Source organism: Podarcis muralis, chromosome 8 (assembly GCF_964188315.1).
Source record: "Podarcis muralis chromosome 8, rPodMur119.hap1.1, whole genome shotgun sequence".
NCBI classification, from domain to species: Eukaryota; Metazoa; Chordata; class Lepidosauria; order Squamata; family Lacertidae; genus Podarcis; species Podarcis muralis.
Window position 1 is genome coordinate 36,230,766 of NC_135662.1, and position 60,948 is coordinate 36,291,713.

The 60,948-nt window shown below is 45.5% G+C and overlaps 1 long non-coding RNA gene across 1 annotated transcript; it reads left to right on the forward strand.

The window, feature by feature from the left end:
* Positions 1–23,605: 23,605 nt before the first annotated feature.
* Positions 23,606–41,469, forward strand: LOC114600059 (uncharacterized). Its single transcript, XR_003707450.2, has 3 exons — positions 23,606–23,915; positions 39,607–39,708; positions 40,790–41,469. It is a non-coding gene; the product is annotated as an uncharacterized LOC114600059 (long non-coding RNA).
* The last annotated feature ends 19,479 nt before the right edge of the window (positions 41,470–60,948 follow it).

Consider the following 60,948-nt stretch of genomic DNA (forward strand, 5'->3'; position numbering starts at 1 on the left):
TGGTCTGACCAAGGCAGAATAGAGCACTTCTATTACTTCCCTTGATCTGGACACTATACTTCTGTTGACGCATCCGAGAATCTATTTATGTATTTATCACCAGTGACAATCACTGATTTTTGTTGTGAGCTTAATTATCTACTGCTTTCTGTCTGTTGCAAACAGTTCTAGCAGCATCAAAAAGCCATCCAACCAAACTTCCTCACAAATGAAATACCAGGCTTCAAACAGGGCAGGCCTGTCCCTTCATTAGCCCTACCCATTTTATGGTCGTCTCACATACAGTATTATAGAAATTGGGAGTGGAGGGGGAGAGAGAAGCTGCCAGGAAAGGGTTTGTTTTATTAATTAGTCTCCAGTTAGCAGCCCAGGGAAGGTATCTCTTTCAGTCACTCTATGCCACATTGAGACGGCAAAGAAATAATCAGAAACACTTCCCCTCGGCACAAATCTCTATCGATCTGAATATGGATCTTATTTCAAGACAGCGAACAACCTGCACTGATGCGCTCCAACACAGACATGTTAGCATTTCCAGGTTTCTTTAAAACATGTAGCTATCTACCCTTGTATTTCTTCCTCTCAACTCCCCTGGAGAAAGAGACAAAAACGCTGCTGCCTTCCATAAGGCGGAAATCTCTGCACACATCATCCGCTCCCTGCACTGTCCTTCCTGGGAGCTGGCTCGGTTGTGCAAGGTAGCTCCTAATTACCTCTCTCCTGGATTCTTTTTTCTCCCCCTCAGAGGACAGCCTTTCCAAGAAAAAGCACACCTGGTGCTGTGAGATAGGGAGCCTCACCATGGATACCAGGTTCCCATTCCCAGTCTGGCTGGTGCTCCTGGGACCCTAATAACTATCTCTAGAATGCTGCAAAACTCCAGATGTGCATTAGTTACTGCCATGAGACCCTGTCCTCCTTGCCATTCAGAAGCAGCTCCACATTCATAGGCCTGAGAAAGCAAGCGGAGGGGGAGAGGGAAAGAGTGCTCATAATCTCCCTTTTATTATGCTGCCCCATGCCAGATAAGGACAGCTGTTCACGCACGATGTGTGCAAACCAGAAATGATAAATAGCCTGAAACAAATATATGATACATAAATGGCTTTTTTTTTTTAACCAGGGTGTTCGTTGGCAAAGAAAGCAGACTGTGGCCGATGATTCCTTTCTTGCCTCCCTCCCTCCCTTCCTCCTTCTCCCCTCCACCCCACCCCCCACCCCCGCTTTCCAGCCAACCGTGTGCTTTCAAAAGGCTTGTCCAAAAATAAACAAGAGTTCTTCCAAGGCAAGGCTTGCAAAGGAAACGCTATAGCAAATATCTGCCCAGCAAACCCAAGGGTTAATACGAAGGATGCACAAATACTGGAGATTCTGTAAGTTGTAAGCGCTGATTGGAAGGGAGAGACCACTGTAGGTCAACATGTCCTTTACATTGTGAATAACTTGACAGTGTCTAATAAACCCAGCCACCTATGGCCAAGATAATTGACTTTATATTCCTAGACATCACACGCCATATTTTTTAAAGGGAGAAATGGTAAGCCAGGGCACATGAGATTTCAGAGCCTGGCCTGTGCTGCACAGCATCCCATCCCGCTTGAACCTTATCTGCTGCTCTTTATTTCCTTAAAGAGGGGTAAATTAACCTCCCATCCGAGTGCTCATCATCCTAGGACTCTCAGCAGCCTTCCAGAGGGTAAATGTAAATCCGCTGAGACAAGAGGCTCCCAGGCACACAGGGACACACCCCTCTCCCTGTCATGAAATAAGCCCCGTTGATTTATGAAGGGGCCCATGAGTAGGGATAATTATAAGACTAACAGATCTCAAGTTTATTTCCTGAGTGGTCCAACGGAGGACAGCTCCTCTGCCGTCTCCTAATGAGGGAGCCATACCCTGGAGAGCGCCGTGCTTTGCTCCCTGTCTTGCACTTGCTACATTTCACATGGATGAGGTAATTTGACTGCAGATGAGGTAACCGTGCGACTTGCCCATGAGCTGGAAGAGGTTACCATATGATCATTCATGTAAACATACAGACTGCTCCCCGAGGAGCCTGACTGACAGCTGCGTTCTGATGTTGTGCTGCACTCAGAGAGGCAGGGAGAGGAGGGGAACCGGTGGGAGTAACACGGCAGCCTTGGAGCCTGTCTGCTCTCTTAAAGGAGACAGATCACCGACTGAGTGGTTGTCAAGTCCGGCAGGCACCAGGCTTGCCTGCAGTCTCAAATCCAATAACGGCACACTAGCCAGAGAGGCCTCTGCGCCTGCTGCGTTGGGGACTGCAGCACGTGGTCCCGGCGGTGAGCAATCAGAGATGCTCTGTGGGACAGCATTACGAAGAGCTGGCCTGCCTTGGCTCGGCATGCAAGGTGAATCAGGAAGCACTTCTGTGCAAGCGCAAGTTGATTTTCACCTGCATTTGCTGCCATCGTGTCTAGCGTGGTTTAAAATTATTTCCAAGTGGGGCATTGTCCTCTGTTTCAAAGGGCCAATATGCACTGGAGTTTCTCAGCAAATCAAAGGGACTCTCAATACTTACTAAGTGTGACAATATATTCATCTGTGAAGGGTTCGCTTCTGTCGTTCTTTCTTTTGCCCGCTCCACACAGTGTCTCACTCATCTTCCCCTTTTCACCAATGCCTTTAGTTTCTGCCTGCCTCAAGACTCCTCCATCATTTTCCCATTCAAGACAGTCTCAGAAGCACATTGGAAGTGTCCCCATCTTGTTGCAAGGTGGCCTGGGAAAGGGCAAGTCAAAGGGCATGCGTTACAGAAGGCTAAGTGAGAAAAACAGAGACCTGACAGGCCAGTTACATGTGGCCCTTCTGTCTTAAAGGAGGCAGTTGTGTGACCCCTTTTAAAGGAATCTACATTGAATCTGGCAAATTTGAACAGCTACCCAAATTTGTCATTTTGAGGTAAAGCATTGGTGAGGGAGTAAGCATCTTGACTCTATGTAGATCTGGATGGTGCCAATTATTCAGAGCCATTCCTGTCTGGTTTCTGGCCTGGTCTCAGGACTGAAATTGTATTGGTTACCTTGGTGGATGATTATCTTGGAAGATACTGTATACAAAGTGATCCTGCTGACTTGCCTTGTTGCTTGGTATCATTGACAAACTAGGTTGCCCTGCTGGAGCACTGCTTAAAGGCATGGCTAAAGGTATGGTGGCTTTGGTCCTTTTTGGAAGGCAATTCACAGAAGGTTCACTTGCTGTGATCTTACCTGGAGAACGCTTACCCATGCACTGATTATATCCAGAATTAAACGAGTATCTACTCGGACCCTGAGATCATCTTCTGAGGCCCTTCTTTGTGTGCCTCCTCCTCAAGCGGTTTGGAGGGTGGCAACATGAGAACGGGCCTTCTCTGCAGTGGCTCCCTGTCTGTGGAACACTCTCCCCAGTGAAGTTCACCTGGCACCTTCATGGTGCACCTTTAGACGCCAGGCAAAAAGTTCCATTTTAACCAGGCCTTTGGTTGATTTTATTGACATCCTATGCCCTTTTAAAATGTGGGGTGGGGGTTATTGGGTTGTTGTTTTTATTTTGATTATGTATTTTGTGGTTTTATATTTTGATTTTATTCTGTGAACTGCCCTGAGACCTCCAGGTATAGGGCGGTATAAAAATTCAGTTAGTAACAATACTAATAATAAGTATGTACATATGTATGTATGTGTTTTGCTTGGGCCTGCCTTTAAAGAAAGTTCTGAAACTGGAAATGGTTCAAAATGCAGCTGCCAGATTGCCAGTAGAAACAAGTCAGGAAGCACAGATCACACCTATTTTAGATCAATGATTACCAGTCCTTCATGGGTTCAACTAAAAATAATTGTTTACATATTTAAAGCCCTAAATAGCCTTGCATCTAGAACTTGCATCTACATGAATCTACTTTAGCTCTGTTTAGCTTCTGAGGCCTTGGTTTCTGGCCTGCCAGTAGCAAAGAGGAGATTAGTAGATAACGTATCATGAACAAGGCCTTTTCAGTGGTGGCTCCACAGTTGTGGAAATACCTTCCCAGGGAACTAGCTTTTCCATGCCCCCTCTCTCCCCACTTTATTTTGGAGAAACCATGTACAATGCTCTAAACTTGGACAAAAGTCGAGATACAAAGATAGTAAGAAAATGAAATATATATTCTACCATGCTTAATGTATTAGCATGGTATCCTGTCCGTCTACCATATTTCTTTAAACTTTTAAATTTCTTTTCCTTTCCTTTCTGTCTCTTTAAAGTGTTCCCTCCCCCAATTGTCTTCTGAGAAGCTTATCAGGGATGCCATGAAGGAGTAGACTGATAATGGCTGAGGAATCATATGAAAGGCTGCACACACCACATTACAGTGGTACCTCGGGTTACAGACACTTCAGGTTACAGATTCCGCTAACCCAGAAATAGTACCTCGGGTTAAGAACTTTGCTTCAGGATGAGAACAGAAATCGCACGGTGGCGGCATGGTGGCAGCAGGAGGTCCCATTAGCTAAAGTGGTACCTCAGGTTAAGAACAGTTTCAGGTTAAGAATAGACCTCCAGAATGAATTAAGTTCTTAACCTGAGGTACCACTGTACAGTGGAACCTTGGGTTGCGAACATGATCCGTGCAGGAGGAACATTCGCAACCCGCAGCATTTGGAACTCGCATTGCCGCATCTGCACACACATGGGTTGTGATTTGGTGTTCTGCGCATGTGTGAGCGCTGAAACCTGGAAGTAACCATCCCGAAATCGTGTAACCTGAAGCGTCTGTAACCCGAGGTACCACTGTACTGATCTCCTACTGTACTTCATGGATGTCTTGGCTGGATGCATTTTAGCAAACATTTTGAGTTCACTGCAGGTGATGATGACTCAGTCTCCAGGCTCAATTGGCCTGACCTGCTCCCTGTGAAAATGGAGAGGAAGCCCACTTGAGTGAGCCCTACGATTCCTTGAACTAAGCAAAAATTCCACAGCAGAGGATGAGGAAAGAGTGTCCAGTTGGTAGGAATTCTTTTTCTGGAGATCATTCTAAAGCATCAATGTATATATATTTGTTTCTATGCAAGTTTAGAACTGATGAATCCAACATGGCGGACCATTCCTTAGCAGCCTGTGCCTATTTGCTCTGAAGCAAGTTCCACTAATTTAAATGGTGTTCAGCTCCTTGGATTTCACCCTAAAGAACTTCACTGTTTGAAGCTATCCCTGGCTTGGCTGCTGAACTACACAGAAATAGCAAAAGCAGCTGCTGCCTCACAACGTCCTGCTCACTTGCTATTGAATAGGTGAAATGCTTTTGGTACAACACAAGCAGGTGAAGGCTATTGCACTCACGTTCTCTTCGTGCACTTCTGGTTGGCCATCATGGAAAACAGGATGCTGAACTAGATGGGTATTTTGTCTGATCCAGCAAGGTTCTCCTATTCCACTAAAACTTCTTGAATGTGTCACTGTCCTGCGTTATCTGCTGAAGTGCTTTCCTGTGTATATAAAGCCTTTAGCAAGAAGAGCGAGGAAAACTGGCAGCTAAGGAGTTAATTAGAGTTGGGCACTCATTAAGCTCAGGTGCTCAGGTGTCTTCTCCCTTTGGAGGATAAAATGCCACAAACTCCATTCTGGGCTGTTTTCAGCGGACAGAATTGTCAGAAAACCACCTGTTATTTGCAATGGGTTTTGTTGTTGTTGTTATTGTTGGGGAAATAATTGAAGGCATAATTAATCCATAATGGGGTTAAAAACATATTGTTATGCAGCTACCAAACCCCCTGACAGATGTGGCATTTAAGGCTTGTCATGACTGGCGCTGTTAATTTTACACAACGTACGATCAAAGATCACGTCTGGCTCTGTGCGCCGCTTCCCTTTGGGTTCTGGCTTGCATGCCCATGCCAGACAGTTGTGGTTTGTATCATATGTTAGAAAGAGGTTACGCCACACTCTGTTTGAAATGCTACTTCCACATCACATAGAAATAGCTCGGAAGGCCCATCAGAATGAACACATCTCCCCATCTAAAAAAGCAAAGCAAGCTGTAAGCAGAAGGGGGGAAGGGCACCGTCAGAGGTGAAGATTGGGTGCTATGGGCAGCTTTCCCCACATTTAATAGACCACCAGAGCGGAATCACTTCCACTTGAAACCCCATCAAAGCAGACATGAACAGATCCCCTCACTGCACAACCCTATGTGTGTCAACTCAGAAGTACCGTAAGTCTCACTGAGTTCAATGTAGACACTAGGATTGCTATATTTCAAAAATTCACAAAAATCGACACTTCCGGATTTCCCCAGACATTTAAGCAATTTCTGCCCGGATGCTGCTTCCAATGGTCGAATCCCAGCTACGTCCAGGAAATTCCAGACGTTTGGCAACAACAGTAGACATCCTGTGTACCTTTGACTCAAAAAAAAAAAAAGGCTTGTAAAAGCACCAGCTCCATAGCATTGTGTGCTATGGAATGGAAGCGAGAATAATGGGATGCTTTTGCCTAACTTCTGTGAAGGTGTGTCAAAGCGCCTATTCATCTAGATGCAAAGAAGCACCACCACGCTATAGATGTTTGCCCTAAAAGCATGGGGAGCTAGAATGAGCCATGTGGTGATGTAGCCCCACAGCCCCTTTGAATCTGTGGCACCCCTTCACACAAGTAAAAACTAAATGGCTCTTATCTAAAACAACAACCCAGCTTGCAAGTGTCTGTGCTCAGTGCGGACAGCTTCACACATTTCTTTCACCCTTCCCCCAAACTACAAAGGCGTAAGGGGCAAAAGCAGCTGGAAAATAAAGCAAACGCCAGAACAGGTGTAGCCAACATGGTAGCCTCCAGGCTCCTCCAATCCCTGGTCATTGGACACGCTGACTAGGATTGATGGGAGTTGTACTCCAAGAACATCCGTAGGGCAAGTTACCTCTACATTAGAGCATAGGTTCAGGCTGGTGATCCTTGCCATGACTTCAACCTTGCCATTTAAAAAAAAAAAAATTATTATCACATTGTTTTCAAAAGTTTTTGCAATTGCCAAACACACTACTAGGCACACATGGAGTTACTTGTCTGGTTCACAGAACCAATAGTGACACCAGGGGAAAATATTGGCCAGCAGAGAAGGAGCAAAGTAAATTCCAGCGAGTCAAGCTACATTAGACTCCTGATGGGGAAATAATATTTCTCATTAATGTCCCTATCCTAATCATATCTTCTTTTAAGTAAGTCTTGATGGAGTGTGCTCAGGATTGTAGCCTTCTGTTGATTTTTAGCTTTTAATTTAGTTATAATTTGTATGTGGAAAAAATACATTTCTTTCTAATAACCACAAAGGTTCAGCCATTGAAGGGGCGAACTGCTTGTTGTGGGGGTGCCTGCTCCCCTTTCCAATGCTGTCTAGGCTTAGAATTTAGTTGTTTATGTAAACATCCATGCGCAAGTAAAATGCAACTGAAGCAAGTGAAAAGCAATGACAAGCCTGTAGGTAAGATCCCGAGATTACCTGTCTATCTCACCAGGTCAAAGGCAAGGCATTGATTTGCGGATGACAACCCCAAATTTGGCACATTTAAAAGCTCGTGTAAAAGTGCCCTAAAGGTATGCATATGTGAGCTCATGGAAGATTTCAACAATAAATCAAATGTGAGCATCACATTTGTGAGTATTCCAGTAAAATAAAAAATGGTTTTATATATATATATATATATATGCAGGTTTTGGTGTCCTCGGGTATCTTCCCGTGTAAAAGTTGGGGTGTCTAGGCGACGTTTCGACGAGGTCTCACTCGTCATCTTCAGGCTGGTGCTTTCGGCTTCTTGTTACTGGAACAGAGCAGGATCTCAGTGTTTGAGTTCCTATAAATACTGTTGAGGAGGTGTGGCCTCCAATGTTCTGGGCAGAGAGGAGGTTCCCAGGCTAGTGTGCCTTTTCTTCTTTTGTTCCTTAATTGCTTGAGGGATATCTTGAGTGATTTCTTGAGTGATATCCTGAGTACCACTTAGGTGGGTCATTAGGTGTGGATTAGTTGCTAAAGCCTTTGTGTCTTGACCTCTTGAACTTTGTGAAGAGTTTTTCTGAGAAGATGGGTGTACTACATTTAGTTGTGCTCTGGCTTGGCTTCGTGTATAGGGGCGAGCTGTGGTTTTGTGGCCTGTGCCAGCCAGATCTGTGTAGGGATTGCAGGGGGGTGCAGCATCCGGAGGTGCCACCATGGTTTGGCTACTGGATGGTGTCTGTAATTTATCTGTGGAGAGGGTCTGGGTTTGGGTCTGGTGTGGTTGATTGGTGATGGCGTTCTGTGTGCCTCTGGATCTGGTGTCAGTTTTTGTGGGGAGGGCTAATTTCCAGATGTCTGGCAAGCGGGATGTGTCGTCACGCTTGTTCATGTTGTGAGGGTGTTTCTCTATCTCGATGGCTTCCATGATTATTCTCTTGTGGTGATGTTCCATGTTAGAGAGCAATTTGGAATCTGCAAAATTAATTTCGTGTCCTGTTTCTTTCATGTGTTGGAAGACCCTGTATATATATATATATATTTCATGTGTTGGAAGACCCTGTATATATATATACACACACATGTATATGTATATGTATATGTATATGTATATGTATATGTATATGTATATGTATATGTATATGTATATGTATATGTATATGTATATGTATATCAGCCCCAACATTAAGCCACCCTAAAAGGTTTTCCCCCAACTGGGCTGCAGGTATAGTAATGCTTTATATCTGTAATATTTCAATCATGGTGAATGCTGCCCTTTGTGAGGGGAAGGAAATCAATTAATTTCAAAGGGAAGCTTCTAAGTCAGAAACCATTAGATCTCAGAGAGGTAGCACCAGGTTGCCAAGAACTGGATGCTAGCTGAAAATCCAGCAGGTGCAGCCCGAAGCTAAGATAAAAGTGGTCTCCCATGGCTCCATTTGTGCACAGTGCCTCCCGTGACTGGGTTGCCATATTAGCAATCTGTTTGTAGAAAGAATAAATCCAGGCCTGGATACACAGAGACACATTACCCAAGCAAGTCCTGGCAAGACAGAGGCACTGTGGGGGAGGGGTTCCCATGCCAAAGAAATTGGTCCACTTGCCTGTCCTGGACAGGGTCACACTCCCCTGAAGAAGCAGGTACACTGTTTAGGGCTGTTATTGGATCCAGCTCTGTCACTGGAGGCCCAGGTAGCTTCAGGAGGTAGAAGCACCTTTTACCAGCCGCCTCTGGTGTGACAACTATGGTCGTTACTGGACTGGGAGAGCTTGACTGCCGTCGTTCAAGCACTGGTGACTTCAGGACTGGAGAAGTGCAATGCGCCCTGTGTGGAGCTTCCATTGCACTTGAACTGGAAGATGCAAAATGCCCAATGCAGTTCTTTTTTTCTGGGGGTACTCAAGAGTACGTAATACCAGCACCTTTTTTTTTTTGGCAAATGTTAAAAGTACGGCACTTGTATACCATTAAATTAATCGCGGGTTAAGATGTTGTATTTATGAATACCTGTTGATTGATGAAAGTGGATTCAAAACTTGGAATTTCTGTAACTTCTAAAGCAAGTTGATGGCAATATAGTTGGTGTAAAAAGGTGACATACAGTTTTTAAACTTCCTACAAGTGTATTCATTGGCTTGTTCTGTAAAAGTCTAAATAAAGGTAGCTTTATATACTTTAAAAAAGTTTTTTAAAAAGTACGGCACTTACTGTAACAACTTCATGGTGAGTACCAGCCATGGTACTTCTTTCCTAAAGCAAAACTAAACAAAACAAAACCCATAAAAAGCACTGGAAAGGAGTAAGACCATATCACACTGACAGCAGAATGAAGGCCTAGCCGGACCTTTGGTGTGATCCAGTATAATCCAATATGGCTCCTTTTATGTTGATGTAAAGAAGAACATTCACAAAGAAGCTCATGTAGATTACGTAACCCCTATTTATTTTAGGGGCAGAATAACCAATGGTAAGGGACGCGGGTGGCGCTGTGGGTTAAACCACAGAGCCTAGGATTTGCCGATCAGAAGGTCGGCGGTTCAAATCCCCGTGACGGGGTGAGCTCCCGTTGCTCAGTCCCAGCTCCTGCCAACCTAGCAGTTCGAAAGCACGTAAAAGTGCAAGTAGATAAATAGGTACCGCTCCGGCGGGAAGGTAAACGGCGTTTCCGTGCGCTGCTCTGGTTCGCCAGAAGCGGCTTAGTCCTGCTGGCCACATGACCCGGAAGCTGTACGCCAGCTCCCTGGGCCAATAATGCGAGATGAGCGCCACAACCCCAGAGTCGGCCACGACTGGACCTAATGGTCAGGGGTCCCTTTACCTTTAACCAATGGTACAAAATAAATTGTAAGCAGCAGCAGAATCTAGTTAGAGCAGGGATAAGTAACCACTTTTGGCCAGAGGACTGGATCTGAAAGTAGTCGGTCTCTGTGAGCCACATTGGCAGGTGGATGGGGCTGTCCAGCTGCCAATCATTTGATGTCCTGTGGCATCAGGCACGGGAAAGGCAAAGCCATGGCTATAAAGCAACAGTTGCAGGTGTGCTCTGATTGTTGCTATAGCACTGGTTGAATTGGGTGCCTTTCCCTACTGCGCTGCTTTTGGAAGGAATAAGATGCACTTGGGAATGACAGGGAGCTCCAGAGTGCATCTGGTCCCTGCCGAAAGTGTGACAGGATAAGCACTGAATTCAAGCCGTGCCAATGTCATGTGATGCCAGGTGGACATGGCTTGACCAAAATGGCCTCATGGGTCAAACAGAGAGGCCTGGGAGGCCAAAATAGGAGGCCCACCACTGAGTGAGAGGGAACTTCCAAGACCAAAGTCCCAGCAGTGCCTGAGAACTTCCCCTTCTAAACAGCATATAGCGGTACCTCAGGTTAAGACGCTTCAGGTTACAAACACTTCAGGTTACAGACTCCGCTAACCCAGAAATAGTACCTCGAGTTAAGAACTTTGCTTCAGGATGAGAACAAAAATCGCACGGCGATGGGAGGCCCCATTAGCTAAAGTGGTGCTTCAGGTTAAGAACAGTTCAGGTTAAGAACGGACCTCCAGAACGAAGGAGGCAGGTTTAGTCGTTGTTTGAAGACTATCCCTGCCTCCGGGTCTGGCCTTGACCGGATGGATACTGGAATCAACAGGGGGAACCCACATGACCTGAAAGTGTTGCTGTGCAATGCCAGGTCAATGATGAATAAAACCACTGCCATCCACGACTTGATTGTGGATGGAGGATTTGACCTGGCATGTGTGACAGAGACCTGGTTGGAGGAAGCAGATGGGCCTGTCCTTGCCGCTGCTTGCCCACCAGGTTTCTCTTACGCACAGCAACCCAGGTCATGTGGGCGGGGAGGGGGGGTTGCAGTGATTTTTAGGAAGTCACTAGCTTGCACCGGGCGTCCTACTGGGAAGATCCAGTTCTCTGAGTGCATGTTCTGGAAGTTGGGCAATAGGGGCAGTACAGGATTCCTTTTGGTGTACCGACCTCCCCGCTGCACCAAGGATTCCCTGTCCGAGCTGCTTCAGGTCGTGGCGGATTTTCTCCTGGAGACACCTAGTTTGGTTGTCCTAGGGGATTTTAACATCCATGCCGACACGACCTTACAAGGGGCTGCTCGGGACTTCGTGGAAAGCATGGCCTCCATGGGGCTGTCCCTGAATAAGTTTGGCCCAACTCATAGTCATGGACATGCCTTAGACCTGGTGTTCACCTCTAGTGACGTGGGTGATCTGACACTAAGTAAAAGTGAAACAAAAGAAGTGCCATGGTCAGATCACTTCCTGGTGCAACTGGACTTCTCCGCGACCCTTCCCCTCTGCAGGGAGGTGGGACCAATTCGGATGGTCCGCCCCCGCCACTTAATGGATCCAAATGGTTTCCAGAGAGTGGTAGGGGATGCTTTATCCCATGTTGATGGCCTTTCAGCTGATTCCCTGGTGGCCCGCTGGAATGCGGAGTTAACCAGGGCTATCGACTGTCTGACTCCGAAGCGCCCTCTCCGATTGCATGGAGCCCGGACAGCCCCGTGGTTTTCTTCGGAGCTGAGGGCGATGAAACAATCACTGAGACGGCTAGAGCGTCGGTGGCAGAAAACTCACTCCGAATCTGACCGGACACAGGTTAGAGCTCAACGTCGAGCCTACCAAGTGGCGATAGCGACGGTGAAGAAGACTTTCTTCACCGCCTCTATTGCATCTGCAGAAAATAGTAGCAGGAGACTCTTTCAGGTGGTTCGCAATTTAACGGAACCACCTTTACTATCGGGGCCTTGTAAAGACCCCAAGATCTCCTGCAACGATTTTGCAAAGTTTTTTGCAGATAAAATCACTCATATTCGGAAGGAGCTAGACACCACCGTGGGAGCAGGGCTGGGGCGGGAGAGTGCTGGAGCTCTGTCTGGTCAAGTTGCATGGAATCAATTTCAATCCGTTACCCCCGAGGATGTGGACAGGCTGCTTGGACGCGTGAAACCAACCACCTGTCTCCTTGATCCTTGCCCATCCTAGCTAATAAAAGCAAGCCGGGAAGGGCTGGGCGATGGGCTCTGCGGGGTGGTGAATGCTTCCCTCTGTGAGGGAACATTCCCAGATCCGCTGAAAGAGGCGGTCGTTAAACCGCTTCTTAAAAAACGATCTTTAGACCCGGCCAGTATGGCCAACTATCGCCCAGTCTCAAATCTTCCATTCTTGGGCAAGGTGATTGAGCGCGTGGTTGCTGAACAACTCCAGGCACGCCTGGAGGATGCGGACCATTTGGATCCCTTCCAATCGGGATTCAGGCCTCACCATGGGACTGAAACTGCCTTGGTCGCGCTGGTTGATGATCTCCGGCGAGCTAGGGACAAAGGTGAGAGTTGTTTCCTAGTTCTGCTGGATCTCTCAGCGGCCTTTGATACAATCGACCATAACATCCTTCTGGACCGCCTAGAGGGGCTGGGAGCTGGGGGCACTGTCATACAGTGGTTCCGCTCCTTCCTCCTGGGCCGTGTTCAGAAAGTGGTGGGGGGGGATGAGTGTTCAGACCCCTGGGCCCTCACTTGTGGGGTGCCTCAGGGTTCTGTCCTCTCCCCCATGCTTTTTAACATCTATATGAAGCCGCTGGGAGAGATCATCAGGGGGTTTGGACTGGGTGTTCATCAATATGCAGATGATACCCAGCTCTACCTCTCCTTTAAATCAGAACCAGTGAAGGCAGTGAAGGCCCTGTGTGAGTGCCTGGAGGCGGTTGGAGGATGGATGGCGGCTAATGGATTGAGGTTGAATCCTGACAAGACAGAAGTACTGTTTTTGGGAGACAGGGGGCGGGCTCGTGTGGAGGATTCCCTGGTCCTGAATGGGGTAACTGTGCCCCTGAAGGACCAGGTGCGCAGCCTGGGAGTCATTTTGGACTCACAGCTGTCCATGGAGGCGCAGGTCAATTCTGTATCCAGGGCAGCTGTCTACCAACTCCACCTGGTACGCAGGCTGAGACCCTACCTGCCCGCGGACTGTCTCGCCAGAGTGGTGCATGCTCTAGTTATCTCCCGCTTGGACTACTGCAATGCGCTCTACATGGGGCTACCTTTGAAGGTGACTCGGAAATTACAACTAATCCAGAATGCGGCAGCTAGACTGGTGACTGGGGGCGGCCGCCGAGACCACATAACACCGGTCTTGAAAGACCTACATTGGCTCCCAGTATGTTTCCGAGCACAATTCAAAGTGCTGGTGTTGACCTTTAAAGCCCTAAACGGCCTCGGCCCAGTATACCTGAAGGAGCGTCTCCACCCCCATCGTTCTGCCCGGACGCTGAGGTCCAGCACCGAGGGCCTTCTGGCGGTTCCCTCATTGCGAGAAGCCAAGTTACAGGGAACCAGGCAGAGGGCCTTCTCGGTAGTGGCGCCCGCCCTGTGGAACGCCCTCCCATCAGATGTCAAAGCGATAAATAACTACCTGACATTCAGAAGGCATCTTAAGGCAGCCCTGTTTAGGGAAGTTTTTAATCTGTGATATTTTACTGTATCTTTGGTTTTTATGGAAGCCGCCCAGAGTGGCTGGGGAAACCCAGCCAGATGGGCGGGGTACAAATAATAAATTATTATTATTATTATTATTAAGTTCTTAACCAGAGGTACCACTGTATTGGAAAAGCCTCCGCAATACTCTGCTCTGCATTTTGGCTGCCTTTATGGAGCTGCCGTATCCTCCATACCTTTACTGTATTGACATACAATGGAACCTTGGTTCTTGAACTTAATCCATTCTGGAAGTCCGTTTGACTTCCAAAACGTTCAAAAACCAAGGCGTGGCTTCCGATTGGTGCAGGCGCCCCGGATACAATAGCCAACAGCCGCATCGGATGTTCAGCTTATGAAAAACGTTCGCAAACCGGAACACTTACTTCTGACAGACAGATAGATAGCTATATCAGTTAGTAACTGTGCCATATAGACGCTTTGGTGCAGGGAAAGAAAGATAATTTCCTGTGTGTCGAGGTACTGCTCATCCAAAAGACAAGTGGTCCTCTTGGGGAATTCAACCACCATCAGCTTTCAGGTTATCCGAATGCTGAGTGGCTGCGTAAGTGAATGCACTACTAACCCTACACTTGACCTAGTTTCACACAGATCACACCATGGTGTGGTGTGTGTGTGTGTGTGTTTTGTAGGGGTGGGGGTTGCCTCAAGGTAAAGCAAAAAAGCAGTTGCTTGAATCCTTCCTACAAGCGACAAGTATGCTTCCCCGCTGAAGATCTCAGCAGCGTCTATCAGGCAGGTGTGACTTGCATTTCGCTCTGTCCCTTCTCCTTCCCATCCGAAACAGACCTCAGATCTTGCACAGCAACCACATCCTGTCTCTTCAGCTGCTCGTCTTTTCCTGCCAACTAATTACTATTCAGATAAAGTCACACACAGAGCCAGCACAGGACACAGTCAGCTAGAGGGAACAGATTCCATTGACCTCAACCCTCTTCTCTTTCTTCCAATAAGATCTTCTCTATCTGTATCCACCCACTTTGTCTAAGGGGTGGGAGACGGGGGGGGGGAGGGAAAGGGAGAGAAATAAAAACCCCGTAGGTCCTCAGACTTCCCCAGTGGGGAGGCTGCAAGCAGGAAACGGTCTCCCGGGATCAGAGCTCAAGCAGATCATTTTCCATCACACTGACATGTCTAACAATGTAGTGAGTCACAAGCCATCCAGCAAGTGCAGAATGAGTCACCTGAAGTAAACTGGGGAGGGGTGGCTGCGAATGATTTTTGCCTCCCAGAATCAGTGTTGTTTGAGCTGGAAGCATGTTTCCTCTTTCTGCAAAGGAGAGCAGCTGTACGATTCTCAGCTTCTAACCACAAAGGGCCCATTGACCTGTTTCAAAGAAAGAAAGAGGGGGGGGGGAAGCATGAGAGATAGTGGGGGAGGGGGAAGGATGCTTATTATTTTTAGCAGCAAACGTCTAAAAACCAGCAAAAAGGAGTGGGGAGCCAGCAGCACCTCCAACCCTGAAGAAACATGACAGCCATTTTGCCACCATAGCCAACCAGAATTTGTGTCTGTGCGGCGGGGCACTGAGTTCAAGCTCCACACCTGCCACTGTGTGTGCGAAACGCAATGCGGGCCTCAGTGTACGCGCACAAATTGCACGGTCCTTCCCCTTGACAAAAGTGTGCCTGAGGGCGAACGTGCTTCTCTGTTGGGTCATGCGTTACAGCACTGGGCAACCTTCTGCAGCCTGAGATCTTTTATGAGCAGCCTTCTGGGGCCCACATGCCAGCGGAAGATGGGGCCAGAGGCAGAAGTGGGCAGAACAATGAATGTTGCCTTTGTACTGTAGGCTGCTTTCAGCACAGCTCTTCCTTATTCTCCATCCAGTCAAGGAAGAACCATAATCAGAATTCAAGGACAGATTTCAGCCAGGCAAAAGCAGCAGCAACAACAACAACAACAACCCCCCACAGAGTTTAAAAGGCCATAGATTGTTTCATTAGCCAAAGGCCTGGGAGAAGAGGAATGTTTTTGCCTAGCACCAAAAGATATGTAACAAAAGCACCCTAGTGAGAGCATTCCACAATTGGGGAGCCACCGCAGAAAAGGCCCGTTTTTGTGTTGCCACCCGCTGGCCCCGTGGAGGAAGCACCCAATGATGATCACCTCAGATGGTGATCACAGGGTTTGGGGTCGTTTGTATGCAAAGAGGCAGTCTTTGAGATATTGTGGTCCTGAATTGTTGAAGGTTTTATGGATCAAAACCAACACTTTGAACTGAGCCCAGAAACAAAGTGACAGCCAGTGCAGTCACACTACAACTGGCATGAAATGCTCACACCATCTTGCCCCATATGCAACCTGACTGCCAAATTCTGCACCAGCTGAAGTTTCCAAACCATCTTCAGAAGCAGCCCCACGCTTAATGCATTGTAGTCATCTAACCTACAGGTTACCAGAGCATAGATGACAGAAGTTAGGCTATCCCTGTCCCAACAGGGTCACAACTGGGCCACCAGACAAAGCTGATGGAAGGCACTCCGTGCCACTGAGGCCACCTGAGTCTGAAGTGTTAGAAATGGATTCCGAAGTACCCCCAAGCTACATACCTGCTCCTTCAGAGGGAACGTAACCCCATCAAGAGCAGGCAGCCTCCCATCTTTCCGGTCTAGGGAACCACCCAGTAACAGTCTTATCTGGATTGACCTTCAGCTCATTGGCTCTTATCCAGTCCATTACCAAAGCAAAACAACAGTCCAGCATTTCCACTGCCTCACCTGCAGATGTAAAGGAGAAGTAGAGCTGTTTGTCATCACCATGTTGCTGACAATGTGCTCCAAAACTCCAGATAACCCCTTTCAGTGGTTTCATGCAAATGTTAAACAGCATGTGGCATAAAATCGAATCCTGTGGAACCCCCCATTGAAGGCTCCACAGGGCCGAACAGCTCTCCTCAAGCATCACTCTCTGGAAACAACCATCCAAGCCAAGCACAGATGGAGAAGTGTGCAGTCAGACAAGCAACAGGACATGCTCTATTGCTCTTAGAAGGCTGCAAGCACAAAACAGATTTTTAGCTGATGGGAGAGTGATAACAGCAGCCTGTCCTGTGGTTTTCCTACCACAGTGAGTGCACAGAAAGGGTTAAAGAGACAGGAAGGGCTGCCTAGGAAGCTTGGAAGGCCTCCAGAATGAAACCCTGTTTATTCAAAGCAGGAGGAGAATTAGTCAGGCTCCAGGGCAATAAAATAAAAATGTGGAAGCAGGAAAGGGCCAATTCATTAAATTGCCATCCCTTGAGTGATGCCCCTTAAATGCTTTCCTAGGGGACTGACAAACCCGAGGAGATCCAAGGAGGAGATCCAGTCCCAGTCCACCAGGGGAGCCTGGCCAGCAGAGTTACAGCCCTTTCCGGAATCTGAGGTCAGGAGGGCTCCCACTTGATGAGATAAGGCGACCAGATTGCAAGTGTGGAGCTGATTGCCTGTGCTTGTGCCTCCCCGCCAGCCCCATACAGAGAGCTGGAGCTGTTGCGCTGGTGTGTGTGTTTGTGTGGAATTCAGGAGGGGAACCGGATGCTTCCCCATCTGTGACAAATGGCAGGCACTCTGCCCCTCCTGTTGAAACAGGAAACCTCCGTCTCCTATCCCAAACACTCCGCTCCTCTCAAGCACACACATTGTTTTAGGATGCATTTTGTCCAATTATGCTACCTCCCTCTGTGCAATAAGTGCACTCAGGGCGGGTTCAAGATTGCAGAGGAAGGGCAAGGAAAGGAAAGCCAGAGGACGGCTCCTGTGTCTAACAAGCGGGGCCCAACGGAACAGATTTCGCTTTCCTTTTTTTTTCTTTTTTTTTTTTTTTTTTGCAAGCAAAGGGGTGGTTTAATAGCAGGGCGAGATTTGCAAGACTTATTGCTGCCAGCTGCAGCTGAGTCAAGGACAGATGAAGAGGCCGTGGAATAACAGCCTTTGGGGGGTCCCTGGTGAGAGGCAAAAGACATACAGGATGGTGTGCGGAGATAGATCAGCTTAAACCTTGGACACGTTTCCTTCGAGCCGCAGAGGAATGCCATCAGCCCATCTCGTGTGACTGTGTTAGAGGAGCAAGAAAGTGGGGGGGGGGTATAAGGGACAGCTGACACTTTAAAAGGTTGTGGAGGGTAGCAAGAGGAAGGGGGAAAGAGCGCTGGGGGGAAGGGCGGCTCTCTGCACCACACAGGCACCTTCTGCAGCAGCAGATGGAGAGGGAAGTTGCTGCCGATTCCTGCCGAGTCAGGAAAGGAAAGGGATGACATAATAATGAGGTGATCACAGGCGTAGGGAAGCAGGGGAGAGAACAAAGTCAAAATGCCAGGGAGACAGCGACCCAGAACTCTGCACCGGGGGTGGGCAGATGTCGACAGAAGATATGGTGGCCAGATGAAGGTTTCAAGGCAGAAGCCCTGGCAACAAATAATGGGGTGGGAAAGTGGATCTTTTTCAGGGGAAACAGATGGGAGAGTGGCAAGGCCACGTCACGTTTCATTGGAGGCTGCGGAAGAGGAAGCAGGCTTGATATATGGCAGCTCCTACTGGTGGCAGAGTCGATCTTCAGACCCAGATTACCAGACAGAATATGAGCTGCTGTGGTTTTAATAGTTGCAGCAAATAAGGGCTGTTTTGGAAGATCCTCCCTCTGGAACAAGTGTTGGAGACAGTGTCAGCACACTGTCCTGTTTGGGATCTGCCAGTTCTATTGGCAGTGTTTTCTTCCAAGCGCTTGGAGGGGAAGCCTGGGCTTGGGTTTGTTGGCCTCAGCTCCACCAGCTCCTACCCCCACTCCATGCAGTCTGATGAGGGGAGACTGCTCCCCACCTGCCTTGGTATTTAGAATCCTGATCATGCAAGGAGTCTCAATCATGGGCAGCAGGGGGCGGAGCTTATGCAGGAAAAGCAAGCTCTCCTCTTTAAACCAGGCATAGGCAAACTTGGCCCTCCAGATGTTTTGGGACTACAATTCCCATCATCCCTGACCACTGGTCCTGTTAGCTAGGGGTGATGGGAGTTGTAGTCCCAAAACATCTGGAGGGCCGAGTTTGCCTATGCCTGGTTTAAACCTTTCGCCCAATTCATACAAGGTGAGAGGAGCATAGCTGACAGAAGAGGTGTGCCTAGTAGGTGTGGGCCCATTCTCCATACACGGACTGTTACCTATCACTTACATGATGCCTGGTCGTGGAGATTATTTCAGATCGTATTATGCATATTCCATTGATAAACAGCTAACAGGAAAACACATGCATAATCTCTGCTGGAAGGATGCCTTCTTCATAGTATGAAAGCATGGGCACGACCAAGCACACAGGTAAGTATTTTTAACTGTGTTCTGGATTTTGCTTTGTGTGCACGTTTGCACACGTAACATCTTGCACAAGCAGGCTTTTGGACATAAAATATAAACAAAACAGCTGTCAAAAACACAGCCCACTTTCACACAGACAGCCCACTTCCCAGTTTGGGCAGCTTGCAGACATAATGATCTTAAATATTTTATGGGTTATTGAGTGCTTTTTGGTCAAATTGGCTTGAAATAAGCAAGACATGGATAATGCAGTTAACGTTCGATTCCTTTGCCATCCATCTCATCCCTAGAATCCAGACCAGGTTTTTAACATCTCTCTTGCTGTGACTTTGGGCACCACACTGTGAGAATCAGTGTGGAAACAAGACAGCTAGGAAAAACTACCTCTTTGGTCTGTGTCCAGTGGCCTAACTGAGAAGCTTTCTTTGTACTCCATTCAGCAGAGCTGCATCTCAGCTCCATTATGGCTATTCACACTGCACATACACACACACACACACACACACACACACACACACAAAAAAAAATCTCAGCGCAACATTAAAGTTGCACTTTGAAAAATTCAGAGCCAAGAAATACAGACCGCCAGTGTCCTTTGGCAGTGTTAGCTCAACAGATATTCCTAATATCATGGCACATTTTACAACATAACTTACATATTGCATATTAATCTCAACAGCTCAGACTGAAACTGCAGCACATGTGCAGCTTTAACTGGGTTAGTGAGGCTGTTGGACAGGAACATATGAATTTCCTGACCTTCCATGATATTAACTGTTTATCAACAGTTATTAGGCATTTAACAGCCCGGTTCTATGCCACATATACATGGAAGCCAAGTCCTACGTCCTACTCTGTTCAGTGGGTCTTACCATCAGGCAAGCCTCTGTGAGTTCCATTCCTCCCTTTCTCTTTAAAAAAGAAAAACATTTTAAAGCTCGATATTAGTATTTAAATAGTTGCAAAGGGGAGGAATAAAGTTCACACTCCACTGAAGTGCATTCCCACAGCTGCAACTGCTCCTATCACTTGGATGAAGGCACTTTCCTGGAGGCGATGGTGCTTAAACATGACAGCAGTGTGTGTTGCCTTACATTAGAAGAGATGGGGAAATGTTTTCCTTTGTGTGTGTTTTTTAAAGACAGAAGACAAAGGGGGGGGGGAGGAAGATAGGATAGGGAGAGAAGAAAGTGGGAGGGCGGCAACTCTAATGATGGGGGGGACTAACAAATGTCCCCATGCTTTCTGTGTTTTCAGTCACCTGCTGCCTGTTTCAGCCCATTGGGTAGCACAATCAATGTGAATTTTACCTTTGGAAAAGGGGCTAATTCCTTCTCACTCACAGATTCCTCTCTGATCTGCATCCAGGCAAGCAAGAAGCAGTGCCAGAATTCAAAAACACATTCCAGTCCTGCAAAGACACTCAAGGAGGGTGTAAAGCAGGGCTGCTGAGGGGTGTGGCTCAGGTGAATATGTAGCCTGGGGAGAGTCAACAACATCTGCAGGGCCTCATTTGGACTCCTGAGGTTCACCATCCCTGCTCAATACGATGCCATCGGGAGGCAAAAATATGTCCTTTCTGCAGCCTCACCAACACTTGAAGGAACAGCAATGCCATGGTCTTCTGCTGATGCCTCTGTCTCTCTTGGTATTGACTCATTCACAAATGCATTAGGTGCAGGGCATGAATTTATTTCAATTTATACCTTGCCCTTCCTCGCATAGGAGCTATGGGCGACAAACATGGAAGTGATAAAACAAATCAATTAAAAATAAAACAAAAACATATTTTGAAACACTTGGAAACATTTAAAACAGTCACATACCTGCACAGCTAATTATGGGGAGGAGTTTAGGAACAGAATGTTGCATCCTTCAAATGCCTGGGAAAACAGAAATGTTTCTACAGTCTTCCTGAAAGTTAATAAGGAGGGAGACACATACACACACACACACACACACCTCACAGGGGGTGGGGGTGGGGAGGGGGAGCGGCATTCCACAAATGGGGAACGGCCACCATAAAGACCTTATCACATGTCAGTCCCCACTGGACAGCACATAGCAGCAGTCGGCACTGACTGTGTCATAAGGACAGATGCCTTTGGTCCCAGAGAAGGTAAAGGTGTTTGGAGGCTTTTGCCCTACTTTTGCCAACCACAGGGAAAGAAAGCGGGCCTCCTGAAGAGAGATTAGTGCATGTGTGTGAGAGAGAGAGAAAGAACATGCCGATAACAAGCATGCACCCAGTTATGGGAATGGGGTGGGGGAAGCACCATATAGGCATTTTGAAACTAGAAATGAAGAAGCAACTCCTAATTTTCATTTGCTGCATTCTCCACCCCCCACCTCACTCCAAATTCACCACTTTGTCTACGCAAGGCCTATATAACTGGAAACTTCTGAGGCAGGCCTCTTTGTAATCTAATTAGCATAGTCTGTTAAACCTTCTGTTTTCATTGTTCCCAGGACCTGCAGATTCATCCAGCGCGGACATGCAGTATCTAGCATTTTAAAACTTGCTTGCTTTTACTTCTGTTTTTTCAGGTTCCCCAAAAGGACATCAAAATCTGATCTATGTAGTATGTTTAGCTAATTTGCCCAATTATTATTGCTTTTGCTAGCCCATCAAGCAATTAGAATCAGCACAGTTACACCCAGAACCGAGGGAACCAGTCCTTTGGGATGGTCCTCTATTTGGAAAGGAAAAAGAACCGGGATCATATCATTTTGTTTCTACATTCATATCCCGCTTTTCCTCAAAGGAGAAAAAGGTGGCATACATGGTTCTTCCCTTCCCAGTTGCGTTCTCACAACAACCCTGGGAGGTAGGCTAGATTGAGAGACTGTGATTCACTGGCCCAAGGTCACCTTGTGAGCTTCATAGGTGAGTGGGAATTTGAACCGTGATCTCCCAGATCCCAGTCCAACATGATCAAGAAGTATTTATACCACTAGCCCCCAATTAGGGAAATTAAGGTTGAGGGCAGCACCCAGTAGATACTGATACTTTGCAGAGTTGCACAAAAGGGGACATCCCTCCAGGTACTGCCTCTCTCACTATGACAGACAAGCTTCATCTGGTGGCTGTCAGCCTTCCACGAAACTTTTAAAGAAACAGAAGCCCTCTCAGGGTCTGGTTCTGTCAGCCCTAAATGAAATAGTGCACTGGGTAGGTTACTGGAGCTGATCTAATACGGTCATTGATGTTTATGCTTTCTAAAGGGCTAGAACTTCCTTTTTCAAAAATTTGCAATTCAGTGTGAACAGCTGTCACTGACATTTCAATCTTGCATTAATCAAAAACAGATGGAAAGCACAGCCCAAGGAGGCCGAAATCCAGCCCCTCATTTTAAAGCCTTCCATTTAAGGGAGGTGGGGAAGCCAAGAGGGAGGCAGTTGAAAAGCAGCCGCAAGATACTTTCCCCCTTGCCCTGCAGTTGCAGAGCTGCCTTTGCCTCTCTCGGCTCCCTCGTCCTCTGCTCTCTTGTCACACCTGCCCTTCCCACCTCTGGAAAGCTGACAGCCGAGACAAAGGATGCGCTGCACAGATGAAGCCATTCGGAGGAGCCCGGCTCTCGCAGCAACACGGGATAGTAATTTCACACGCAGTCTCTCATGTCCTGGCCAAACAGGCCTGCTTTAAAGAGAAGGGCCTTTTAAAATAAAACAACAACAACCATTTCTTGAATATGCCGATGTTTAATATATTCAGATTGGCACCTTTAAAAAGAAAACAACAACTCAGAGAACGGAATTATTTTATAGGGTGCATTTTAAACCAGAAAAAAAGCAAGCAAGCGAAGGATTACAAGCCTGAAAGACCCTGAAGAGGCAGGAGTGGCTATGCCAACAGGGCCCATCTGTTGGGGGGAAGTGGTAGGGAAAGCCCCAGAGGCACAGCCAATGGCCCAGCCTCTCCCCCCCCCCCAAAAAAAGGCAAAGAAGGTGTTAAAAGGTTTAACAGCAGAGGCCACACAGCAAAGCAGAAGTTAGACCCAGCTGCACCCCTCCCCACCCCCCTCCCCGTCTTCCCTAACCCCTCTCTGCACAGGCCTGCATTACTCAAGTGCCTCTTTCACCCACTGTGTCCCTTGCCCCACTTGTGTGATGTAAAACAATTCTTTTGTTTCCTCTTTAAGACATTAGCCTCAGGGGCCATTATAGGAAAAGAAAGGTATCCGGGGCTCTTTTATCTGAAAGAATCCATTTAAGAGTTTCTGGCTGCCCAGAGATCAGCCTACACCCCCACCCCCACTCCCCAGCCCTCCTGTTCCTCAGTTATTTGCTTTACTCTGATGCTTCCAGCAGCCCCTCCGCCCCCAGCCAGACCCTCCCCAACAAGCCCACCCCCAGCTGAGAGCGCACAGAAGAAAGCCAGCCTCCAACTGTAAAAAAAAACAACAACACATCAAGGGGCAATCTTCCTTTTTTAAAAAAACAACAAACCACCACCAACAAAAACTGGGGCTACCATCCTACACCCACTTGCACTGGAGTAAGCCCTGCTGAACTCAACAGGGGAGACCCAAGAAGAGCCCAGTTGCTGGATCCGGCCAACTGGATCAGCATCCTGTTCTCACAGCTGCCAACCGGATGCCCCTATGGGACGCCCGCAAGGAGAGCTCTGGGGCTTATAATAGTGTGGTAAGCATGTTTTACGGTAACGCACCTTTATGGCCTTTTCTGCCCTTCCACCCCCCCCCCAAAAAAACTTGGTAGTTGTTTTTGATGAATTAAATTTCACACCTAAAAGGTTTTCTCGAGAACTGTGAAGGCAAGGAGCTTGAACTTTAAAGAAGGTTGTGTGTACGTTCTTTTTCCTCAGTTCTGATTGAGGTTGATCTTTTCCTCGAAGCTGGGTTTTTGGGGGGGGAAATGCATCAAAATGCAGCATATGATTAAAAACAATAGGATAGGTGCAGGGCCGGATTTAGGTTTGATGAGGCCCTAAGCTACTGAAGGTAATGGGGCCCTTTGTATGTCCAGCTGTCTCTTGTCAACAATAAATTGTCGCTGTTTTTGTGTTGAATATATACTATATGATAATTTATGGACCTAATAGGTAGGCCATTTGCACATGCAGAATGTAGGCACCCTATATACAGAAATGAGCAAACCAGTGATATTTTAGGGAGCAGGCTAGCGGGCGGGGCCCATTACTTTACATCATAGGAGCCTACACAATACAAAACACTGTTGCTGTATGTAGGTTTTCTTTTATTTGTTTTTTTATCTTATATTTTGGAAATGTACATCCCGGTTTTTTTTTCTTTAATTTTTTTTGGGGGCCCCCAATAGAGTGGGGCCCTAGGCTTGTTTTGCTTAGATGTAAATCCAGCACTGGATAGGCAGGGATTGTGGCTAATGGCATGGGTACACCCCCTCCCAAACCAGTTGTGGGATTGCACTCGATGCAGAGTAAATAGGAACCAAATCCATGTTGACTGCTTGCCCTGCATGAGCTGTGTGTGTGTTTTGGAATGGGGAAGTTTCTGCTACCTACAAAAGATCACACCCATCAAGGCTCTCCAAATTGATTAGAATCTCCACTTCATCCCTGGCACCCTCGGTGCGCCTACCAAGGCTTCCTGTCCATTCTAATTATTATTTTCTTCTTATAAAAATGGTTTTGCTTTTGGTGGGATTGTTTGTTTGGGGTGGGGTATCTGCTTTTTGGTCTATGTTTTATTTGTATTTGTAGCAAGGTTGGTCACAACTAAACGACTAAACAACAACAACAAATAGGTGTTTTGTTTGCCCTGAGCAGATTTTCTTCGGTGAAATGGGTATTGCATGGTGCCCACAACCATTTCTCAAATTTCCAAATGTGCCTCTGGGCCGAAAAAGGTTAGGGGCCACTGATCTAGAAGCATTAATTTTAAAGTGGAGGGCTTTTCCAAGTGGTTTTTATGCAGTGTTTTCAGTTTCAAAACATTACTATACTACTACAACATCTATCTATATTTCCTCTGGAGAGTCAAAGGCAATTTAGCTGATTCTTGACCTGAACTGGGGCATGCTGATTTAACTATCATAAAGACTCCACAGTCTCCATTGTGCCTCATTTACAAAAGGAAACATGGACCCTGGCTAAGCTTCTGGAACCCCTGGACTCTCTCACTGATCAGAGGTTGGAGTGGCGTGCAACACTCTTCTTAGTAAGACCCTCTGGGTTGCAGCAGGGCCAGCTTGTGCCAAAAACGAGGGCTTTCCAAAGAGTGGATGGCTGCCCAAGGATGGTAGAGCAGTCAAATAGAAGGGCGTCATGAGAAACGGAGACATATCACAACACTGCCTAACCCTTCTACTGGAAATATATTTGGAAGGGACAGCAACAGATACAGTGGTACCTTGGTTTACGGACTTAATCCGTTCTGGAAGTCGGTTCTTAAACCAAAGCGTTCTTAAACCAAGGCGTGCTTTTCCATAGCAGCGGGGGTCTCAATTTACAAATGAAACACACTCAACAGGAAGCAGAATATGTTCTGCTTCCAAGGCAAAGTTCACAAAACACCTACTTCCGGGTTTGCAGCGTTTTTAATCCAAGTTGTTCATAAACTAAGATGTTCTTAAACCAAGGTACCACTGTACAAGAGAGAGGAAGAGGAGGCTACTCAATAACTGAAACCACAATTTAAATATTAATATATAAAGTTGCTCATCATGCAAATTGTCTAGAACAAGTGGAACCTGCAACAAACAGATTTCAGGGTTCCTGGTCAGGGTTCCTGCCAATCAGCCATGCCCTTTTCCAACACACTCTCTGCCCCCCCCCCCGCCCTGCCCCTTGCCCATTAGCTTTCTTCTTTTCCCACCAACAGCATTCCTCAGCCACTAAGCATACTCATAAGGCTGGTGGTTTCTCAGCATTGTTTCCCCATCGCCACCGCTGAAATATTTTTGTATTTCTATAAACCTTGGGTTTCCTCCAAGCTTGTTCACACCTTCTTTTCCTTCCTCAGTGGTCCTGTTTTGGCTGCATAGTTGGCACTCAGCAGCACCTAAGCATACAAGCAACTCCCCATTGACGTTCTGAGGCAGTGCACGTTTAAGTGAAATTGTGTTTTTTGGGAAGACCTGCAAACTCCACCACAATCGCTCTCTCCAAACTTCCTTGCTCAAACTCCAACTCACCTCAAAGTTTGGTGCAATGGCTCCTGGGACAGCACTTGCAAAGGCTTGTAGGATTGCTAGACACTATTGTCACACAATTTTTGTCATTTTTGCACTCTCTTAGAGCTTAGGTGCGGCCGCACGTGCCTCGAACACACATAAATGGGGAGTTGCCTATACTATTAGATGTAGTGATATACATAAAAAAAGGTAAAGGACCCCTGACAGTTAAGTTCAGTAGCGAAAGACTCTGGGGTTGCGGCGCTCATCTCGCTTTACTGGCCTAGGGAGCTGACGTTTGTCCGCAGACAGTTTTTCCAGGTCATGTGGCCAGCATGACTAAGCCGCTTCTGGTGAAACCGGAGCAGTGCACGGAAACGTCGTTTACCTTCCTGCTGGAGTGGTACCTATTTATCTACTTGCACTTGACATGCTTTCGAACTGCTAGGTTGGCAGGAGCAGGGACTGAGCAATGGGAACTCACCCCGTCGCGGGGATTCGAACCGCCGACCTTCCGATCGGCAAGCCCTAGGTTCTGTGATTTAGACCACAGCGCCACCCACTAATTATAATCCAACCATTTTGTTAATAGACAAAACAATTCCCCACCCCATCCCCCACAGTGGCATTTATCTTTGGCAGTGGAAAGGGGGAAGATCTGGTCATGGATCTCCCAAAGTCACATCGAGTTAACGCTGAGTTTCTCAATCAACTATATTCAGTGCGCTTCTCTGTGCTAGATTGTTGCTGCTCTCTCACCCTAATAGGACAACAAAAGACTTTTGTTAAATTCATTCGAAAACTCTCAGGGAAGCAAATTTTGGGACAAACCATGCGAATAATCGGAGCGAGGGTCTTTTTTTTTTTTCTGGAGCCTTAACAAGTAGCCCCAAAATGCGCTGAGTGCCTGCGCACACTGCATTGTCATTCCTCCTTGTCAAGGAGCAAGGGATCACCTCCTACTACTGCTTTGACTTGTGGGCCTGAAGGGAAAGGGAAGGGAGGGGCGGAGAAACGATTTTGAGCCATCAGAGTTTGCATTGGTCTCAGGGGAAGCCCAGAGCGCTGTAGTCTGCGCACTCCTTTTTGATGTGGTTGCTCAAAGAAAAGGATGCTGGAGGGGGAGGGGCCCCTGCCTCCTCTTCTGTACAAAATTCTGCTGTGCTGCTCCTCAAAGAAATGGGGCTCCATCCTGCTAAAATAAAGGAAGGTGTGAGAAAGCAGCAGGGCAGGGAATTTTGAGGGCTGTTTCCCCACTGATGGTGTTCTAAGGCGCAACATTCTCTCTCTGCACATGAGACCAGCCTCCTTGTCGCTGTGAGCTGCTTAGGTCAAGTTCATTTTGCGCTTTCTCTCTCTCTCTCTCTCTCTCGCCAGCAATATGAATGCTTTCCTCACCCAGCATATACTGGGCTACACGTGTACCCCACCAAATCCACTGACACAGATACGCTAGGCCGCAGGCAAAGGGAAAAGAATGGATTGGCCTTCTTTGGCCCTGGGACAGAGAGTGGGGGGAGGACACCGTGTGCATTTAAGGGACAATGTCACTTTCCTCTTAGTCAAGACTCTTTGTCAATTGCTGGGGAAATAATTGACCTCAAGCTACTTCAGTCACAACCAATAGAAAAATGGAACAGTGATGAGTCCAGCTGTTCGGCAGAAATCAGACAAGAGGAGTGAAAACAAAAGGTAGCAGCAACAGAGCTGACATAGAAAATATTTAAAGCTTCATGTTGAAATTCTTCGCCAGCTCAGGAAGTTCGCTCCAAAGGGCAGAGATATTTGAGGTGACACATCCTAAAATATTGACCTCCCTTAAAAATACAGACAGGCTCCCCCCCCCCTTTTTGCCTGTACACTTGAAACACAATATTAAAGATTGCTAAAGATACCAGGAAAGAGTGTAAAAAGGGCCCTCTGTATCATGGGCGGTTTGTATACATTCATTTGTGCAGATAAGTTCCATATAAACCCATCTGATTATCTGTGATTCATGTTTGTTCTTGAGAGTCAAAGGGATTTGATATATTAAAACTTCCACTGTGTGGTGCTAAATACAGAGAATTGCGAATATTAAAAGAATTATTCCTGATTTGCAGAATATGGCTGTCTGTATCCCCTTTAAATTTGCTAAAGAATGGATGGATGAATAGACAGGGCAGGAAATCCCAAGGCACCATTATGATTTTAAAGTGGTTTGTTAAAATATAAACATAAATCATATTCAAACTAAAAGATTCCCCATTTACAAAAGATGATTTCATGATCTTTTTGTAAAATGCGGAGCTACGGCAACTCAACCTGGGAAGCAGGCCAATTTGTATGGGTAGGAGGATTCATGTATCAATCATTCCCCAGCACAATATTCCACGTGCATTAAGAGTAGCCTTCCTCGACTTTCGGTCCCCAGATGTTGTTGACTACAACCCCTATTAAACCCAACCAGCATAGTCAATGGTCAGGATGCTGTGGGTTGTAGTCCAACAACATTTGAAGGCCCAAGGGTTGGGAAAAGCTGATACAAAGGTTGAAGCTGTCCCAGGTTAGCATGATGAGAACTCGGTAAGGTCCTTTTGGCTGTGTAGCTAAAGTGTCACACCATGTCTGGATGGATGGATGGATGCAAGGAAGTGGTGTGAGGCACCAGCTGGGGAACCCCCAAAGGAACTCCTGGGGGAAGAAGGCTCAGAGCCTGGGGAGTGGTGGTGGGACAATGCTGAGGAAGAAAAGGGAGAAGACTGAGAGCAGGAGCTGTCAGAAGCTGAAGAGGTAACAGGATTTAGTGAGCAGGAAAGGCTGTGACAGAGAGCAGTCCAGAATCAGAGGCAGAAGCAGAGGGTGGAGAGGAAGGTGGGGGAGCCAAGAGGCAGAGATCAAACAGGCTGTTGAAGAAGCCAGGGGGTCTCCCCTTCTGCTGCAACCAACTCCCTTCCCCCACACTCTGGAACACCTCCCTCTTGCCAAAAATTGGTTGTTCCAGCAGCAGCAGCAGCAGCAGCAGCAGCAGCAGCAGCAGCAGTGTGGTGGTTGGGAAGCCACCTCCAGGCTTTCTGAGTCAGCTGCTTCACATCACCTCATGGTTGGGTCAGCTCCGGGTGCAATTCCTACTGTAAACGTAGCAAGCAGTGCAGGAAGGAATACTGTATCTCTTTCCTTTCCAGCCCAGATCAGAATGGAAATCGCGCCTACTGTCCAGTATAGTTAGTTACTTTAGGTGGGGAGATCTATTGATGCCGATGGGATTCTCCCCCTGCTAAGTTCCAAGCTGCCAGACTAGCATGATGTAATAAGTATTTGCCAAAGAAATACACTGAGCACTTACTATTGAGGCTTGCAGGCATCTTTGGGTGCTGCCTGTATATTTGTAAATAAGTGCAAATATGAAAAAGCATTCTCCTCCAAGTGCCCAAGGACCCCTTTCCAAAGGGAACCCGCCTCGCTTGCAGGGGTTGGACTGGTCCCTTCCAATGCTATAATCGTATGATTCAAAGTGTAGAGAATGTGACAATAAATTAACAACCAAACTGCAGTGGAATAGAGGCTCAAGGCTAGAGGAGGGCGGGCGGGCGGGAGGCCAGGGACTCATGCATTAGCAGATATGCTACTAATGATACAAGTAGAAAACAATGTCACTGTCCCCAGTTCCTCTTTCCTGCCATATGCCCTGTTTTGCCAGGAAGTGTGGAAAACATTAATGGAGGGGAAAGTGAGAGCGGGAGAGGCTTTTTCAGTGGCTAGGCCAAACACAGAAATGCTTCCAAAGATCCCCAAGAAACAGTATCTGTCTCAGCCAGCTGCTCAGTGACACATGACACATGGAAAGTACGGTGTTCTGGTAAGCTTGCATTGCACTCTCCCCTGCTCTCACGTCACCTGATTAGATTGGGAACAATGCACAGCACTCCCTGTCACCAGCAGTAATGCTTGCAATACAGGGCTCTTCTATATGAAAAGTGCCCATATAGGCCAGGGAGCTAAACTAGAAATCTGTGGCGGTGCTACAGGTATGAACATCTGCAGAAGGCGTCAAAACGACTGGTGCAATCCTATCCATTGTTCTTGGCCCATCTCCTCCCCTTTTGCATCAGCAGCAAGAAATGTGTCATTGAGTCGTGGAGAGGGGAGCAATGGAAACTTTAAAAAGCCGTGAGAGCTTGAGATAGGATGCTTCCCCCCTCCCCATATGCACCCTTGTTCCTGTGAAAATAATAGCTGCTGATAGACAGCAAGATCAACTTTACCGATGTGTACAGGGGTGCTTTCCCCCCAGGATGATCACTGAAAATATCAACACCTGATCTTTTCTCGATAGCACCAAAATTGCACTCCATAATTATTTTCCAGGGCTTCAGGGCATTATCCTCTCCAGCAGGGATGATTTAGCAATATCTGCAGAGCAGACAACCCCTTGCTACCAAGGAAATCACCCTGGCTCTGTCCTCAGCCTGGCAATGGAACTTTAACACATGGTTCTGTTCCTCTCTGAGCTCCCAGCGCAGGCTCCCGTTCAGAGCTGCTCTCTTGCTGTCCTCAGCTGATTCCCTGCAAGGCAGAACCAACTGCTTTTATAGGAGTTTTATCAAGCCTGAGTGAATAAAAATCCAACTGCACATGAAAAAGAAGGTGGGGGAGGGAAGGGTTGGAGCCAAAGCGTATGTGTCTGCTAGGAAACAAAAGACTGGAGATAGAACTGCTCACTGTACAATGCACAGGGATGCATTTCTCAGGGTTTCCAGTGGAAAGTTTCCCAAGGATTTACAGCTCAACCATAAACCTGATCACTGGTGTGGAACTCGACCTATTGCGGCATGGGGACAAAGTTGTGACTTTATTGTTTGGCCTCAAATTTAATTTAGCTATTTTAACCCTTCGGACTGTCAGGAAGAGTGTCTTTGCCCATGGCATTATGTGCCGAAGTAATTAAGCTTGCTAGTGAATGGCAAGACTCCTCAAAGGAAACAGAAGAAAGGCCCAAATTGCTTTGATACTACTGCACCTTGCCCTCAAGCACATACATTTATTGGGGCTTTAAAATCAAACTCCTGTGACTAACTTTACATACACGTGACATTAAAAATATTAAGAGTGAATGTAGGCTTGCCGTATGTCAGGAAAATTACTGACAGGTCCTGGTTTTCGGGTGTAAAAATGGCGTCGGGGGGAATTTTGATGAATTGGCAAAATGTCAGGGACAACCCAGGTATATGGCAACGCGATGTGGGAGGCTCAACAATTTGAGTTTGTTCCCGAAAAAAGCTCAGCAAGGTGGGTTTCTTTTTTTAAAAAGCACAACCATTTTTGTGGTTGCGGAACCCTAGCCAATGACAGGAGGTGGACAGGGTCTATAGTTATGTCTGAAAGGTTCTCCCAAAGAACAAGTGTTGGCTTCCTGTTCCTCTGTGCCTCATGTTAGACAGAAAAGCTGCTGTTTTCATCCCCCCGTGTTTTCTAACGGCAGAAAAGTACCAGTTTTAATGTATGCGGATGACGCTGTTCTTCTCTCTCAAACCAAAGTGGGTCTGAAACGTGCCTTAGGAAAGTTTAGTGACCAATGTAACACTGAACTGTTAACAATTAACTTTGCCAAAACCAAAATTGTACATTTTAACCGCTCTTTCAGGAAAGATAATTGGAGCATAAAGGGAAACGCCATTGAACAGACTAAGACCTTCCAATACTTAGGCATTACTTTCTCTTATAATGCCAAATTGTCAACACATCTGACCACATCAGCTATATCAGCAGGAAGAAGTGCAAATGCCATCTTTAGATTATTCAGAAGGAAAGGAGCTGGCTTCCTCCCGATGGCCCTAAAAGTTTTTCAGGCAAAATCTTTAGCCCAACTTCTGTATGGCTCTCAAATTAGCCCCTCTGCCAACCTTAAGACCCTTGAAACAGTACAATCAAAATTCTTAAGATCATTATTTGCTACCCCAAAGTGTACACCTAATGTAGTCTTAAGGCAAGAGGCAGGACTGCCCAGAGTGGAATTAAAAGTCTGGGAGCAAGCAATATCCCTCTGGCTGAAAATCCATTACAATCCTAAGGGACTGTTACCTTGCTACCTGGCCGCAGTTCCCTACCCTCCTTGGCTTATGCAAATAACTAACAAGATCAAACAAATTGGCTTAAACCCTGAAAATCTTTTTATTGGAACTCTGAACAAGGCAAAAGCAATTATCACTCAGAGACTTTACGATGTCGAATTACAACAAGAAGACGCCCTACTCCCAGAGTCGTATAGATGTTTAAAAGCTTGGCCTAATTTTGCAGCTGCCCCTTACTTAACTAACATCACTAACGAAGCTTATAGATGGGCTTTCTCTAGAGCCCGCTTTGAGACAATGCCCTCAGCAGTGCTGCACAGCAAATTCACGCGGGTACCAATGCATGCGCGTCTCTGCCCCTGTATGTCTAATAAGGTAGAATCTGTCACACACATCCTTCTATTCTGCGAATTTTATAGTGAAGAACGAGTTCAACTTATTTTGCCGCTTTTATCAAAATTTATACCCCTACAACATTATTTGGAATCCTCCCCCGAAATTCTACGAAAATACCTTCTGGAAGATTCCTCAAGCTCAATATCATATGAGGTGGCCAAATTTTGCACTTTAGTAATCAGGAAGCGTAAATCTCCTCTGTTGAACGGCACTCTGCGAAGTTCCCCTGTGTAATCCTTTTTTCTTTTTCTTTTTTCTTTTCTGATGTTGTTGTTGATCTCTTTTTGTTTGATCTTGCGGTGTCTAGTGTCACTGGCTTTTGCCACAATTAAAAAATAATAATAACAACAACCTTTTGTGCTCTTCCACACCCGTCCAATGTTCCTGACCCTTATTTTGGATTCCTTTAGCTTCTTTTAAATTCTTATAGACTTTTATATTCACCTTGTGTTTTAATACCTTTTTAGATTTTAAATGCTGGTCTATGACCGTAATAAAGATTTGATTTGATTTGATTTGCTGCTGTTTTCATTGGATGGAATCAGCAGCCATTATATTTCCCAGAATGCCTCACGTGTCAATCATTATCATAAGTATTATTTTTATTATATTTTATTAGTATTATTTTTCATGTACAAGTTCCAAAGCAACAATAAAACACAACATGGGGGAAACATAAATATTAAAATATACTAAAATGTCACTGAACTCAGTCACAAGGGAAGCAGATGCCAGATGCCTGAAAAATAGTGGTATAAAGTGGAAACATCCCAGCCCCCTTTCATTAAAATTGTTCCAGGAACTAAAACAAGCAAACGCAATCGTCACAAATAGCAAAGCCCACAATGGGGCATGATACCAGGAAGAAGCAGAACTAAAGACTATGACCTCACAAGCTATTTTAAACCCTTTGAGAAGCGAGCAAGCTCACGGCCTGGACACAATGAAGGGTAAATAAAAATGGTGGTCACAGCCTGTACCATCAGCAAGGAGCAGTCAGACAAAGCACCATGAGCACCTATGACTTTAACTAATGCAATGAAGGAAGAAATGACTCAACAATATATCAAAGCAAGGAAAAATGGACTGCTGGGCAACATTGCTAGAAATTAAGCTGAAAAACGTGCACATAGACTGAATCCACTGAAGCTGCTGCCTCTGAAACACTGGAGAGAGTTGCACTTCATGATTATATATAAGGAAGCTACGGTAAATTTGCACTTGAAGAAGTCGGTCACAGATAGGGTCACCGCTCAACCACCAGCCAGAGCTGATACCTTAATGGCAAAATAAAAACCATAACTGCTATCAACAGGTATTGCAAAATTAAGTGGTTATGAAACATCATAAAATATATCACCAAACTTTCATATTCTACATACTGATAAGAGTTATAAAGAGTATTGAAGGTTTTATAGAAAAAGAAATATCAATGAAATGATCATGAAAGGGTAATAAACATGAAAATTTTACAAAGATTACTTTTTTGTAAGAACTCAACTAGTTTTGAAATAGTGGAATAACATATTCAACCATGGGAGTTACACCCTGGAGTCCAATTCTTCATTTTCAGAGGCTGAGGGTGAGAACTCTGAAGGCCAGTCCTGGAAGTGCTCCCAGATGCACCTACTGGGCCAGTGACCCTATGTGCCACTGCAGTCCTCTGACTTGGAGGGCTCTGCTGAAGAAGACGCAAGAAGACACTCTGTTGCAGGAGAAGGCTACTGGAGAAGGCTGGGCCCTTGACATAGAGCAGCAACTTTCAGCACAAGTGGTGCTAACAATTACACTGCACCACCTGCTGCTGCTTCTGCTGCTATTATTATGTAAGGGCTCAGTTTCAGCTTTTATGATATAAGGGCTCAGTTTCAGCTTATTGCTTCCTGGAGCAACTTCAGAGCTTTCTGTTCTCCAGACCACAGACTGAGCCTTGCACTGAACCCAGCAAGGGAACCTGCTTGCCTTGCCTATCCTTTACCCTGGTTGGCCCCTGCCACACTGCAGAGCACAACAGTAGCAAGTAGTCCAGGGTTGTCATGGTTTCATTAAAAGTGAGACCTTGCATTCACATCTGTTGCTGTGAGGGCAAAACGTGACATGGTATGGCAGCAACAAGTACTGCTCCTCATGTCTTCCCTCCCCCTGCCATTCACACATAAAGCAAATATAAATTTCTATTATTATGCTACATAACATCATGGGTGAACTGTGATCTGACAAAATATAAAAACTATAAAATACACAAGAACCCTTGTCCCCCAAATATCAACCCAGTTCTCCTCAAATTCTCTTTTTAGTTATAGGGACCTTTTCATCTATGTTTGGTAAGCTCTCAGTTTTATATCATAACCTCTGGAAGTTGGGGGAGAATTTCAGGATGTTTTAGCCACACATTTTCACTCTTTATGGCATACTTCTTAGATCCTCTTGTATACTTGCTATGAATTATGAACTCCATCAAACTCAGCCTACCCAGAATAATGACTGAAATAAAATTTACAAAATTTTACAAAATAAAATTTACAAAATTATACAAAAGTTACAGTATTATGAAATTTAAAATGCAAGGAAACCACCCTGATTATCCTGGGCATCTTTACTCTTGCTTCTGATTTCCTCCAGCCTTGGATTTTCTGCATGGTAATGTAAAAGATAAAAGGGACGCAGGTGGCGCTGTGGGTAAAAGCCTCAGAGCCTAGGGCTTGCCGATCGAAAGGTCGGCGGTTCGAATCCCTGCGGCGGGGTGCGCTCCCGTCGTTCGGTCCCAGCGCCTGCCAACCTAGCAGTTCGAAAGCACCCCTGGGTGCAAGTAGATAAATAGGGACCGCTTACAAGCGGGAAGGTAAACGGCGTTTTGTGTGCGGCTCTGGCTCGCCAGATGCAGCTTGTCACGCTGGCCACGTGACCCGGAAGTGTCTCTGGACAGCGCTGGCCCCCGGCCTCTTGAGTGAGATGGGCGCACAACCCTAGAGTCTGTCAAGACTGGCCCGTACAGGCAGGGGTACCTTTACCTTTACCTTTAATGTAAAAGATAATATGAGATTGGACCAAGTTAAAGGGATCAAAACAAGAGACTGAAACCCTTTTCAAGCATTCTCCCCTCCCCCCCACCTTGCGTTGTGTTGCCCAATGGAAAGAGCAAGAAGCCCTCCCAGGCCCTCCCACTCCATGACATCACTATTGCCATTCCCACAACCCTCCAGGTATTTGGGAGGGGGGCTGGACATCTGTAGCAGGGAGCTTGATTGAGAAATGTCTCCCAAAGGTTCTGATTGTGATGGGGAGTCTACACATGTCAAAGAGGCTCCCTACTGCAGAAGTCAGTCCCTAATACTTGTAGGGTTGTGGGAATGGCAATTGTGGAAGAGGCCAGGGAATAACATCCCCCCCCCCTCCTTCTACTTCTTCACATCAAGAAGTAATGGTGAGCGGGGGCATCTGAAGGTGCCTCGTTCATCAGGGTTGAAGATAAAAGAACAGTGGCTTTTTAAAACTCTAATAACCAGCCATTTTTTTCCCAGCTGAAAGTGCCATCTCTTTGAATATTTTAAAATTGCAGGATAGGTAATAATAATAATAATTTATTTATACCCCGCCCATCTGGCGGGGTTTTCCCAGCCACTCTGGGCGGCTTCCAACAAAATATTTAAATACAGTTGTCCATCAAACATTAAAAGCTTCCCTAAACAGGGCTGCCTTATGAGGAGGTAAACTGAAGCCAAAATGATAACCGACTTCTCGGAAAGGAGAAAGCAACTATTTTGTTATGGCCAAATACAGATTCACACACACACCTGCTTATCCTGAAAGCAAGTGTTGTTTTGTGTCAACAGAAAGTCTGCTGTTTCGTTTAGGCACCTGTACATTATCTGGACTTTATTGCATGATAAGGGTTCACAAGCATTTTCCATCCCGAAAGGCCTTTCTGTGTGTGGAGACAGGCCTTTCCCGACGCCTACCAGACTCCTTCCACTTCTGTGGATTTGTTCCTAGTGAAGAAAAGCACAGCACACAGCCCTCCGCTTCTCAGGGATCATGGCAGGCAGCACAGTGCCTTTGCGTTCACACCGGTTGAGTGGCCTGACAGTTACCAAGTGTGAACCCTCAGAGACATGCTCCGTTTCTAAAGTCAGGAAATAAAACCTTAAAGACACGCAGGTCTCAGAAAGAAAACCTCATGGAGACTTTGATGTCCCATCTGCCTCCCCACCTTTCTTCCTGCCCTTCCTCCTTTCACATTTCTGTCTTCTTGAAAATCAAATTAAGAGAGGCCTGTGATGCACTTCTTAAACAGATGAAATGGAGGTGGGGGAGGGAACTTCTATAATTGGATCACTTACTGTGTGAATAATCACAGTCATCTGTAACCACAGTGACTGTGGTTTTAACCTTACTTGGGCATTTCTAAACCACAGAGATGACCCAGCCATCTGCAGCGACACAGGCCCATCCCCACTGTGTCCAAGGGAGCCCAGCTTTCGTGTTCTGTTCTTTCCGTTAACCATGAAATGGAACTGAAAGTGTCTCATTCACAGAGCAGCCGCCAGCAGGGGACAGTGATATGATAGGAACTGATGGCACTTTGCAAACCTTCTCCATGCAGACCTTTTGCCTGCTGACTTGCAGATACTTTGAGGAGAGAGGTTTGCCAGCTGAAAGGACTACCAAGCTCTGAGAAGTGAGCCCCGCTGTTTGATTATTATTTGTAGTTCTGGTCCACCAAGTGGTCCCAGGGCAGGTTACACAAACATCACAGTTAAAATAGGTACAATGTAGATTTAAATCACCATATAAAATCGCACAAAACAGTCAAAAGCAGAATAAATGGGGGATGTCAAATATTTGTCATATACACTTAAAGCACATTATAGCACTTTAACAAGTCTTCCAGAGCAGATATGGAGAAGGGGAAAGTGTGCCAGGAGGGGGAATTTCCATTGCACCCGTGGGAATCCTTGCACTGGCTTCCTTTACAGGGTTTCCCAAACAGCCAAGCTGTTTTTGGACTACAACTCCCATAATCCCTATCTAGCAGGACCACTGGTCAGGGATGATGGGAATTGTAAGCCAAACACAGCTGGAGAGCCAAGTTTAGGAAACCCTGCTAGTGCAATGGATTAGTTGAATACAGCCCCTGTGGCAACACCTCCCTCCTGATACATATCAAGACAGGCACCAATCTATACTGTCTTTTTGGACTTTCCTATTTCAATACGCCTTCTAAGTAGAAAATTTATATCCTGAACGGTATCTGTTTTGGATGAAATTGTTTACATATATATATATGTAACTGTTTTTATATATGCAATTTTATGTTTTTATTGTACAGTGGTAAAAGGTAAAGGTGAAGGTACCCCTGCCCGTACGGGCCAGTCTTGACAGACTCTAGGGTTGTGCGCCCATCTCACTCTAGAGGCCGGGGGCCAGCGCTGTCCGGAGACACTTCCGGGTCACGTGGCCAGCGTGACAAAGCTGCATCTGGAGAGCCAGCGCAGCACACGGAAACGCCGTTTACCTTCCTGCCAGTAAGCGGTCCCTATTTATCTACTTGCACCCAGGGGTGCTTTCGAACTGCTAGGTTGGCAGGCGCTGGGACCGAGCAGCGGGAGCGCACCCTGCCACGGGGATTCGAACCGCCGACCTTTCGATCGGCAAGCCCTAGGCACTGAGGCTTTTACCCACAGCGCCACCCGCGTCCCTTCTGTACAGTGGTACCTCAGGTTAAATACTTAATTCGTTCCGGAGGTCCGTTCTTAACCTGAAACTGTTCTTAACCTGAAGCACCACTTTAGCTAATGGGGCCTCCTGCTGCCGCCCGCACCGCCAGAGCACGAATTCTGTTCTCATCCTGAAGCAAAGTTCTTAACCTGAAGCACTATTTCTGGGTTAGCGGAGTCTGTAACCTGAAGCGTATGTAACCTGAGGTACCACTGTACTGCAAAATCACTTTGAGATGTTTCATAGGAAACAATTCATACATGAAATAAAATCACCCGCAGACTTTGCAACAACAACAAAATGTGCTATCCTGCTGGGAACTGAAGAGGTTAAGCCTTGCCCCCACCCCACCCCGCAGCAACACACTGCATTTCTGGGCTGGGTGCAGAGAAGGAGGTCTTCTTCCCTCCTTCCACAGCTATTTCGGCTTCTGTGCTAAGCATGGACTTGGAATGGAGTCCTCAGTTCCTCTCTGCCAGCCTGTGGATTCACCTGCTTGCAATGCAGTCTAGAGCTAGCCAGCAAGTCCTTAAATACAAATCTGCCCTCAATAGTCATATAGCTAGCTAGGGATGCCCTTGCAGGAGCAAACAGATATTTCACAAATTGGAAGGCACTTGCTATGTAAAGGGACAATTTATGACAGTAAAAACAGTAAGATTGTTGCATCTGATCTGTGGCAACTTTCTGTCTGGCAAGGATGTGACCCTTCAATTGCAAATGATGGGGAAGATTAGGTTTTGGTTCTTATCTGTGCAGGAACAATCCATAAAAGCTCCGATTAACCTCTTTAATCAGCCAATTGCTGAAAGGCCCAGTATCCCTGCTTTTACCAGATGACCTGATGAACTCAGCTGCAGTTCAAGGCAATGGTACATAGCCAGTTACTGTTGCCGCTGCTGCTGCTACCCATTTATAAAGAAGCTAACAAACTAATGAGCAGGGCTCGGATTATTCCATGTAATAAGCACACTGAGAAGATCGGCTTTTTGGAATCTCTCCCGTGTCTTACAAAGCTGCACCCTTCACCATCATTTTTTGTCCCTGCCTATTCCTAGGGCTGCGTTTGGGTTACAGAGTTAAATCTCTTGAAAGAGGGGCGAAAGGAAGCAACAAATGGGAAGGAAACTGGCCAGCTTGTGAAATCCAAAACCGGATTGGTAAGAAAAACATCATGAATTATGGATCCCCTGGAGCCGCCGGCAGCCTGTCATTGTGCATGATCTGTCTCCATTGTACTTTTCTGTGCAGGCGAAATTGTTGTCAGCTAGCACAGGGCAAGCCTTTGCTGCCTAGGATCACTGCCTGCTGTTCAAATGGACCTGTGCCTTCCAGCACAAACAGTCCATTGGAAACCAAATGTTTCATGTAACTGATAGTGGCCCCAGTGGATAGGGAAGCCCTTGAAGGGGGGAGGATGAAGGGGAGAGAGGCTTTCAGCTGACCTTGTTCGCTGGAGCTTAGTACTGGTAGAAGCACCAGCTGCAAGGACAGGGACACAGAGTCTCCAAGAAAGCACAAGGCTGGCTATTGTTCCGGACTAGTTTCAAAGGCGAACAGATTTGGGTTGTTTTAGTGGCACTGGCGGCTCTGTGCGCTATGCGAAAGAGGCGCTCCCGGCGCAGGAACAGCCATGGTTCTGCCACGCCTGGAGCTGAGGGAAGCTCCACACCATGGAGAGATGTGCTGTTCCTTTCCTCCTGCTCAGCAGGGGCAAAGAGGGAAGACTGCTTTCAAATGCTGGATTTGAGCAAGGCTTCCTCAAGAGTTTTGCTCACGGAACTTCTTTTCAGAGCCAGGGCTCAGTCGTGGATTAAACCTGAAAGTCAATAATAAAGAAGAGGGGACACTTGAGCATGTGCAGAGTGATTTCTCCGTTATCACACTCCTCCTACGCAGCTCCAGAGGGCGAAGGGGAAAGGGCATGACCTTCAGGCAGGCTCAGGGGTGTGTTTTGAGACTAAAGCATTGCATTGTTCCTGCACCCAGCAGCTCTTTAAAAGAGTTAAAGACATCAAAGTGAGAAACTGAGAATGTTTGTAAGGAAAAGATTGGGGGGGGGCTGCCCAGCTGCACTGTCCTTTTTTGATTCCAGATGCAGGAGTGGGGGGTGGGAGTCTTCAAAGAGGGAACAAAAACAAACTCAAGGTCAAACACTGATGCAGAAGTGGTGCGCTGAAGTGTTGTTTGTGGGGGGTGGAGGAAGAAGCCAAGGAATGACACACTCTGCTTCACTCACAGGCACAATACTCTCCTGGGGGCCTTCCTTCAGGATATGAGCAAACACACCCATAGAAGCAAGGAGGGAAGGACTTCATGCATCCTGCCTCTTCTTCCAAAGCACAGCCTCCAACAGCGGAGAGGACAGCAATCCCTTTGCCAAAATGTAGCATTAAAAACTAGGCATATGTGTGAATCGGGGGGGGGGAAGGTTTCCAATTAAAGGAAAGTAATATTGTGATCAACTATAAAATCACAGCTCACATATTTCAAAGACCGTAAGTGAATTGCGAGGCTCCGAAGTCAGGCATTTTAAAACAGATTGTGCTTTTTCTTTTTCCTCCCCCAGAAGGACACATGTCCCTTTTAAGTAAGCTAAGGTCTGTTATTGACATGAATAAACCATGCATTTCCTATTCAGAATACGGTCCCATCTTGGCTATGCTACTTTCTAAAGGCACACATTTCCCTTCCCTGTTTGGCAACATTTCAACTGCTTGTCATAAGGTGAGCAAGGCCCTCATTTCAGATTCAAATGTGAATCGCTGCCAAATTGACCTGCTGTTCTCTCCCTTTCAGCTACTGTAACCAACACCACACAAACAATGAATTATGAGATTAGAGTTACAGAAAAATGGACTCATTCTGCAGATGTTGTGTCTGGAACAAGCTGCTTTGTCTCATGTTTGTTGTGCCATGTTGCTGCCCCTCAGCACCCCCCACATTTGCTGGGTGGTGATTTGTGCAATAAAACCTTATTGTGTGAAGGGTTAATTATCAGCTTGCTATTTAAAAAAACCTCCCCAAGAAAAAGAAAAACCCCACAGAGAGAGAATAACAGAAACCTTATCTTGATTTTTTAATTTTTTAAAAAAAGAAGGCCATTATAAGGAATGAAAGAGGCAGAATGTTGACCTGCAAACAGAGAAACAGAGGCCCGGATTGTTTTAAAACAGAGAATGACCAGAGCTTTCCAGGCAAAATGGAGAGTTTCAAAGTAAAGAGATAGTGCTATTTTGTTTTGCTTCCCGCCTCCCCACTCCCGGAAAACCAGTCCTGAAATCCCAATTGTGGGGGGTGGGAGGAGAGAGGGAACCCTCAGAGAGGTCTGGGAGATTTCTTTGTTTTGTGTGTGTGCTTAGAGAAGAGAGAAGAGGAGGGAGGTAGAGGAAGAGAGAAAAAGAGGGGGGAGAGAGGGAGGGAGAGAGACAGAGAGAGGTTCTGTCAGCTGTTCAACGCTTAACAGCTGGTACCTGTAGACCAAAATAATACAGCCTGCCTGAGCTGCGTCATGCTAAGCGCAGCGTTGGGGCCATAACAAACTTTGCTAAGTTACGCCATCAAGCGCCTTGGTGAGGCAGCCGCGGGGCGGGGAGGGAGATATGTGCCCCCCCCAACATACACCTCCTGCTTCAGGGAGAGGGGGGGCTCTGGGCCTTGCCCAGCCACGACCCTGTTGCAGAGACTGGGCTCGCCTCCCCCTTCTCCCCCCCTCCAAATGCATCGCCTCCCCACACCCACGGTCGTTTTGTTGTTGCGTGCCAGCAGCATGAAGAGGATGAGAATAGAGGCTCCCTTCATTCCCAGAGAGGGCTCTCCCTGCATATTGATTCCTTCCCCTCCTCCTCTCTCCCTCGTCCCCCCTTCTCGCCCCGCAAGAGGGAAGGGCAGCTGCTTCCTCAACAAGGTCCCCTTCTCTTCTCCAGAGCCTTCCGAATCTGCCAGGCGCAAGGAGGACACAGAGGGGAGAGCGCAGCGAGGGACTGGACTTTGGGCTTTTTGTTTGCTGCTGCTGCTGCTGCTGTTTCCCTCCTTTTCACAAAGTCGCAGCGACATTAGTAAATGGGGACATTTTAAATGGTGGCCTCTTTCAGGAGCAGAGCCAATGCACCACCGACCCTAGAGAGTCTCCTGTGGGGCAGGTGGACCCATTTGACTCTCCATTATAAGCCTGCCTCCTCTTCTGTTTGTTTGGTGAGAATAATCTATTGTCTCCCAATGGACCCGGGGCCTGCTGTTCTGGATGTTTACTTAGCACTTCTTAGTCGTCATCGCCATCTCACAGCCGTGCTTTCTGTATACCCGCCTCTCGCCAGGGAGACCAAAGGTAAAATTGCTGTCAGCTGCAGTGCACCATCACCGTCTCCTTGTTTGTCTTGCCAATACAAAATGCAAGAACAAACCTTGGTTACAACACATGGTTTGTCTGAGGCAAACCATGAGCTTGGGCTCAGATGTAATGCTAAGCCAAATCATGCTTTAGCCCCAGGTAGTGCAGCAGGACCCAGGGAGGTGTGCAACAGACACAAACTTCTCTTTGGGAATCTATACGCTATGTGCACTCTGGGCCACAGTCAAGTTCACACACACCATATATGGATCCAGAAGGAGATAAATGGCTTCCATACAACTCTTCTCAACTGCTTCTGGTTATAGAGATTGTGTGGAGAAGTATGCTATGGCTGGTGTTCAGCTATGTCTTACTCTGAGTAGACCCACTGAAATTAATGAACATGACCAAGTTAGATCAATTAATTTCAGTGGGTCTACTCTGAGTAAAACTTAGTTGGATACCACCTTATAAGTCAAAGTTTCTCATAGCTGCACACTGTTAAAGTGCTTCCCACTTTACATCCCTGACCAGTGAGGTGTTCCAGGGACAAGTGCTGCCTGGAATTAGCTTCCTTTGAAGGAGAGAGCACCAGAACCCAGGAACATAGGAAAGTGACTCAGTCAGACCATTGGGCTCCTCTAGCTCAGTATTGGCACCACTGACTGAAGCAGTTCTCCGGGATTTTGGACACAATTCTCTCCCACTCCTACCTAGACCTGCCAGGAATTGAATCTGGAATCTTCTGTGTGCAAATCAGATGCTCTGTGACTGAACCATGGTCCTTCCCCAAAGGGGAGACTTACTAGGCTTCTGTAATATACGGCATAAATGGAAGCAAACAGTATGTGCAGTCCTACCAGGTGCAGATGTGATCTGTTGCAACTGATCCCCAGGGGATACACATAATCCACTAGGTGCCTTCAGCTCCCTGCTGACTATCTTCCCAAATTGCCCTTTCTTCACACTACCCAGACACCCCTCTTCAAAGTCTGAAGCTTTCCCATTCCAAACATTCCAGAGAGATCTCTGTCCCAAGAAACCATCTTCTAACAATTAGCTCCCACAAAGGGGCATCTACTGGCCATCCTGGACCATTAAGAAGTATTAGCATTCTTTTGTCACATCTCAGGGTGTGATCAGGCCACTCTTTAAAGAAGAGACAAGGAGCCTGTGGTCACTCAAGTTTTTGTGTTTTGGGTTTTTTTTAGTCCCAACTCCCAGCAGCCCCAACCAGCACACCCAGCAGCCAAGAATGGTGTACCACAAAATCTGCTTTTAAAAGTTCCCCAGACCTACAGGTTTCTCCCTCATGATAAATCCACCCACAGTAATATCATATTTTTCTTTAGATTCTGATTATTAGGATTGTGAGAGTAGTAACAAACACTTGGCATTTATATAGCATTTTGCCATAATTTTTAAAAGAGTTCTACATACATTATCTCAGTAGAGATGCAAAAATGCTTGTAAGGTAAACAGGAGAGTAACAGGTTCCCCACCCCTGCCTGAGTGGATACGTACAGGAGGAAACTTTTAAGTCTGCATGTGTGAACTGACCAGCCCTGATTCCCACGTGGGTTGCTCTTGATGTTTCATAGGAAGCAATTCCTAAAAGAAAACAAGCAAATAAAGTTGTATGTTTTGAGCCTTCTAGAGAACGTTTAACTATCTAGTAAATAAATAAATAGGTTCCCAATCCCTGCAAAAATTAGGAGTTATTGAAAAACTGCTCCAGTTCATGACAAAGGAACTACATATTGTCCTCCTCGGAACTCAAATCACCACCACCCCACTGAGAATTTAAGAAACCAAACACCCAAGTCCAGATAATATGGATTCATCTATAAAGGGAGGTATTCTTTGCAGGCAAAAATGGGCTAACGCAGGGCAGAACCTGCCTTAGAGCTCCAAACAGCCTCTGTTCAACTCCCTGTGATGGCTTCAGATACAGTACAAGGTTCCTGTAGAGAAGAATATTGTGTGGCCCAGTTGTCCACCCTCTCACAAGATGGTTTCTGGAGCTACGCAGTCACAGCGTGCATTATCTGCAGAGGGCTGCTTTCATGTGCCTTCATGTCATCGACCAGCCCTTTAAGTGATACTTAATAACCTCGCACAGAGGCACAAATGAAAACCAGAGTAACTATCCATTATCATCTTGTTGAAGAGCAAGCCACACCAACTTGAAATTTGAGCTGTTCTTTTTAGGAACATCAGAGCTGGAAGAACTAGTGCTAGAGAAAACCATTCGGACAAGAAAGAAATGGGTGGGGGTGGGGAAACAGTGGTCTATGTTGCTTTTTATATGTTTGCAGATTTGACTGTTCCACAAGCACATCGGAAAGTCGGGTCCCACCCTCACAACATGCTCTGCTGCGTGGGTGTCCTGGAGACATTCTGGCTGTTCAGGTCTCCTCAATTCGTGCAAATCCATACAGAAAGCCACAGCTTTTATTCTTTGATTCATCCCCTGGGAAGCAAGGATCTCATTTAGAGTGCAATACAGCACCACTCAAGCTTTGGGACTCCCCAGCTTTGGCACTTCAGTTTCCTCCAGGGAAGATGTGAGCACTCCTCTGTCACTAGCCGTGACAGTGTCATTGTCGCTGGTTACCATAAAACCAAATAACAGCATTGTTGGGAATAAGAGTTCAGGAGCCTGGTGCTGCAAGCTTTGTGCTCCTTTCCCAGTTTATATTCTCAGAAGCCCCTGCCTCTTGCTCTTCCCCAGAGATCCTGCTGTCTTTAGGGCTTCCTAAAGTGTTTGCCTGCAGCTACTGAACTCTCAAAGCCTTCAAAATGTTATTGTTAAACTGAAGCACTTCAAAGCATTCTAAGCATAAGATAAAAATTATCTGGAGTCACACTAATAAAACACCATTCTCCAAACACAAACAGCAACTTCTAAAGCAAAAATAATGCACTGTTTTTCTGGCTTTGTCATATCCCACAATGACAGAATAATTTCTAGGAGTTAGGAGATGACTTGTCGATATGCAAATGGAATGTGACCAGTCCAGGGTAATGGGAGGCTCAGAAGGAAGGTATGGTGGGACTTAGAGATATACTGAGGGGCAAACAGTCATGAAACTGAAGGCCAGAGGTGAAGTGACATTACACACAGCTGCCAGCTACATCTCATGCAGATTTCCCCCAAGGCTTTTAAAATAAATGATTATTACAAAATGCAGCCATGGAGATTACAAGTTAACTGAGAAGATCTACATGGGAAGGGTGAAAATTTCAAACTCCAGTGGATCTCTTGCCAACCTGGTCTCCAGATGTTTGGACTACAACTGTTGACCAAACATCTGGAGAGCATCAGGTTGGTAAGGACTGCTCTAGTTGGTTGATCCTCTGGAAAACCACCCAAGTCAGTTCTTCTTATAGGGGGAGGGTGGTTTTCAGCATTTTTTGTAGCGTTATCTTGTCCCATACAAACCTGCCTGTCAATTAAGCTAAGCTTCCAAGTCTCTTATCCAGATTCTCCTGCCTTCAGAAGTGAGGCAGGTACCTACACCCTTGTGCAAATTAATTGAAACAGTGTAATTTATTGTACAAAACTCACATATGCATACATTAATAACGGATATGACCTTCACTATTTTTAAGCAGCATTTGAGCACGGTTTGGCATGGAGTCTACTAGTTTTGAACAGCCACTGTTGATTTTCAGATCCCTGTACCACACTTGAATCAGCGCCTGAATGAGCTTCTCCATAGTTGTACAGTCTACAGCACGGAGGCGACGTTTGCATATAGCCCACAAATTCTCAATGGTATTTACGTCCGGGGAATTCCCTGACCAATCAAGTACCTGTATTTGCTGCTCTGTCATGAATTTCTTCACCACTTTCAATGTGTGACAGGGGACTAGGTCCTGCTGCAATATCCCAGTACTGTCGGGATACCTCTTTTCCAGCTCTGGAATAACTCTCTTTCATAGAACCTCAATATATTGTGGTGAGCGCATCATTCCTTCTATTGGCTGCAGGCTTCCGACACCATAATGATCAACTGTCTTTTCATGTTTGAGTACAGGATTACGAGTAAGATAGAAAACATGCTTTGTTTCAATTAATTTGCACAAGGGTGTACTGGAAAGGGGGCCTTCTGTATGGTGGCACTGTATTTTTGGAATTCCCTTCTCAAGGATGATGATGATGATGATGATGATGATGATGATAATTTATTATTTCTACCCCGCCCATCTGGCTGGGTTTCCCCAGAAGTGGGTGAAGTCTATCCTATTTGTATGAGTGGTTGTATCTTGTTGTTTATTATCTATTTTGCTTCAGTGTAGAACAGATTCCCACAAGAGGTGGTGATTTTTCCTTCCTTACAGGTTTTTAAGCAGAGGCTGGATGGCCATCTGTCATGTATGATTTAGCTGAGATTCCTGCATTGCAGGGGCTTGGACTAGATGACCCTCGGGGTGCCTTCCAACTCTACAATTCTATGATTCCTGATATTTCTTTTTATTGTAAAAAAAACCTTCACTGTAAGTCAAATTGAGGGTTTCTGAAGAGCTGTAATTTATCTCCGTCCCTCTCCTGTAAAGCACTAAGGAATGCCTTCTAAGCTCTTGCATTCTATCAGCACACTGACAGAGAAATCTAGCCAGAGAAGCTTCAGGCACTACAGGGCATTCTCAGTCCTACATCTGCTCAAAGGATAAAATGAGATAAGAATGTAAGTTAGGCAGACCTGTGTGAACTCTTAACGCTCTGCACATTGCGGCAAAAATCTGTGGCAGCCCACTGCCCCCAGCAAACCTCTTCCTCTCTTTCAATGCATTTCTTAGCTACTCTTGATGTTCTGCTTTATTCATGGCAACATTCCTAAAAAGTCGTGTTCAGGCTCATAGTCAGGCCTACCATCTGGTGGCGAGGGCAGCGAAGAGATCCTCCTTCGCTGCCTCCATTGCATCCTTGGAGAGCCCTCCGGCAGAGCTGCTCCATGCGGTCCAGAGTTTGGTTGCTCCTGACGATGGGGGTGGACCTCTGGAGCACATGGCAACTAGCTGCCACTGGATGGCTGAACAATTGGAGGATACTGAGACAGTACCAACCAAGTTGTTTTCAGCTTATGATTTTGTTTGATTTTATGTTTTATATTGTTGCAAACCACTGTGATGTATCTTTATGATATAGCAATATATAAATATTTATATAAATAAATAAGCCAAAACTATTTCAAGAGTTAATTTCTGATCAACTCTTTCTCCAGCTGTTTAGGTCTACCCTCCACACTGAACCTCAAGCTACCATGTGACTTTTTTATTCTTTTGTTTAAAAAAAGAATATAAATATACCCCCGTCTTAAACGCCCCCTGAAAATAATGATATTTCCATTAGTGCAGATTCCTTTAGGTCTGCTGTATTTACAAGTCATGCCTCATGCCTCACCGTCTGAGGACTTAGGCACCTCCTTCGCATTAAGATGGGAGATACTTCTCCTCTGTTCTTGCCTCCTAAGCCCAACATTGGGCCAATTCTGGTTTATTTCAAGGCTGGGTGTTTTATTTCAAGGTTAGAGCTAATAACCTATCCTGTGGTAGGTTCCTTGAAAGAAGAAATAAAATCAGAAACCAAAGGTCTCTTATAAAGGTAAGATTTGCTTTTGACATTTGAGGTGACTGACGATTACTTAGATATGCTGAAGACATTAATATTGTCATCTTCAACAACGCTTTCAGCCAAAAAGAGATTACTACTGAGTGGTGTTTCTCCTTCATAAGAACCACTTCAAATGTTAACAATTGCAGTTGTGAGAGTTCTCACCTGACGAACATTGCAATATACCAAACTTCTTAGGTTCATGACTGAGACAAGTAGGCATCGTTCCCATATTACAGCCTTCACCAACATAGTGTCCTTCATATGCTGCTGGATTAAGCTTACATCATTCCTGACCATTGGCATGCTTACTGAGGCTGACGGGATGGGAGGTATGGGAGTCTCAAAACATCTGGAGGGCAGCAGGTTGGGGAAGGGTGCCATGTTACAATTTTGTTTCCTGTTTCCTGTTTGCAAGTTTTCCCCATTTTACTGCTTCCTGTTTTCCTGGCTTGACATTTAGTAAGGAATGGCCTCAGTTGTCCCTTAAATAACCTCCCTTTATTGCCACAATTTCAGTTCCTGTTACACAAGACAGCTGAAAGCTTTATTTTCTGATTTCTTAAAATTTGTATCAAAATAGTACTTTTTGCTATTAAAAATAATGTGCAAGGAAGCCAGCAATTAACTCCACCCACCCCAGTAACACACATGGAAACAGAAACTGACATTTGGGCAAATTAAGAGGCTATTTATCACTAATCTCTCAGAAGTAAACAACAGAAAACAAAGCAAATAGCAGGGCCTGCAAGAAGGAAACTCTTAATTAATATTTTAGAGGACTAGTAATGTGCTGAAAAATTCTCCTGCATTTTTCTACCATTCACTATCAATTAAAGAAAAAAGAAATGGCCTCAGAAAATTATCAAAGGGGATGTTTTTATTTTGCTAGGATGGTGTGCATTTGTGTTATGGTTTTGAAGTAGCTAAAGGCTGTTTGTGAGAGGTTTTTCTTTTCTTCTACAAATCATCTCACCAGTGGTCTGCACACTACATCCTTCTAAGATGCCCTCACTCCAAGTAAAGCCCAGGGGAAGACATTGTGAGCTAACTTCGCCCATTAGACTTCTTTAGATTAAGAAGCATGGGCAGCCAGAGAGACTGCAAAATTTTGGAGAAATGTTTACTGAACACACACTATCTCACAGCAATAAGGTAAGATCAAAACCCCACACCCACAGAAATTCTCAAGCACCTCTCAAGTGTCCCGAGAATGAGACAGAAAATTTGAATCCTTTTTTCACAGAGGCAAGAAACCCTTCAAGAAACTGGAAGACAAGGGCTTTGCTGGCTGGGAGTTACTTGTGAGTAAACATTACAGAAGGATATTGACCGTGCAGAAGGGCATTGCTGGATAATACAGCACTTTACTAACCTCTGTGTGGAATCTCTGTTTTAATTCCAACCTTGGAAAATTTCAGAAGTGCAGTGCTAAATAGCTCAAAATGTGTTAGTGTTATGGCAGCGAGGTCAGCGGTTTAAAGAAAATAGTTAGCAATTGTGCTAAGCTACTACAAGCTCTATGTATGAGCCTAAGGCTGAAGTCCTTTGCACACGTACTAGGGAATGTGTCCCTTTGAGTTTGGAGAAGCTTACTTCTGAGTAAATCTGTTTAGGATTACGTTGTTAGTAGCTCTTTAGAACCTCTTTTCTATACAGGTTCAGAAGATATTTTGGTGTGATCTTCTGCAATGGCACATTTCATTGAAAAGGATCGTCCGATTCCCCTGCATAATTTGGCTTATTCCCTAACAATCTTTACAGCTCAAAGTGTAAATTTCCCCAGACATCCCACCTTAAATCTGTCTTAATACAATATGCACTCATTGCTTTCTGTCCTTCCCACTGAATCTCATAGTGACCCTGGTAAATTTTTGAAGATGCTGTGCTTTAGAAGAGGATAGCCTGAACTTTCTTGCTAGGCTATCCTAGTGATAAACAGAACATGCTGTTGCTCTTTTCCTAAAATTATGGGGCATAAAAGTAGCAATTTCAGTAGTAGTAAATTAGCACTAGTGTATTGTGGGGTGGTAATTTTGTGGATCCACGCACACATGCACACATGTCTGGACAGCATAATTCCAACAGCTACAGGCAAGGGGAGATATGGTCCTGGTGGTGTGCTTGGTCGGGTAGGGAGAGCGGACAGGAATTGCCTAGAACAGTGGTTTTCAACCAGTGTGCCGTGGCACCCTGGGATGCGATGGTCAGGGGCAACACTGGCCTCTGTCCCTCTTTCCTTCCCTCTGTCCTCTGATTCCCTCTTGCATCTCTGCCTCCCAAAGGATTGCACAGCTGTTTGTTGCAGCAGCACTGGCTACAAGCTCCCCAGAGGAATGGTGCATCTGGGGGTGCTGGTTGCCAGGAGCTGAGGTGGCCTTGGAGTAAGCAAGCAAATGGGTGGGGTATCCCTGTCAGCCAGTCCACCAGCCCTTGCTGTTGGGAATGGACAGACAAGTGGGAGACCAAGCAGGCAGGCGGTTGTTGTGCTGGCCTTTCTTGTACTTGCTGTGTGCAAGGCCTTCCTAGGAGCTGAGTGCCTGGTACTGAAGGGGAGCTTTTCTGCCCTGCAGTTCCAGCAGCACCCGCTGCCGCCACTGCTGCCTCCCAAGGTGAGTAAGGTGCTGCCCTCACGTTCACCTTTGGCCAGTCTCCATTGGGCCACTAGGGCTGGGGCATCCTCTTCCCAGACCCCTAGGGTGTGGCATGTGGAGGCACCTCTCTCTGGGGTGGGGGGCAGGTCAGTGACCAGGGGTGGCGGCAGTAGTTGCCCAGAGGACTCCCAAAGAAAGAAGAGAGGAGAGAAGGCTGCGGGAACACTCCACAAGAGAGGGTGTTCGGAAAAGGGTGAGAGGCTGCCAGCTCTGCAGGCAAGGGGTGGCATAACAGGGCTCCTGAGTCCCACAGGGGTGCCGCAGAAAGAATGTAGTTGGTCTAGGGAGCCGTGGACTTAAAAAGGTTGAAAACCTCTGGCTTGGAAGCTGTCTCCTTGACCAATACGCCCTCCTTCCACCAAAATCTAAGTTGTCCTGTCACCCAGTACCTGGTGGTACTAGTTAATGCCAGGTCAGTCTAGAACAAAGCATTTATCTGTAATAATGGACAAGATACTTAATTTCTCCTGTGTCACCGAGACCTGGGTGCACCAGCTGGGCAGGATTGGCCTGGCTCAGCTTTGTCCACTGAGTTATGGAATGCAGCATTCACACAGACGACAGGATGGGGGCGGGTGGAGTGAGAGTTGCTGTGGTCCAACAGCATATTTGACAGGGAGGTGCAACCAATCCACAGTCTCCCATGAGTATTCTTCATACCGAAGTTTCAGTATTTACCTGTTGCGTTTACACATTACGTGTTCTTTGTATGCACTTAAAATGCTTACATGCATGCCTAAACATGAAGCTAGCTACCTCGACTGGCATCATGAATATGCTACTTAGGAGGGAGCCTGTTATGTCTTCTCCCCAGGTTCTGTTAGTCCTTTATTATTTGGGTGGGGTTGGAGATGGGGTTTCTTTGGCCTCACCTTGAACCTGGCTTATCCTTGGTAAGTGACCACTCCTCCCTTTGAATGTAAGCTTTTTCTTTTTTCCTTTTAATGTTTTAATGTTTATGAATGCTTTCCCCTCTCTTGTCAAAACTATTACAGGGATTGCCAAAGCAGGATATGGGACTTTTCATTATTGGTGTGAATTTCCCCTTCCATCCATCACAACCATAATTAATTTTGCAGCACAGGTTCATGTTGAGATTTAAAGCCCTGCTTATAAAATGAATTAGGCCCTCTCCTCATCTTATTTGGACATTCTCAATGTGAATATACTCAAAGTGTAATAGAGAGGCAATTTATGGGAATGAAATCTCTTCGGTGTCCTAGGCTCTGGCTTTATGATGTCGGGTCTACTCTTCCCATTTGTTTAGAGGACAGATACCATTCATTACTTGGGGAAAGCTCAACAGGTTGCTCAACAGGCATTTATATAGACTTGGAAACGCATGTGGGGCTATTAGAGGGCTTGGATAGAAAGTTTTGTCTGTGACGAGGATTCCCCCTCCCCCCTCCCAATAATTACTAAGGCTGAAATTCTAACCCAATTTACATAGCAGTAAACCCCAGTTAATTCAATAGGACTTACTTCTGAGTAGACATGGTTAGAATAGTTTCCAACTATGCAATGAATTTCAGTGTGCTCTGAGTATGACTTAGCTAGAAATGCCACCCTATGGTTTCAAATTATTATACCTATTGAATTAAATTAATACAGATGTAAATAAAAACAGTATGAAGATCCAAGGGTCAGATTTTTAAATTTTGCATAGCTTTCTACAGAGCTGTTGAAAGGAGTGCTCTGCTGGAGGAGGGGACAGGTGGGAATTGTACTCAGGTTTGCCTGACTCATTTATATTGCCCACATTGAGCTAATTAATTTCCAACACATGATAAAGCAAAAGGAATCTATTATTCCCTCAATCCCCTGGAGTAGATTTTGAAGGTGCTGAAGAAAGGAGGGGAGGGGAGAAAGTTCCATTGCATGATCCAATGTTGGTTCTGCAGATGGATGTCCACTCCACACTGCAGCTATTCTATCAGGGCAGAATAAGCAACCATATGTCACACTGTATGTGCATAGCTAAATACACAGGCACTTCCCCATTAAGCCCATAACACTAAGAGGTGGATGGAGTTCTGGACATTGTACACCCTTGTGCAAATTAATTGAAACAAACAATGTAATTTATTGTACAAAACTCACATATACATGTACAAAACTCACATATATTAGTAACAGATATGACCTCCACTATTTTTAAGCAGCATTTGAGCACGGTTTGGTATGGAGTCTACTAGTTTTGAACAGCCACTGTTGATTTTCAGATCCCCGTACCACACTTGAATCAGCACCTGAATGAGCTTCTCCATAGTTGTACAGTCTATAGCACGGAGGTGACTTTTGCATATAGCCCACAAATTCTCAATGGGATTTACGTCCAAGGAATTCCCTGGCCCATCAAGTACCTGTATTTGCTGCTCTGTCATGAATTTCTTCACCACTTTCGAAGTTTGGAAGGGGGCTAGGTCCTGCTTCAATATGCCAGTACTGTCAGGTTACCTCTTTTCCAGCTCTGGGATAACTCTCTTTCATAGAACTTCAATATATTGTGGCGAGCGCATCATTCCTTCCATTGGCTGCAGGCTTCCGATACCATAATGATCAACTGTCTTTTCGTGTTTGTTTTGAGTACAGGAATACGAGTAAGATAGAAAACATGCTTTGTTTCAATTAATTTGCACAAGGGTGTATATTATTTGTAATCAAATGTGTCATGAAAGAATAATTCCAAAATGGTTACAGCTTTCTACTGAGATAGGCAAATCCCAATGTCTCTGGTCGAAGTCACTCCATGTTATATTTTTTCAGAAGGATTTTCACAAAGCCGTGCCAGCATCTTATGAAAGCATGTGGAGTATTCATTTTGCACCATCACGTTGCATAACATTTTACCTCTTAAGGTACTTGCACATTGTATTGCTTGCATCTTTTAATGCAGAAATAAAGAACTCTCCTTTTAAAACAGAAATACTGTATTTCTACTCTGTAGCATGGCTTGACAACAGAAAATAGGTACACTTTTACTATGTAATACGAACAAGGGGCTCATAGGAGGCAAGCCAAGTGAATGTGTGATTTTCATGAAATCTGCAAGCTTTTTTTTTAAAAAATGCATACTTCAAAATACTTAGTTCCATAAAACTAGGAGATCCCATTTCCACCAATAGATGTTAGAAATCAGGATGCTTGTATTACAACGGAGTATTTCTCTTCCCTTCTATAATAGTAAAGTTTTCATTTTTCTATGTTCAGTTCAAATCAGCAAAGATGTGAGATCCCTGCAAAGACTGAAAGCCAAATAACCAACAGGTCAATTCTAGGAATGGAATTGTACAAACAGATGAAGAACTGAATCATGGAATCATAACACTGTAGAGTTGGAAGGGAACCAAAGGGCAACCTAGTTCAACACCCTGCAACACAGGGATATGTAGGATAATCCCCCTCCTATGTACACATATTTTTTTTTTAAATATACCTTAGCCCTGGTTACTGGAGCACATGGTTTGTACTAGTTACCCTCCCTATTTTACTAAATCAATCATTACCATCCCCACCCACCTAAATCACTCCAAAGATGGAACAGAGCTACACAGCAGGCATTAAAGATTGAGGAGCAGGTATCCCGGCTCCTTCAGCCACTGTTGCCATCTCTTTTGGAGCTATTAATGAGGCATATTAGTGAAAGGAATATTTCCTTGCTCTTCAATAGCAGAGCTAGATTTTTTAAAAAGAACTACACTTTTTATGTGTGTTTATATTTTTTATATGTATTTTTTTACCAGTAGAGGGTAAAAAATACACTCAAAACTGTGGCAAGCAAAATGGAAATTTGCAGGAACTTCTCTAATTCACCTAGCAGGAACTGCTAGCGAGCTAGAGGTGGTGTCCTTATAGGCCTGGGGTAGGAAACTTGATGCTGTCAGATTATAGCTCCCATCAGCCCCAGACCAGGGTGAACAATAGACAGGCATTATATGGGAGGAGTTGTGGTCCACAGCCTCTGGAGGGACACAGGCTCCTCACCCCTGCTATGGACAATCCCTAAATTAAATTGAACTTTTTGCTCCTTTAAATGCCAATACATGGTACAGTAGATATCAAACTTTCAAGAAATACAGCAATGCCATCATCATCAGAGCACACTGGCTAATGATTGCTTTCAGCTTAGAAATCTAACTTTATGCTGCTATGTTCCACTCTTTAGGTCTTACCTTATGAATTGTTGTTCAGCACATCGTCCTGGTTTGTAGACATAGAATGTATGTGTGTTTCTCAGTCCTTGGCCAGTCATAGTTAAGACAACGAAGGCTAGGAAGCAGCCCTTCCTGCCGTTTCCAGTGGATCACTTCCTGAACTGGATTGCAAGTTAGTTTGGCTATGGCCCAGCCCATTGGCCCAGTCCTCTTCCCCACACTTGATTTAAAACTAAGTCAATGTAGGTCATTCTACACCCACCCACCCCAGTTCTCTGAATCTCCACTTATCTTACACACACACCTACCCCAACCCTGGAGGTATCACTCTTCAGTAATTAGTAAGGAATAAGATTGCTGCTTATACTGACCACTCTTCATGCTGTGCAAAATTAATATAAAGGTGTCCCATATTATAATTATTATCATCAACAATTTATGGTAATTTCCTTCCTGTAACCAAGGAGATGACTACACTAAAAGGTGGGAAGGTGTTGATTTTGTACTCTCTTTTTTTGGTTCCCCCAAAGGGAAGTTCTTTCCTTAAATGACTACTTCAGAACATGAAAATCTGGCCAGCTTATATAATGTCATGGAAGTGTAAGTATAGAGTGTTCAACTAGTGTTTCTCTGTTGCACTTTAAAAGCAAGTTGGGTGTTTTACTTCTACCTTCGTGTTACCTTTGTGAAATATGTTAACATATTTTATTGGCCACAAAGTACAGGTCTGATTAACTAAATCAGCACACATCTTTTTAATATTGTCCCCTCCCACTCCTGAACTTCTAACCTGACATAAATACATTGCATACTCTAACCTGTTTCTCCTGATTATTAACCTTGAGCATGGCAACCTATAAATCATCTATGAAACAGCTGGTGCTCAGCATTGCCCTAAAGGTGTATGATTACCATCGTTTTATATATATATATATCTAGGTATGCAGACATGAAAAATTCATTGAAGAGCTTGGTATTGTAAGACTTATTATAATGAATTTTCACAAAAACATAGATCATGCTGGAAATAGGTGTCTGCTTATTATAATGCAGCCATTTATATCTCCCTGAATTGCCGAGTCCATGGTTCAGCTGTTGTGTTAAAAGTCAAATACGATGATTCCTGAATAGATTTACAGTGGTCAGTTTGCATGTACTTCAAGGATGGGAATTTGCATTTAGTCATTTTACAGATCTTAGTGCTGTGAAGTTGAGTAATATAAAGTTGAAAAGTTCTAAAAGCAAAGGGAATGGGATCCTTGAACATTCCCTTTGGGGGATATTCACGATGGTCACACATTCCGCCTCCCTGCTCTAAACTACTGAATTTGCCCATACCATTTCAACAATGGCTAATGTCATATGTGTTGGCATTCCATAGAAACAGAAGTTGTGGCAAAAAATGGACATATGCACAAAGGCATTTCCAGACCCTCTCTCTCTGCAACCCCCTGTAAACACACCACTACCACTCTTGGTGTGCTGGGAACCGTATGTAATCTAGTACAATTGCAATTCTGGTCACCTCATAGCAAAATTTAAGAGTTGAAAGAAACATAAAAGGTAACTAAAATAAATTTGAGACACCTTCCCTCTGAGGAAAAGCATTTGGAGATTTTTAATTGCTAAATCAGGGACGCGGGTGGCGCTGTGGTGTAAACCACTGAGCCTTGGGCTTGCCGATTGAAAGGTTGGTGGTTCGAATCCCCACGACGGGGTGAGCTCCCATTGTTCAGTCCCAGCTCCTGCTAACCTAGCAGTTCAAAAGCATGCAGTGCAAGTAGATAAATAGGTACCACTCCGGCAGGAAGGTAAACAGCGTTTCCCTGCGCTGCTCTGGTTTCGCCAGAAGCGGCTTAGTCATGCTGGCCATATGACCTGGAAGCTGTCTGCGGACAAATGCTGGCTCCCTCGGCCTGTAAAGTGAGATGAGCGCCGCAACCCAAGAGTCGTTCACGACTGGACTTAACTGTCAGGGGTCCTTTACCTTTAACTGCTAAATCAACTCCTCTCCTAATGCAAGGGTTTATGAAATCGTACACAACAAAGAGATATTATGTTTTTTCTCCTACTGGACACAGGGAGTCACAAAAGCCCCCTTCAGGCATTCAGAATGAACACCTGAAAGACTCTTTAGAAACTTAAGACTCCCCATTTGTACCCTAGAGACTAGACACTGACATGTCATGTTCACTGTGGCCAGTCCACCATCAACACCAGTCTGAAATGAGCTCCACACCCTGGATGCATGTGTACAGAGCTTCTTTAACAGCACCCTTCCAAATAGATATTTCGGTAACATAACTTCCATCAGCCCCAGTCAGCATGGAGGTCAGGACCCATAGTCTAACAGCATATGGAGGGGACTAGGTTGGAGGAGGTGCTGTAGGGCAGCAGTGGGGAAGCTTCAGCCCACAGGCTTAATTAGTCCTGTCAGGTAATCCAATTAGGTATCTGAGGTGGTTTCCCCCGAACCATGCCCACCCCTGTCATATGTGGGGCAGGTAGACATGGCTGGGATCAGCTGCACTATGGGGACACAAACTTGGTTCAACCAGTGTTCTCATCCCCATGGAAAGAGCTGCAAGCATGAGACCCCCTTCAGAAAGATGCAGAGGGTTATCTGCTGTGGTGTGTGCAGTCTTAGAAGCTGAGAAATGAAAGCTAGGAGCAAAATGGCACCTTAAACCTAGGTTATGGGAGCAACAACGGAATGTCTAGGCATGCATTATGTATAACAAGAATACAAAGCTTAAAATGAATGAACTGCAGCTAAAATATTATGTTCACTTTTCACATAGTCTAGTCCTTCCCTTGCCCACCCCCCTAATATTCTTAAGATGGTCTCTTCTCCAGTCTTCAGAGAGTAGCTGGAAGTGGGGAGGCAGAAAATGTCCTCCTTTCCTTCCACTCCACTCTTTTGATCTGAAATTTCAGGTGCAGTACTGTGCCTAGAACTCAGAAACTACTCGCCGTAATGAAATTCCTTGTCACAAAATGCACCTAAGACAATGGGAGTTTTGAACACCGAGTGTGTGCTTAGCTGGGTATGGTCTAGAGAGCATGTTCATATCTTCTGCACACATCAAGCACTGAACACTCAAATGGAGTTCCATTGAAGATTAGCAGTAGGTTCAGGACTGATAAAGAGAAGCTGTTATTCACACAACACATTGATTTGCAGGGTTTTCAGCCAGTTTTCAGTTGGAGGTGCTCATTCATTTATAAGTTTTTTGTTTGTTTGTAAGTTTCACGGAGGGTGGTTCTGTTAGCCATTAATGGAACATCTATGTTCAGAGACAGCAGTTCTTTGAATACCTGATGCTGGAAACAGACATCATGTGTGTGTTGCAGGCATCTACAGGGATGTGATGGAAATAGACTCATGGATTCGATGGATCTTGGGCATGATGCAGTAAAGTGGTCCTTAGCGCAATGCCCTTTTTATGGCTGTTATGTCTCCCTCAAGTCTCTGCCAGAATCCCAAAACACACTATGGACCAAATGGTACCAATCTCTTTCTCTTTCTTTGATCTGTTGTCTCCAGGCTCTGCAGAAGAAGCTGAGCTGGCTTACGCTTAAAAAAAACCCCAGCCACACATACTTGGGGAGGTTCATGCCAACACAATTTGCAAAATCCTATTCTAGCCAAACACCAATTCACAACCATCCCTACCAAGAGATGCAGCTGGCCTCCATTCTGATCCCAGTAGTCACAGCGAAAGAAAAATGGTGCCCAGGGTTGTCAAAACGACATGAAAAGCTGTAACAACATTGGCATCAAGATGAAGCAATGAAGGCAGATCAAAAAGAAACTAAGGAACCATTTGATTGACAATTGCTTGAGGAAAATAAACCCTGTAATCCACACAGTTGCAGGAGAAGAGATAGGTGTCAACTAATGGAATTGAAAAAAAGCTCAATAGGAAAAGGGTAAAAAATGCAATCTGTGAAATGTACTCTTCAAATAGAGATGAATACTATTCCACCCTCAGCCCCCACAAAAATAACAATAAGGTGTATCGACTAGTCTTCAATAGATCGTCCTGGTAATCAGCGCTGCCTAAAAAGAGGGGAAAAAACAAAAACAAATATATGGTCTCAGCAGCATGCAAAATCTGGTGCAGTACTTCTATTTAATGGCATTTCAAGTCTCCATTCTGTTGTAATGAAGTTTTAATTCCCCAGTGACGCTAATATTGTATACATGGTAACCCCACCCCCACCGCCGGTTTAAAAAAAGAGAATGTGGGAGTTGTTGCAGGGATGATCAAGAAATCAATAATGATTTTCACAACCAAGGCTCCAGTTGTGGGATTCTGCCATTGAACACTTTGAAGGTGGCAGCATGGTTTCCTCCTTGTCGGAGAGGGGGGTGAATGTAACTGGAAATGAATTAGGCTGATGTAATCTGTCATGGCTCTCCAGGCAGCATTTAAGAATAATGCCATTTTGTTGAAGGTCACACTGTAAATTGGTGTACAGCTCAAGCAGCCACTAACACAAATGCATCACTGAGTCAACAAAGCTGAGTGTGCTGTTTGTGCTTAAAACCAGACAAGATTCAATCGAGAGCAGGGATCCTTAATTATTATTATTTTCCTCAGTGCCGTTCTCTCTGTAGATTAAGTATTCAGCCAGTTGGTGATGGTCACTCTTTAGCCAGATCTCTTCCTAGGCCAAATCCAAATAAAATAAAAATGGAGGAATCAGGGATAGGATGAAAGGAAGAAAAACTCTACAGCAGGGGCCAGCAAACTTTTTCAGCAGGGGGCCAGTCCACTGCCCCTCAGACCTTGTGGGGGGCCCGAACTATATTTTGAAAGAAATATATGAACGAATTCCTTTGCCCCACAAACAACCCAGAGATGCATTTTTAATAAAAGCACACATTCTACTCATGTAAAAACACCAGGCAGACCCCACAAATTCTACTCATGTAAAAAATGCGGATTCCTGGACCGCGCACCAGATTTAGGAGGTGATTGGGCCGGATCCGGCCCCCGGGCCTTAGTTTGCCTACCCATGCTCTACAGCAAAACCAGGATGCAAACAATCATCTCAGCAAAAATAAACCAGAAATAGGAGAGAACAGTTTCACAGTACTCAGTAGAACTTCCTTCTAAATATGGTAGGTTTGTAACTTATGACTGAAAACAAACTGGGTGTACTGGGGCAGCAATCTGCTTCCTCGTTCAGTCAAAATACAGAAGATGTAAGGCAAATGACACCAAGAAGTTAGACAGCCTGTGGAAGTGCTTTTATACTTTCTAATGGGCCATGTCTCAAACATTCAGAACTACCACCAAACTGAAAGGGGAGAAAGTGCAGCATGAAAGACCTGCTTCCCAAATGCAGCATCACTCTAGTTTTATCAACATGGCCCCTGATCAGAGATTAGAGACTTGCAGTCTGTTAACATCTAGGGAACGCAAGTTTCCCATCCCTTACAAATGGGTGGGAGGGATGTGCCATTTGTATTTTAAAATCTTCCATGGACAACAACAGTGTTGTTATGGAGAGTGGGAACTTAGTCTTGCCCTTCTTGTTATTTTCCCAATTACAACCACGTAACACTTAAGTTGCTTTTAGACCTGTTTTGCTGACAGCATAGAAGATAGGAACCTGTACAATGCATTTCT